This window comes from Nuphar pumila, chromosome 17 (assembly GCF_984573655.1).
Source record: "Nuphar pumila chromosome 17, dmNupPumi1.hap1.1, whole genome shotgun sequence".
Taxonomy (NCBI): Eukaryota; Viridiplantae; Streptophyta; class Magnoliopsida; order Nymphaeales; family Nymphaeaceae; genus Nuphar; species Nuphar pumila.
The window spans coordinates 75,516,870-75,588,958 of NC_143265.1; the positions used below are offsets into that span (position 1 = coordinate 75,516,870).

The window sequence follows — 72,089 nt, forward strand, 5'->3', positions numbered from 1 at the left end:
AGTATTTAGCATAAGATAAACTTCATGAAAATTCGTCCAGATAAATAAGACAAAGATGAGTGACATGCTACAAAATTTGTCATTACACCAAATGAGCATTTTGGTTGAAATTATCAGCTAGATAACTGATAATCAACAGAGTAAAGAAGAATTTTACATAGACCAGATGATTTAATACATATTAGCTATGGATTTATGAAAGATGCAATCAACTACCCACAGCATCCAACCTTGGATTTGTTAAAATAACAAGAAAAGAAGAGCAAAAAAAAAAAGCTATCCCATCAAATAAATTAACACTAAACTCCCTTGATGGACGAAATTGTTTATTCAGCACAAGACATAGGTTCTGTAAATCAAAGACTGTATGTGGTAATATCCCATATCAAGCATAGCCTTGTCAACTTGAGACTCAAGGGTTTTCATGCCACACTTGGTCCAAAATATTCTCATTGATATCAATACAGCTATCAACTTTTGTCCCTTTACAGTCCTTTTCATCTAGCATGCAATTAAAGGATGTGAACCACCAAAAAAAGGCTCTACACATTTTCTGATTGATATGATTAACAGCATCATGAACATCCCCATTGTGGTTCAACTGCCTAATACCTAACTTGCACTGTGCGGGGTTCAGTAATTCTAAACCAAGCACTTTTCCATGCGTCAAAATGTTGAGAATATCTGAATAGTTTCAAGCCAGTCTTCTGTATTAATGCATGTATTCTCTGTTCAGTCTCCTTACATTACTGAAAATCAGTTTTCCCTACTCTGCGTGCATTCTCACATTGTCAGTCAGGCACTACCTGATTCCTTATATCAAACTGTTATTTGGATGCATGCAGACATCTAGTTATTTTCATCTCTATCTTTGGCGCTAATTTGAAATTACTATAAGTTGGTTCATACTTTATTCTGTATAATGGACACAAGCAAATTAAACAGGTTGTCAATCATTGTAATACCAAAAAAAAGAATAAAAATAGCGCATACTACTTTACGAGACAACCACCGTTTTGTTCTGTAACTTAAACTAATGAAGAAAGAACCATGTTTTCATGTGAATAGGAGAGGAAGACAAAACATCTCATTAGTTTCTTGACTGAGATGAGATACTGCTTCCATGGTTCCTTAATCTTCTACCTCCTGTTATCAATGATTCAACCTCACTGCATGGACAAAGTTACTTTCTAGTAAATCCAATTAAATGACTTTGGAAGCAACAATATCTCAAAAAATACATCATCGGCAAAATCGACACTCATGGTCAACAATTTTAGTCATGAGTGTGGATTAGCTGCATGACTAAACGGCTAACTATATGTCGCAAAAGCTTGAAAATACAGGAAACAGTGAAATATTAGATTTTTCTGATAATAAATGAATGCTCGAAGATGAAGAAGACGGGTATAGTTTTTCAGAAAAAATTGACTTCACATATTGCTATTATATGGAAAAATTGGGTGTGGTCATTTTTTATTGATAGCTAGGCTACCCCATAAAAGGTACAGAAGCAGCAACATCTACCAGCACATCTAAAATGTTCCCAGTCTTGGTAGTTGAGTCAAAGCTGTTCCAATTTTAATATCTATAATCCAAAGTGCATGGTTACTCAACTCATGGTATACAATACACCCAGAGGTGCTAGATCATAAAAGCTCCTGAAAGGCATCTTGATCATTTCGAAAAGTTAGAAGAAAAATATAAATATATGATCTGTTGAAGATTTTTAAATATCTTACCTTTGGAAGAAAAGAACTTGACAACACGGCAATGAAGTTATAATGTTACATCTCAAGGACTACAGTTGCTATTATTTCCCATGAGAAAACTCACAAATCTTGAGATGAATTCTTTTTAGAGACCATGTCAAACCCCAAAACTTCAGGTGAATTTTAGTGTTTCCCAGTTGACCAAGAATGCTCCTAAAGTAAATGGCGCATGGAGAATAAATATATATTATACATAACTAGGAAGCTGATCAGTTTCGTAGCAGAAAATAATGGCATATCTTCGCATGCCATATACAACTAATTTGACCCACTCAATCAAGAAGACTTCAAATAGTAATTTACAAAATTTGAAAAAAAGTAATAGAATCTCATTGTCCCGGGCCGATCTTTCGGAATGGGGCATGGGCAGATGGGCAGTGCAGAGCTCTACTAAGTGGAAAATGCATCGAGTGTAGGAACGCGTGGTATGTGTTTGCTTGATCGGTGATATGCGGTGGTAACATGACATGCGATAGGCATCAATATCATTGTTAGTGCATCGTTGTGTGGCAGCACAGCCGTGGAGCATTGTTCAGTTAAGCAATGTCAGCGGATCAGAGGATGTTGCCTTTGAAAATTTGATTAAGGACCTCTCGGCTTGCAAGATGTTTCCACGCGTAGCGGTTGGATGTACACTACAAGAAAAATCCTAATTAGCGACGACAATTTGCGACAGATTTTTTCCGTCGGAAATTAGCGACGGATTAGCGAGAGAAAACTATTTGTCGCTAACATTCAAAATATTTACAAATTAGCGACGAAAATATCTCCCTCGCTAAATCCGTCGCTAATTAGTGATAGATTAGCGACAATATTTTTTTGTCGCCAAAACACTACAAAAAAATTCTAATTAGTGATGAAATTAGCGAGAGAATTTTTTCGTCGCTAATTAGTGACAGATTAGGAACGAAAAAATTCCCTCGTTAATTTCGTTGTTAATTTTCGATTTAAACCGTCTCACCCGAGGCGCGAAATTTTCCATCCCCCTGTTCGAAAGTTTCCCTCTCTCCGTTTTTCCCTCCCCCCATTCGAACTCTGAACTGCGGTCTACTTATCAGGAAGGAAGCATAGGTGCATTGGTTCTCCAATCGCTAATTTAACTAAATTTTGAGATTTTTTTTGAAACTCTGGCTGTGAAGTTTCTAATGGGAAAGGAAAGGAAGAGAGAAGAAATCAATGGCGTCCCAAAACTGCTCAAGCCTCGACACGTGGGCCTTCCGGCCTTCGCTAACCGTCGATTCATGGTTCTCGGAGGCATTCATGAGCCGTGAGACCGACGCCCTCACTCGGGCGCTCCAGCTTGAAATCTGCAACTCTGACTCCCTCGCCTCCCTTCCCAAGCCGAACACCCTCACCACCACGAGTGCCACCAGCTCCGAGACGGACGACCCCCTCCTCCCTCTCGCTCGCCAGACCACCGTCACCCCTCTGCCCACCGGACGGATCTCCAAGAGGAAGTCTCGGGCATCAAAGAAGACGCCGATGACGTTCATCAACGCTGACCCTGCCAATTTTCGCCAGATGGTTCTCTAGCCATCAACACGAAGCTTGTCGGTCTCCTTCCAGGGGGAGTCGTTCTCCCTCCCGATCGGTTCCCGCGAGAGGCCGCCTGCGGCTGGCCGCGTCCCTTCTCCCGCTGTGACTGGCTCACTGCGAAAGAGCATCCCAATGCCAGAACGCGCCGATTCTGTGAAAAAAAAATTGCTCCTTGTCGGAGAACGCGCCAGTAGAGAGCAATTTTTTTTTTTTAAAATTTAACGACGGATTAGCGACCGATATTATCCATCGCTAATTTAAAATAGCGAAGGACTCACGATGGATCATGTCCATCGCTAATCCGTTGCAAATTAGCGACGAAAGTAGCAGCAAATAAGTTCTGGCACTACTTAGCATCGAAAAAATCGCAATGAAAGTTATCTGTCGCTAATCCGATGCTAATCCATCGCTAAATAATTTAGCGATGGATTTAGGTCATCGCTAATCCATAGGTTTCTTGTAGTGGCACGGGGGTGCGTGTGGGTTAGGGCTAGTTCTCTCAGAAATCACCTTAGGTGGTTCCAACCAAGTACGGTGACTCGGAGCTAGGAGAGTGAATGTTTAGGCACAAGCGAATGAGTCTGGGTGGTGCTCTTTGCTATGGTGTTCAATCATCAACTGGTCTTCGGACTGAGGGGCACAAGGCCTTGCTCCTTCAGTGACGAGGTTTTGCTATGTCATGCTCATGGAGTCGCAATACGCTCCATGGCACGCAAGGCTAAGGCAAAGTTTGTGCCTCTTTCAGAAGTGATAGCTGGTATGGGACAACTATGCACTAAGCGGCATGGACTACATGAAATACGTATTTGGAAATGCGCTTGATCAGCTTTCACTAAGCAGCTGCGTACGAGGTGGTGTGCAGGGCCAATGAATATGATCCAGCACATGGAAATGTGCTGGGATAACCTTTGGTCGTTAAGCTGTCCAGCTTGGCGCGTCACGGGTTTGCAAAGTATTCTATGCCCATGACAGAGCGATAGATAGTCTTGCGGCAGTAATCAAAGACCATCACGCCCTACTGGCTTATCGAAAAAAGTAAGCCCGTGACAAATTGACATCAGAGCAGAAAGATTTACGGAGACCTTGTTCTTCATTGTGTGCGACATTGTAGAGGACAACGATGGTTTATCTTGGTTACATAATTTTGCCCAGCTGAAGTGTGGTTGTTCGAGCACAAAAGTAAGATATTGGCAAGATGGTATGAGACATCTTGTCGATGAAAAACAGAAGTGTAAGGTTGTTGTTCAGTTGGCTAAGGGAACACAGATATGTCAAAAGATTCCTACCAATTGTGCGTTAAGCTCATAGGTGGAGCGTGACGTTTGCCTTGTGTATGCAAAGAATACACGTTGGATTCAGCTGGATGAATTTTCACCTTTGGGTATGAGAGACTCAATTAAACTTCTAGATTCTCTCCCAACATTGTGGGTTAGCGGAGTGCCCACGTTGAGCAAAAGGCTCATTATTTTGGTCCCTTGAGTTGGCAGATCTTCAATGAATTGCGTATGTAAAAAAAGTTGTTGTTCGTGGCTCGTTGATTCTTACAAGAATGTTTTGCTGACTCTGAGAGAGAGTATAGTGTGTTGACTTCGAGAGTGGAGTTTAGTGTTAGGAAAAATTGCTTTTGTAAGGATGAGTGCCCAAGAAGACACTTTGGAGGACCGCATTGGGGTGATACATAAGCAGGCATCCCTCACTTGAGGACTAGTTTGGACCATTGAAAAACCGCAAGTTGGTGCTTAAGGGAGTTGATATCTTTGTGGCACACATAGGTGGTCATCTTTCTCTGCGATGACCACGAAGGGCTTGGACTTGCCCTTGTTAGGGTTGAAAGGCACCCCAGCCATGAGCATCAAGACGACAAGTTTGTCGTGCGGGCGAGGATGACCCGTTTGTGTTTGAGATTGCACTAGGATCTCGCGAGCAGAGAATGCTCGATGTTGATAAAACAGAAGATCGTTGTCTAAGTGATCGGAGATGCGTTAAAGGTATGAGACTTGGCGTGTGAAAGGTTGCAGTGATGGTTGATGCAAACCAGAACAAGTTGAGTAGGCTGAAGAAAAATATTGAACTACAAATAAGTACAAAGGGAAACTGACATATCAGTGAAGATTGTGTTCTTACCTACACCAGCATTGAAAAGGACGACAATGGTTTTGGGTGAGAGAATGTCTCGGTTGATCTTTTGGAATGGGGCATGTGCAGTGTGGAGCTCTACTAAGTGAAAAATGCATCGAGTATAGGAACGTGCAGTATGCGTTCGCTTGATCGGTGACGTACGATGGTAGAATGGCATGCAATAGGCATCAATATCGTCGTTAGTACATCGTTGTGTGACGGCATAGACTTGGAGCATTGTTCTATTAAGCAGTGTCAGCGGATCATAAGATGTTGCCTTTGAAAATTTGGTTAAGGACCTCTCCACTTGCAAGATGTTCCCACGTGTAGCAGTTGGACCCACGGGGGTGTGTGTGGGTTAAGACTAATTCCTCCAGGAATCACCTTAGGTTATTCCAACCAAGTATGGTGACTCAGGGCTAAGCGAGTGAATGCCTAGGCTCCGACGAATGAGTCTGGGTGATGCTCTTCGCTATGGTGTTCAATCATCAACTGGTCTTTGGGCTGGAGGTCGCAAAACCTTGTTCCTTGAGTGGCGAGGTTTTGCTATGTCTTGCACATGGAGTTGCAATACGCTCTATGGCATGCAAGGCTAATGCAAAGTTTGTGCCTTTTTTGAAAGTGATAGCTGGTATAAGACAACTATGCACTAAGTGGCATGGACTGCACATTTGAAAATGAGCTTGATCAGCTTTCACTAGGCAGTTGCGCACGGGGTGGTGCACAGGGTCAATGAATATGGTTCAACACATGAAAAGGTATTGGGATGCGGCCTTTGGTCGTTAAGCTGGTCAGCTTGGGCAGCTTGGTGTGTTGTGGGTTTGCAAAACATTCTATGCTCATGACAGAGCGATAGATAAGCTTGCGGCGGTAAGGAAGGACCATCGCGCCGAACTGGCTTATAAAAAAAAGTAAACTCGTGACACTCGTAACCAAGCTACTATTTCAAAATATCACTTGTATGTTTTTTATGACTAAGAACCCTCACAGAGAACCGGGTCACTTAATGGGCTTGCCTTCCTGTGAGGTAAACCCGGGATAGGGTCATTGACACCCATGCCCTTGCAGAGCCCACCAAGGATAAGGCACCCGCCTACCCAATGGGAGTCCAACCTGGGACAAAGGGGTCAGCACCTTATCCCCAGGCCCGCTGTCACTCAAGCGAAAAATATCACCTATATGTTAAAACAAACACCTGATTCCTATATGAGGAAAGGAGGAAGAAGACATTGAGGGGCTCCGAAAGCCCCAATGTTCATTTTTTGGCAGAGCGGCAGAGCTCATGAATCACCGGATCCTGTGAGATTCTGAATTTGTTTTCGATTTATGGCACAGCTCATGAATCACAAGAAAGCCCCAATGTCTTTTTATTTATTTATTTATGGCACCCATGTTCATATCCGTTTTGTTGGTTCATATGCGTTTTGTTTTTGTTTGTTTGTTCAAGTTTGTTTTCTCCTCTCTTTGATTTTCTGCTCTCCTTGGTGATTTGCATACCAAGTCCTAAATCTTTCATCCATTTGAGGTCATTGTGCTTCATAACATGTTTTGCAAGTTCCACAAATTTGATGATCTAATCTTTCTGAGGGTTTCTTATCCCATTGTTGTCCACATTCAATCATATGCTTGCTGTATGTTTGTTCACCTTTTTTGGTTTTCTTCACAACTGTTTGCTTTTGCTGTTTGTATAATGACCTCTCGATATAATGAAAATTGTGTAGTTGATTGATTTTTTTATTTTTTGAAAGACAAGCTGGGGTTAGTCAGTTGAGCCCCATGTGGCAGAGGGATTCGAACCCGGGCCTTCAGGCACAGGACCCCGCTTACCACATGGGATACCACCTCAGTGGTGTGTAGTTGATCGTTGCTTTCATGAGTTGTAGTTCTGCCTAGATCATCAAATCTTACAAAGAGGCATGAGTCAAAACTCGCTGACTGTTCTGCGATCAATCTTTTCTTGTATGATATAAAGGTGCTGACCTATATGAATTGAAAAAGATGCCTTCACTAGTGGTTATTCTTTCACAGCCCTTCTTATATCAGGTTCTTTGATCCTGTCAACATGCAGGCAAGCTGCATATATTCATATGTTGATGCAGATTGTGCCTCTACTGTTGACTAAATTTTATTGTTTGTCTTAAGCATTTGAACTTGTTAACAAAAGTTAAATAATGGAGTGAGTCATAGTTCCTTTCTTTTAGGGTTTCTAGCTGCACCTGTTCTCTTCTCCCTCATTGCCATTTGCCACCTTTGTCCATCGATTCACCACCGGCCCATCGCAATCGATGCCTCCCCATTTGGCCTTTCTGGGTTAAATATCTTGGGTTAAAGCACTTTCTTTCAAACCCTTTCAATATTTTTAGCCTTCCAAACCCAAAAAAAAAGTTCTTTCTTGGTTAAATATCTTGGGTTAAAGCACTTTCTTGCAAACTCTTTCAATATTTTTAGCCTTCCAAACCCCCCAAAAAAAGGACTTTTCGGTCTGGTCCCCTATCCAAACCGACTCTAAATCTGGGATCGGTTTGAACCGGATTCCACCGGTTCCTAAGGGTGAGGTCCGACCCCAATTCTACGATTAGAGCTCGGTCCACTGAGCTTTAAGTGTGGCCCGGTCCAGAGATGGCCCAGCCCGTCTACTAACGGCCCGGTTCTTAATGGGCTCCGGTTTGAACAGCAGCCATGGCCTGGCCTATTGGGCCAAGCGACCAATGCGAAGCGGGATGGGTCAGGACTGGTTCAGACCACATCTATTTGTAAAATAGTAATAAATAACAAGTTCCCATGTACCCAACTAATTATCTTTTTAGTTTCTATAAAATTAATGAAACTAATTAATTAGTTGAATAGTAATAGTTACCAAGTTACTATGCAATAGTTAATTTTAAAAAAAATTAATAAATAACTCAGGCCCATCGTATATAATGGGCTGAGTTTTGGACGGGTACTTAAACAGCCCGGGCCTAAAATCTTGTTCCAAACCTGGTCCATGACGGGCCGGTTCTGCTTGGCCCATCGGGCTGCCCGGCCCGTTGCCCACCCCTACACACACCCGTGTACCAGCACAGTTTGATCGGGTGCCTTCATCTCAGCACCCTCACAACCACCCTGCTGGCTTCCTGGGACAACCCGCGGTGGTTACCCAATCAAAATTTTGAGCAGTCCATCTTTGCACTGCACTTGGACTAATTAAACATAATTGTTCCCTACAGTGAGACAAATATTGGTTGTATTTTGAAAAAAAAATTGAAAGAAATTACCTATATGTAGAAACTAGACTTTCTATTTTTAATTTATTTTTTATTAATTTAGTTTTTAATTTTTTAATTCCTTTTTTTGCCCAAAAAACAGATTTATAAAAAATTTCAAAATCTCACAAGATTTTGACTGCCGATACTTATCTAAAGAAACCGTTTAGCACTTCCCTATTAAACCCAAACCAAGTGGACCTTTTTCCAATCAATGACCATGAGTTAAGATGCTATGTTTGCGTGCCACAATAAAGGTTAGTTTCCGCAGAAATGTATGGATACCGCACTTCTCTGCAAAGTGGACCAGATCCAATGATCCGGCCCAGAGTACTTTACGAAATACTCGGGCCATACAAAACATAGAAAATCGCTGTGCATGTAGCGACGAATGCTTTGTAAAGTACTCTAGCCCAATCACTTAACCACTCTGCGAAAAACCTCACCGCTGCACTGCAAACACGGGGTTGCTTTTCTTATGAAAAGCGGCCTAAAAATCACCGTCAGCACGTGGGGTCAGACTTGCTTTCCACGGAAAGGCATCCCACCGTGCCTTTCCCTTGCTACGCAAACAAACCCAGGTGCAAATGTGTCGTACAACTTTCTGATCCCTAATAGTAGTAGTTGTTAGTAGTTTATACTTTATAGTGACGGCTTTATGTTGCTTTGCTAACAAAAAATGGGCAATTAGTCCAATATCATCCTACTTTACTCAACTTAGTAAGTACAAATTGTAAATGGAATATTACAAGTTTGTCTCATGTTTTTTCAGTGCTTGGTAGAATACATGGCTAATTTTGTGTCATGCAGTTTTCATAAGAAATTGCTCAGCTGACGTCTCTTTTCCTCCATTTCTCAACATGGATGAAACGATCATCCAAGTATCATGGTGGGAAGGCATCGTGCATGCACAAATGGGCCCCCGTTTTTCCTACCTCCATCCTTTAACTGTGTAAATCCCTTCAATACCTCCCCTCCTATGAAAGAACTTTCATAGAAAGGCTGACAATGGCAACAGGTTTTATAAATCTATGCCCCTTCCCATGAAAGACCTTTCCCTTTCATGGGAATGAAATGAAAAGGCCCCAAGTTACCATGCTCCTCACATCTTTCTTCCTCTCATCCCATTTAGTCAATAATTGCATTAAACAGAGATTCTTTCATCATATCAAGGTTTAAAATACCAATCAAAGGCATTCATTTGATTCTTGCAGGTGTCGATCTAGGCTCTGGTTAAGGCTTGTCCCGATTTCTAAATGGAACCATACTTTTCTTTCAACAAAAAGTTCAAATGAAGCTAGGAGTTCCAAAATTTAGTTTTCATTCCAATCAATCTGATAACTTAAAAAGGTAAATGCGCATTTTGTTGTTTTTGCAAATGAAAGTACGGTTTCAAAAAGGTGGCTTTAAGATATTTGGACAGCGATGCTAACTGATCATTCTTCCTTTTTACTCTAACAGTAGTTGGTGGTGACGATCATGACATAGTAGTTGAATTGTTGATCCTGTTGGTTGGCTAGAAACTTTCAGGTATTGGACTGATTCTAACAAGCATCTTACAATTACAAAAGTTGCCAATCATATCAGTTTCTAAGCTGATTATTTCTAGTTGCTGAAGAAAGAGGTGAGCATGACAAGTTAACTAGGATGCTTCTCTCTCTCAAAAAAAAAAGAGTTAACCAGGATGCAGCATTATCCAATATGCTAGATCAAATAATTGAATGGGGAAATTATAAGATTTTGTAAAGAAGATTATTTATTTCTTGGCTTAAGCCTAATGCATAACAGAATATAGTAGTTGTACTCATATGCCAGAGGAGAACAGCTACACGATATAGTCAATTTAGATATTGAAATTCTACCAAACCCAATATTATGATTAAAAAACCAAGGGTTTTTTTTCATAATAGAAAAGTTTATTCTGTTCTGATGCCATTTACAGCAAGAAAATTCTTTTCTTCTTCAATAAAATTGTTTTAAAAGAGTTGCTGATACACAAATGCGTTTCAGCTTCTCACAGGTTATCACAGTTCTTGACTTTGAGAAGAAAATATAAGGTCTGGTTAGCTGATAATATGAAGGCAGAAGCAGCATACTAGGTCGTTATAGAGTTCACTAGTTCCAACCTTCTTTCCCCTACAGTCATTCATTTCTGCAAATAAAACAGATTCACCAGGATGCAGCGGCTTCTCATAGGCTAGACCAAGTAACTGAACGGGTAAAATATAAGTTGTAGAGAAGATTATTCTACTCTTTGTACTAAGCCTAATGTATAACAGAATGCACTAATTTTACACATGCATGGGAAAGCCATAACTGTAGTTAATGGAACAGTTGATGATTAGGGATGCCAGAGGAGAATAGCTACAAAATTTAGCACCTTTCAGACATTGAAATTCTACCAAATCTGATAGCTGATTAAAGGAACCAACAGAGAGCCACTTTTATGCATGATAGGGAATTTTATTCTGTTTTGACGCCATTTACAGAAAAAACAATCATTTCTTCTTTAATGGAATTGTTTTTTAAAAAAAGTTGCTGGCAATGCAAGAATCTTTTTGCTTTTCACCTTCTACAAGGGAGAAATTTCTCAAGTTCCAGAAGAAAAATACTAGGTCATTATGGACTTTGCTAGGTCCAAAATTTTTAGTTTCTCCCAGAGTATACCTTTTTCGGCTTTTGGTCTCAGATCAAGTGTAGTATTTGTTCCTATCAGTTTAAATTTTCTCTCACAGACATTCTTTAATCTGTTCTTATCAGTTTAAAATTTCTCCCACTTTCTTTTTTTCCTTAATAGCAATAGTGTTCTTATTGCCATAATAATTATATGCATTAGTGTTCTTATCATACTTGCATTGGTATTCGATACATCCTAGTGTATTGTGTGTCAAGCATACCCATACCAGATACCTGTAAGGAACTCATTTTGGAAACCATAAATAGAAGTATCAAATGTTTGAAAAACTAAATCCCAATTACTTTAGAAACTCATGCTATTAGGTTATAAATGACTATCAAACTCATTTTTATAAACATTTGTGTCCTTTCACAAAGATACTATTTCTGTTAAGACTTAAATATTATGACTTATAAAGGAATTCTTATACAGTGATGATTGATTAGATATGTATATTTAACTATTTCAATTTGTAATTTTTTTCATAAAAACATATACTTCTCTCTCTAAAAAAAAAAACAAAACAAAACTTGTACCAATATTATTTTCAAATGTAAGCTAGGGGACGGCTATGATGGGGCCGAAGCATCACAAATCTTTTATTACATGGAGCAAATTTACCATCCAACCATCATTTCAGATTCCATCATGGAAACACAGTGTTTTGTATAACCCCTGGACTTCTCAGTTGTAACATCTGCCAAATCCTTCTTTTGTAAGAGCATAATCTTGAGAAAAACATTTGAAATTTTTTAAGGTGAAATGCATATCACAGCTGTCTCAACTCCCAATCATGTCAACTAAGGAATATCAATGAAAGACAACATATGCATGGGAGTGTGTATGACAGGGTGTGTCTGTCTGTGCATGTCTGTGTGTATGACAGGGTGTGTCTGTCTGTGCATGTCTGTGTGTATGTGTGTGGTTGTTGTAATTAAAAACTTATAGCTCAGAATATGTAGGCACCTTTCTTTCAAATCATAGATAAATGCACAGTGCATACTGCATATCGATAAATAGCTAGTTAAGGAGTGATAGAGAGCTCAAGTTGAACTTCGGAGTTCTTCAACATTAATCTACATGCAGGTGGATTACCACATATGGTACCTAATTTGGTCAAACATGGCTACCTCTGCAAGTCATAAAGTGCTTCTGCAATAACAAGGGCACGTTTGCTTTCATCACAGGTGGGATGAGCAATCACAGCTTTGAAAGTTTAAGCTGCAAATTGTTGGTCACAAGGTCAGTCTTGTGACCAAGAATCACACAATTCAAGGGATGATCATCCTCAAGTGAGAATCACAATCACAGCTTGTGCTTTCTCATGTTTCGTTATCCTTGAGAAAGTGTTGTGATTGTGAGTTGCAATCATAGGATCTTGAGAAAATCCAAGTGCCCCAAAGATATGCCTAACATGCATTAATGAAAAATGGAACAAAAAATTCGCATGGATTATGGGAAGCATAGCTGCTAGGAGTGTCTTCTTGAGAAGATCATAATTCCAGATATAAAGAAACAGGAAAATTACAATCACAGGCAAAATATAGCCCTCTACCAATCCAAAGTTCATGGCTTTACCATCATCAGGAATTATAATTTACCATCACCAACAAGATAAGGTCCTCTACAAATCACAAAGTGCATGGATTTACCAGAATTGTGGTTAGAATCATGATTTGTTAATGTATTTATGCAAGGTCAAATATGAAGCTTTAGCAGTTAGAAACCACTACAGCTACAGGAAAACCAACATCTATGTCGTTGATCAAGTGGCATCATGTTGGAAAACTGCTCAAGTGAAATGTGCTCTGGGTAAGTTTAATTGAACCCAAAAATTTCTCATGCAGAATTGAAGAAAATGCAAAGCGGAGAACTTGTGCTTCTTTCTGATAAAAGCTTGTGAATGAAAAGTTCAAACACAATGCACAATACCAGAATTATAACCATAAAAATAGACTAATATGTATGCCATTTCATTCATGAACAAAATCTTCGTCTTTCTTCTTTATATAGTTTCTATTCAACCTTTGATACACTCGCCCAAACAAAGGCCTCATTCATCAAGCTCCTGAAGTTTATAAAGTTTGTAAAATCTATATCATTAAGGGAAAAAAGAAACCGCTAAAAGCTTACAGAATTTTTGTCTCTGAGAGGAAGAACTGAGGTATGTCCTGGCCACATCTGGAGAAGAAAAAAATTCCACCAATGGATAAAGATAGCTTCATGTCAGCCTCATGTCAACATGTCTCCTCTGCAGACATAGTCCCTTAGCAGTACTACCCCTATCCTTCAATTCTCCATGAGAAATTCAAACCACACAACTAAAAATCTTCGAGAAGTACCACCGAAAAACATATACTTATATGTAGATACTACTTTATACATGAACAAACTGTTGATTCTTTCTTTTGTATCTTATTTTCTGTTCAAACTTTTAGTTTGACGAAACAGGGGCCAGACAAGTTCGTCAAGCCCCTAAAGATTAGAAATTTTGTGAAGTATATGTGCAGAGGATTACTCCTCCATAAAGGAAAATAAAAACAGAGATTTTTGGCTCATAGAGGAAGAACAGAACTCCGGTTTCGCCCATGTTTGGAGAAGAAAAAATTTCCACCAATAGAGAAAGATCTTTTCATATTTAAAGGTCTCTTCTGCAGAGATAATCCCTTAGCAACATCACCCAAAACTTTTTGTTCGCCGGTATCTCCTCCATTCTCGAGGGCAACTCCTTTGAAGCTTGACAATTCCCCCGGATTTCGCTTCTCACAATCTGATGATCCTGTTGCCACCATTGATTCGCAGACAACCGACGAGAATTCGCGGGCAGAATTTGTTCCCAAACCTTTGGATACATGGATCCTAGCCAAGGAATTCATCGACAACGATCTTCTGATAGGCTGAAATTCAGTTGATGGTTCTTCCACCATAGCCCTGTCCGATCGATTACCGCTCGATTGGCCGGCAATTACACCAGAAGCATCAAGATCTCCGACCCTCTTCCGTTCTTCAACATCAAATTCTCCCAATTCAATTGCCACCGAACCCAAATTCCCATTCTGATCATCATCACTTCCCCTAACATCGCCCGATTCCTCGACACGGGTTCGGTCCACCACGGAAAGCCCGCCGCTATCGTCCTCCGCGGGCAGAGAACGAACATCGTTCGCCATGATCGGAGCTCGGCACAGCGGACAATTGACGTGAGTCCTCAACCACCTATCTATACACTGAATGTGGAAAGCGTGGCTACACTTGGGCAGAAGCCTGAGATCCTCACCTTCTTGGAACTCACTGAGACACACAGAACAATCCGTTCCTTCGATCAACCCCTCACCCCTCTTGAATTTACACACAGTAATAGAATTTATGAGCGATTCCTCAAGACCCACCGTGTTGATGTACCAAATATGGTTGATTGGGTCTTGGCCCTCAAGGAACTCATCCAGGGTAGCTGGGTTCTGCCTCATGGCTCTCCTGGACGAGTCCCTCCTGTGGAAGCACCTGATCAGGGTGACGTAGAAGCTCGCCAACAGAAAGGCTGTTGAAAGGAGAGCACTCATCCCAATAAGAGTGTTGGAGAAGACGCTGCGGTGAGGGAAAGCTGCTGGTGGTGGTGGTGATGCATATTGAAGAAAGGGTGATGTTGGTGGTACTGAAGGAGGAACGTGGCTGTAATTGTCTTCACACCCCACGATAATAGAAATGGTGTTATTGGCTACAATATAGTAATAGGAACGGTAGGTCTCCATGGTGAAATAGGATGAAGTATATGAAGATGGTGATGGAGAAAACTAGAGAAGGAAGGAAGAGAAGAGAGATGAAGCAAGTTTGAGGTTGATTGGGAGTGATAACTTGGGGTCGATCGAGAGGAGGGCTAATACCTGTCATCCTCGTAAGGCATGGAGAGAGAGAGAGAGAGAGAGAGAGAGAGAGAGAGAGGGCTGTGAAGTCAATGCAGACCTTTAGATATCTAAAGATCTTGCATGCTTTTCTGTGAAGTCAATGGGGAGTGCGGTCATGAATGAATGGTGCCTTCGTACCATATGACAAACGTTTTTTCGGGTAAAATCTTGTTTGTCAAAAACTCGCGAGAAATTGAAAATTTTTCATAAATCTTGCGTTTTTTTTGGGGTAAAATTTTGGCAATAAAAAATTAAATTTAAAATTAAATTTTATAAAAAAATATTAATAAAATTATTGAAAAATAAAAATACACAGTTTTTTCATGCCGTTTAAAATGTAAATAACGTGCTTAAATCACGGTATCTATGTTTTTTAATAAATCTCACGATATTTTGAAAATCTCAAGAGAAATTACCGTTTTAAACTTTCAGGCAATTTCTCAAGAATATTATCACAAGATTTTCATAAATCTCACGATATTTGTTACAGAGCTTCATACTTTCAATTTTTACGCATCCAATCTCAGCATTATTATTGTTTTTTCTTTCTTTGGTTGCAGTGAACCTTGGCAGGATGGGTAGGTTTGGTCACCCGCAGGGACGACTCGGACATGGGTGAGTCGGTTTAGGTTGAATCTTGACTAGGGTTGATGAGGACTTAAGGGTGTTTATGGCAAGGTTTTCAGAATGGAATGGAATTAATTAGTTTATCTGAATCGAATCTGTCCTTGGGAGGCGTTTGAATGCACGGGGAACAAGGTGTCCGTGGGATGCCATGGTGTGGGGCATCGAACAGGGATCCAGGGAGCTGCTATGTGCCATGGCCAAGTGCTATAGCCAATCACATGACAGCATTTCACGTGGGTTCTGCACTCTGTAACTGTGAGCCCCATGCAATGCTGTCATGTGACTTAACCTCTCCTTTGATCTCTACTCCTTATGCATCCATGCAAACATGGGACATGCGGCCACCCAGAACACCGCATCCCATGTGTCCATTCGGGTTGGGGAGTTCCACCCTCCCCTGGAACATGGAAGGATAAGACACCCTGGATACCTTTAAAAAAAAGTGTGAAGTCATTCTTGTGCAGGCTGTCCGCAGACAAGACAAGACATGGTGTCTTTGTTCATGGTTGTCCCAGAGTTTTTCTTTATGAAAAAAATAGATAATAAATTTATTTTCGGCAGTGGATAACATGAAAAAAAAGGAAAAAATCAATGCAATTAGACCGATTGCTCAAAAGAACTAAAGTTCCCTGAAAACCTCAGTGCTTATGACTAGGAACCCTCACCGAGAACCAGGCCACTTACCCGCGCATAGAATTACCTTCGGTGGCCTACCTTTGAAAGCTATGAACGCACCGGTGCACCAATGGGTTTTGATCCGGCACCTTTATCTCAATGCCCTCACAACGACCCTGTTGGCCATGCGGTTGACAACCACAATAGTAAAACCTAAGTTTTTTATACTGCTTATATAGAATTCTAAAATGCATAACATTAGTATCCAAACACACCCTCTAAAAGAATAATTTCATTAACCCATTTTTCTAGATAAGTAGGTGCACCAATGTTGTCAAAATCAGCTTTCGAGCCGTATTATTTTCAAAACAATTCAGAAAATGTTTCGAATCCCTATTATTTAATCAAATTGATTTAGTTCAAAAAATCATAAAAAATAAAAAAAGTTCAGAAAAAATTATCTAAAAAAAGGAAAAACAGAAATGAAGTAAATAATGACTTAGAGATTCAATCCAACTTTAAAATACATATTTGAAACTTAAAAGAAAATGTAATAGCAAACAAACATTATAATTATCATAAAATATAAAAATAAAAAAGAAAACTGATTCAGGCTGTTTTTCAATAAATCAGTGAAGTCACTGAAGAGCCAATTTGTTTCAATTTTAACAGCACTGAGTTGCACCTAAACAGCTCCTAAGGTTTGCATAACCCCTTACCTTATGTATCAACTAAAAAAAAAAAAAACTTAATGTGCTTGTTTCTCTCATATAAAATGAGACACTAAATGAGTTGAATCAATTTGAGTCGTCCAAGATTGAGATGGCACACCTTTATGTGTAAATTGATTCAAATTAAGTCTAGTATTTGACAAAAAAGGTATGCTCAAAGTAAAGAATTTGGTGACTTTTATTTTTGGACAAAGACGGGTCACCCTAGCATGGATTAATGGGCCTCAATTACTTCTTCTTCTTCTTATTCTTATTATTATTATTATTATTATTATTATTATTATTGAGGATGACTTTGATCCTACAATTTGGTCAAAACTCAAAAGAAAACGCGTTTACATTACTACCCTGCATGTTCTTTTCATCGTCTCATTGAAAGCATCACCACTAAAGCCATAAAATCTAGAGGTGCAGAGATGATGGGTAGGATCAGCAAGCTTGACTTATGCATTCATAATGAGATATCCCATATTGGGCAACTGGCCCGGCAGCTCGATGGGCTGGGTTTGGGCCATGATTTTAGGCCCGGGTCCATTAGGTACGAAGTCAAAACCTTGTCCGTTATATACATGGCTTGGGCTCGGGGTGCTGAATTATTTAATAATATAAAAATTTTAAAAATTAATTATTACATAGTAATTTGGATGACTATTATTATTTATCTAATTAATTGATGAGAACTTGCTATTTGTTAATTATTACTATTTACCTAATTAGTTACACTAATTATGAATTAGTTGCATGATAACTTGCTACTCTCTCATTAACCCATAATTTCAGTCAAGCATTTATGCATTTTAAGATTAGGTCAGGCCGGAGTGGGTTCCTCTTCAAACCCGGTCCCATTAAAAATAGGGCCAAAACCCAGCCCGTTAGTAAAACAGGCCAGTCTGATGCCCAATCCTAATTGTAGCTGATCAGCCCTAAGGCGAAATAGGCATCATTTCAAGCACATTTTCTTTTCATGTTTGGTTGCATTTAAATGCGATTTGGAATCTCATTCAAATGAGGGGAGAATGAAACTCATTTGCACAACTGACCCAACGTGTGATTTAAAATCTCGTGCAAATAAATCTCATTTGTACATGTGATTTGAAATCTCATGCAAATGAGAATGTGATTTGAAATCATATTTGAGGTGTTTGTTTTTGGTAATTCCAATCTTGAAAAGTGATTGTTGGTTATAAGTAAAAGATTCAAAGCAAAAACAGGAAAAAATGATCACAAATGCCAATAAAATCACTTTTTTTTATGTTTCACTGACCTTGAGAAAATGTAGAATCACTAGTATTTTTTTTATGTTTCATTAACTTTGAGAAATTATAATGATTGTGATTTACAATCACATGATCCAAAAATTAAGTGGCATTGTAAACATGCCCTTGAAGTTAATATATCTCATGTGATTCCAAACCTAAATCATATGACTTCTCATCACATTTGATTCCATCTCATGTGAGTGCAAATCACACAAGATGCAACCAAACATTCTGCTTTAGTTTAAGCTGGAAAAACTCTCCCATCACCCACTACACATTGGCGAGTACACCCAGCTTTGATGTTGCAACAAGGAGCACCTCACCAACTATGGAATTAACCATGGTTATTCCATATCAAGTGACAAATCACTATTGTCCCTAATCGAGAAGGTAGAGCGCTTGCATACACTTTTTTTTTATATTAGCGAGCTGGGGTTAGGCAGACCCCTACTAGTTTATATGATCATTGACATAAACCATAATCAAAATTTAGAAGGAAACCATGTTGGCATTTTCTGCATCAACATACACAGAAAGCATACCTGCAAGTGTATTTGCTGACGTCACAGAGTGTGCGTGCGGGTGCTCAGCGTTCTCCTCATCCGGTCGACATCCACGATGAGCCCAAGCCTTAGGTCGACGGTGAGCAGGACCCTATACCACGTAAACATGAATGTGAAATTTGGGTAGGCTATTGTCATGAATCTCTCATCATCTTCGTAGCGGCCAACCCTCTTATATAATGGGAAAAGAGGCAGTTACGTACATAACTCTCACCCACTATCTCCCCATTATGTGGTTCACTAATGTGGCCCATTAATGGTGTCAAATCGGGTCACCCAAGTGGGTTGGACTTAGATTCGTTATGTCCATTATTCTTTCACTTGACTCATTGATACCAAAAGTGCACTAAATCGAGGTTTAAACCATTATCTCGATTTAATTTTTCATGTGGGTTCACATGCTACCCTTTATCACAAGGATGAATCATATGAGTCATAGAGATGAACACTCATTTATGAAATGTCATATTCTCATGTATTGTACTATAATTTACCTCCAGTGCTTAAGCATGTTGAAATTACCTTTATGAATAGGTTGGTCTCTTACCTATTCTTCTTTTTGGTCCTTTAATATTATTATTTTGTTATTCTCTCTAACCCATATGAGAGATCCTTTGTACAAAATCAACAATTTACAAAGCCATAGATAATCAAATGTGATCACATAATGTATTATCATACATAAGAAGGAATAAAAAAGACCCATCCCCTTTACATGTTGGGAATACAATCCCCGTGCTAGCCCTTTAGTAAGAGGATCCAAAGTCATTTTCTTTGTCCCAATTGTATCAATACATACCACATGTTTCTCAGTCCTTTCATTAACAACAAAATATTTTAACTCCATGTATCGACACAACGTTGAGCTCTTGTTGTTATTTGAAAAAGACATGACTGCTTCATTATCACAAATGATTTTTAGTGGTCTCTCAATAAAGTTCACAATACCAAGACCTATAATGAAGCTTCTTATCCAAATGGCTTGAGATAAAACCTCGTATTAAATCAATAATTTTTGTCCCAATGGATTTCAGAAAATCCTTCATTGTTCTGCAATGAGAGATGACACCTCAAGTATTCTGAGCTACTCACGATTGTAAAATGCAACATGCTAAGAATATTTGAATACTCCCACTTCTCATGGACATTATTTTGAGCGCTCTCACTTCTCATAGACAACCTTCAAAACGGTTGTTCTATTCTTCGTATGAGTGGAAGATAAATCGCTCTATACGAGATTCATATTGAAAAGGTAAATGTGAGACTCCTTATTATTCACCTTTTCTGAGATAAGTATAGTTGAGTCATTATCCTTCCACTTTGGTGAAAACGACAATACTGATAGTTGCTCAATCTCTTCAATTCTCAAGGAATTGACTTCAGTTGATGAAACTAGCAGATCATGTAACCAGAGGCAATTCAACATTGTACCTTTGGGTACGAACATACTTCATGGGCTGGAAAACACATCTACTATAACACCCTATGTGAATTTGGAACACAACGACCTACCTTTGGGTAGAATCGATGTTTCATAAATTAACACACAATCATAATAACGAATCTTAATAACGGTCTAAAGAATCCTTAATCAACACGGTTCAGATAACTTTGGTGATAGCATGAATCTGTCAATCAAGATCTTTTATCAAAAATATATTCATATTATGGAGCATGCCCATGCACACATATTAATGCTTGTATATTCATGACAAGATATACTTTATATCGTCAAAAAAGATACAAGTTCATGCTTCCATATATATGCATAAACTAATTTTGATGATAAAATATCATGAATTTAGTCATAATTCATGCTTAATACTTAAAACCATCATGCATGATTTAACCAACATGGAACACATAAATTAATATGCATGTCATGTTTTTTATACAATAAACACTTTATAAAGCATAAAAAATAACTAAAATAAGCTCATATGGGTGAAACTCAGAGTCCTCAAGTAGTAACCGGTCTTATACGACCCCGAACCGGTCTGAAAATACTTTGAACCGGTCTGAAATATCCCTGAATCGGTCATCCAAAGGTCCAAATCGGTTCTGAACCTTATAAACCAGTACCAAATATGAACAAAAGTTTATAAAACCCTATAACTGTATGCCAAAATCCCTATATCTTCATATATTTATGAAAACAGGGTCTTAGCTTCAAAGAACCGGTGAAAAATTGGAAGAAACCGGTCAAAAACAACTTAAACTGATCTCGAAAAAAGGCCATATCGGTCCCTGGCCCTATTTAGTTTCAAACAGTGCCAGGATCTTGAACCGGTTAATATTAAATCTAGGTCAGACCCGGTATAAGCTGGATTCGGGTCTGACCCGATATAAACTCAATCTGGGTCTGTCACGGTATAAATTGAATTTGGGTCTGACTCGGTGTAAACTAGATTTGGGCCTCCTGATTAGATCCTGATCCGAATACTTGATGGGTCCGGATCATAATTCGATCCAAATAGATCTGGATCTTAACCCAGTTCAATCAAATTGAACTAGACTTGGAACCAAATGGGTCTGATTCTGATCCAACCGGGTTGGATCTGAGCTGTCCGAATGTAATGCAGACCCAAATACCTTATGGGTTCGGACCATAACCCGATCCAAAACTGAATTCAGGTCTTCTTAATTAGACCTAGACCCGAATACCTAATGGGTTTGGATCACATCCCGATCCAAAAAATATTTTGGATCTTTATCCACTTAAACCAGATCGAACCAAACCCGAATTTCTAATGGGTCCAAATTTATACCCGATCCCAAATGGATCTGGATCCTACAGATGGATCTTGCTCCAAAATGGATCAGACCCAGATACCAAATGGGTCCAGGTTCGATTCTGGGACCTATCAACAAATGGATCCAGGCAGACCCAATCCACCCAAAATCCAGGTTTGGATCGGGTATGCCACCCGATCAAAATACCCGGTCTGACCCGGGTCACCCAGACCTGGAATACTATATGGGTCTGGATCTGGTTCGGCAATCGACTGAACCCTAATAGAGCATTCGGTTTTCGAGAAAACTGAAAAACCCTTTCGATTTTCACAGAAACTGAATCACTCCCCTACCTTGTTCATGGCAACCCACGTCGCTCTGGAGCCATAACCGGCGACCCCCATCGGCTGAGGGTTATTGCTGCCGCCAGCTGTCACCGACACCAGCGGCTCGCCGACGACATCAACCTCCACCCAACTCGATGGCTGTGGAAAACAGAAAAGGGGAACGACTGGCGTAACAGAGAAGGGGTTTGTTGCACGTCTTCGACAAACTGGTGGCTCGGCAACTCCCCCCCCCCCCCCCCCCGCGGCGACGATCCAGCGACCTCAGCAAAGCCGCCGCCGACCAACAACAGTCCCTTCCGGCATATCGCCCCATGGCGATCAAAAAATAGAGAAAAGGAGGTTTGGATTCCATGCATTGCCAAACGAACGCCAGCAACCCACTGTGATCAAACTATAGGAGAAAAAGTCACCTCACGGCGGTTGTCACCGTCAACTTGCGACTTACATTGTCCCACGACGACAATCGCAGCAAACGCCAGTAGGCTCGCACGCACCCATGCGGGCCCATAACCCAATGTTGGCCTTACCTGAAACAATGCATGTGGGTGTTCGGCGTTCTCCTTGTCGGGTCGACGCCTACGATGAGCCCAAGTCTTAGGTCGACAGTGAGCAAAACCCTATACCACGTAAACACGAATGTGAAATTTGAGTAGGCTATTGCCATGAATCTCTCATCATCTTCATAGCAGTCAACCCCCTTATATAATAGGAAAAGAAGCAGTTACCTACGTAACTCCTACCCACTATCTCCCCATTATGTGGTCCACTAATGTGGCCCACTAATGATGTCCAACCGGGTCACCCAAATCGGTTGGACCCAGATCTGTTATGTCCAACAAACCAGGTGGTTTATCCTTCCAACACTCATCACAATAAAAAATGCCCAATTTTTTCAAATTGCTTAAGAATGAAAATACACTCCTTAAGCATAACATTTAGTTCTTTTTTGGATAATCCAATGGAAAAAACCCGCTCATCACCGACCACATATTGACTAGCCTCCGGTTGGTAAAGCCCTTGAGATCCTCCCTGCCCACCAGGGAGTACACCCAGCTTCAACCTTGGAACAAGGGACACCACTGGTGTGGGTTTCGAACTTGTGATGTCCCATCTGACATTCACAAGTCACCCCTACCAGATGAGCGGAGCCCTCGTGGGCTTCTTAGGCATAACCTTGTAACGAAAAAAAACTCCAAATCGAATCTAAATCTAAAATACTACTGAAGCTGAGTTCTTCCACTATCGATAGGGAGATGGAATGTCGGTACTGGGTATGAGTTTGGTGTTTTGGTTTGTGCCAGGTTTGGGTTTTGGGGTATGTGATTTGGTGTTTTGATCCGTTGTTAACTTGTACCTAGGTGGTATCCCATGTGGTAAGCGGGTCCTGTGCTAAGCTGAAGGCCCAGGTTCGAATCCCTCTGCCACATGGGGCTTAAGAGATGTCCGGTAGGGGTCTGCCTAATCCGAGCTTGCCTTTCCGAAAAAAAAATAGTGGGGCTTGAGGTTCGGTCGATGCCAGTGGGCCTGGTTGTATCTTAGCCTTAATTATGTTATCGGTATGGGTTTCCCTTTGAACAGAATGAGTTCCTGCACCATTACTGTTGGAAAGATGAAGATCGAGTTATAGAAAGAAGTGTTTATACTACATGGTCCATTGGACCTTGGACCAGCGTTGTGGTATGGCGAGTACCTTTCCCACCAGAGGCGGAGCCAAGTAGAGGCCAACCCTGACATAAAAATCCCCCCAGGAGGGTTCCCTGACCCAAAAAGCATGCCCCCGGGCCCAATCCAAAGCCCATTAGGGCCTCATGAACTCGAAGTGTGAAGAAATTTGGAGATGTGTGTTCCTTAAAATGAGGCTCGTTTATCAAATGGGTCAGATTCAAATTGAGTAGTGTGTGATTTACTCAGATCCGACTTAGAATCGGGGAAACAAATAAAGTTCAGAACTCGACCGGATCCAACCCACTTTATATATTCTATGAAAAAACCAATACACTCAACCTGTTTTTCGCAAATTCAGTGTCAGAGGGAGTTGGATTACATCGGGATTTTGTAACTTAATTTGTCACGTGTTTTGGAGTAATCCACAACAAAGATTAGGCCCATTTAATGAAAATTGGAGTCAGCATGGGATCATCCCAAACCCAGCCAGTTTGCAAGCCTACCCTACCAATCTAAACACACCTACAGATGTCAAAGGGACATATTCAGTTCCAACGTAGCCTTTATTGAATCTGACCTAATAAGATTCAAATTCACATTCATATGAAAAAGGAATAGTACTGGATCTGGATCCGGTTAGCCTAAGATAGCTAACCAGAGACATTTTCTGCATATATTTGGATTCTCATGTGAAACCTCAAATTGAATATGAATTGGATCTTTAATATGATGCTTCTTTCTTTACCAAATTTAGATTGTCACACACACACACACACGGATGAAAATGAAAACTTGCTCAATGGAAAACCCTCTCAAACCTCTCCAATGGATGCTTTATTGGATTTTTAGTATTTTTTTCAAAATTCTGACCAGATGTGATATATATGCTTTTTCTTATAGGCGTACAATTTTCATAAATTTTTTAGGCTCCAAATACCATTTTATCTATCAAAATTCATGATCCAAGTGTCAATTTATAGTAAGTCAATCATGCTGAACACATACATATGGTCAGAATTTAAAAAAAAATACTAAAGAATTTTCATTGGAGAGGTTTGGGAGGGTTTCCATTGGGAAGGTTTTCATTCCCATATATATATATATATATATATATATTGGATGACGAGGAACACTCGCCCAATCAAGGCCACTGAAAAAGGGAAAAGTCTTTCCATGTGCAATGTAGAAATATTATAGATTTTTATGAGTAAGTGAGATGAGTGAGCGATGAGTTGGCACAGATGAGGCAAGTGTAAAGTTCTGTAAAAACTACAGTGCGATAAAATCTCATTTTAATTAGGTAAGAGAAGCATGTGGTTTATGGTAATCTTTTTTTAATAATTTTAGTTATTTATTTACATAATAAGGTTAACCTATCAACATTAAGAAAACAAAAATAAATCAAGCAACCCTTTAAAAAGATATCCATTTAAATCTCTCTTGCCTTCTGTTTGTTTTCTACTCTAATCTAAGTTATCTTCTTCCTTCTATACCTTACCTTGATTAATGAAATTGCCTTTTATTTTTTCTAGCCTTGATCTAAATGGGCTAAATCTTGTTGTCTCCTCTAATTTGGGCTTTTATATCAACAACTAAAAACTAGGTTTGGGTTTGTTATTTTTTTGTGGGTGTACTCCTCGGTGGGCAAAGGAGACCTCAAGGGTTTTACTAATTGGAGAGCCGGGGGATTATTCAAAAAAAAAATGGTCATAGTCTATTTTTGGTATTAACCATCTTCATACTCTTAGTTTGCATATATTTTATCCCCAAAAGCTGAATTTAGTCTCGATTTATGTTTAGCATATTCTAAACACTCCTTGTGCTAAAGTTGAGTACGATACGATGATCTTTGCCGATTGTGGATCCATTCCGTTTTTTAGCATCTTAAAAAATGAATTTTATAGTACATTACCAATGATTATACCATTGAGAAAAAATAAACCATGTCAAATGCATTCAAAATGTCGTAAGGCTAGATCCCTAGGGACAACATCCACCCATCATGCAATATCATGATTCTAATGTATGAGGGTGAAAATATGTTCATGTTTTGACGAAAAATTAGATTTTTGGCAAATTGAGTTTATAATTTTTTTGACCTTTTGGATACTACAACCTAATTGTATCCTTTTGGATTAATTTTCCGTCATCGATTGGCTAAAAACAATTGGGTTGATAGTTGATACCATATTAGCTACAAGGTATTATCTTAAACATATTTTGATCACACAAAGAGAAATTAAAAAGAGTACATAAGTTCATCCACCAGTCAAAAAATCACTATAAGGATGAGGTTCAATAACAGCGGTGAAAGGCCCTATTGCTATTTTTGTCGCTAATATAGACTTATAATAGTGATAAAAAGTGGTTCTCGAGTTTTGGCATCTCTTGAATAATGATGGCAACAATTATAGGTTGTTGTTAAAAGATACATCCAAATAGCGGCAACTTAGCCTATAATGGTGACTTCATAGTCGCCGTTATAGGAAATAACAAGAATTAAATTATGTTATAGCCTATAACGGCAAGCATGAAGTCGCTCTTATATGCTATAACGGTGACCTCATAGTCGTTGTTATAGTCTATGACATGTTTAAAACCTATAACGACAACACATGAATGTTGCCGTTATAAGCCTTAATGCTGCAAAAATACAATTTTACATTAGTTTTATTTTTTTTTAACAAAATGTACATATGAAACAATAACAATGCAACAAAATTCAATAATAACAGTACAAATGAAATCACTCAAATAATAACAATTTAAATATTACATTTAACAAAACTCAAACAATAACAATGCAAATGAAATCACTCAAACAATAACAATTCAAACATTACATTCAATAAAATTCAAACGATAACAATGCAAATAGCATCACTCAAACAATAACAATTCAAACAATTATAATTATACAGTCAAATGAAAGTATATGATAGCTTTTAATATTCATTAACAGAAACAAAAGTTCAAGTTGCCCAATCATTGACTGAAATTTCTCTCATCATTGGCCCAATGGAATCACTTAATAGTGAATTAATCAACCAACCACCTTCATGAACTGATCTTACTTCTCTACTTCTCTGCTATAAAAAAATAAAATAACATGATAGCACCTATGATAACTATTAAGAACATAATGTTCAAAATCATAAACACTCAAGTAAATGTGAAAACATACCAAAATATTATTCACTTGCTATACATTAATAAGAATTTAAGATATACCAAGAAAACACTTGATAGAGGTTTGCCTTATAGTCGAAGTTGAACATGCCTTGAGAGAAATATGACTCATTTATCAGTCGTACAATAATGTCACAAAAAATAAATAAATAAGAGTATTAAAAAAATCAGTTTCATTCTCAAATTAGGCAACATTATTTCACACTTAATTGTTTTTTAAGAAGATAAACAGCTTAACATAATGGTAAATATAAATATAAAAGTGCATTTGATTTAGTATATTTTATTTAGCACGAACCCATTACTATATATATATATATATATATATATATATATATATAGAGAGAGAGAGAGAGAGAGAGAGAGAGAGAGAGATGAGGAGGAAATAACAACAACAACAACAACAACAACAACAACTACGCCTTCATCCCAAAACAATTGGGGTCAGCGATATGAACCAAAAAAGAAATTCATTTTGGGTCTTCCACATGAATCCTTTTCCTCCAATCATTTCTATCCAACGCCATGTCCTCGGTGAGGTTCAAAGCATTCATATCCTTTCCTATCATCTCCATCCAAGTCTTCCTAGGCCTACCCCGACCTCTTTTAACTAATATATTTTCCCATTTCTCCAACCTTCTAACTGGAGCATCATTAGGCCTTCGCCGAATATGTCCAAACCACCGTAAACGATTCTCTCGCATCTTATTTTCAATGGGTGCAACACCTACCTTCTTACGTATCTCTTCGTTCTGAATCTTATCTTTTATTGTATTTCCACACATCCATCTAAGCATCCGCATCTCAGCTACACTCATTTTTTGAATATGATGTCTCTTGGCAGCCCAACATTCCGTACCATATAGTAAAGCGGGTCTAATAGTCGTCCTATAAAACTTTCCCTTCAACCGCAATGGCATTCTACGATCGCACAGCACTCCAGTAGCACTTTTCCATTTCATCCACCCAACCTTTATCCTATGATTTACATCTCCATCAATTTCTCCATACTTTTGAATGATGGATCCCAAATATTTGAAATAATCATTCACCGGTATATCTTGCTCACCAAGCTTCACTACACTCCCATCACTACTTCGTTGCTTACTAAACCGACATTCCATATATTCAGTCTTACTCTTACTCAACTTAAAACCTCTAGCTTCCAATGTCTGTCTCCATAATTCTAACTTAGCATTAACCCCAGCTCTAGACTCATCAATCAAAACAATATCATCAGCAAACAACATACACCACGGTACATTTTCTTGAATTGATCTCGTAAGCTCATCCATCACTATCGCAAATAGGAAAGGGCTTAAAGCAGATCCTTGATGTAACCCAACCGTTATCGGAAAATTAGTTGTCACCCCTCCACAAGTGCGGACATTGGTTACTACTCCTTCATACATATCTTTAATTATACTAATGTACTTGAGAGAAACACCTTTCTTCATCATTGTCCACCAGAGAACGTCCCTAGGTACTCTATCGTATGCCTTCTCTAAATCAATAAAAACCATATGCAAATCTTTGTTCCTCTCTCTATATCTTTCAATAAGTTGTCTAAGAAGATGTATAGCTTCCATAGTTGATCTTCCAGGCATAAAACCAAATTGATTCTCCGATATCATGACAACCTTCCTCAACCTAGACTCAATCACCCTCTCCCAAAGTTTCATAGTATGACTCATGAGTTTTATACCACGCTAGTTTGTGCAATCTTGTATATCACCCTTATTCTTATATAAAGGCACCAAAGTACTCTTCCTCCACTCATTAGGCATCTTATTTGTTCGCCAAATCAAGTTAAAAAGATTTGTCAACCATTCTAAACCTTTCTCTCCCAAGCATTTCCAAGCCTCGATAGGTATACCATCTGGGCCAACTGCCCTTCTTGATTTCATTTTCTTCAAAGCCTCTGCAATTTCTTTCTTTTGAATCTTGCGCATGAAGTCACGATTTATCTCATGAAAAGGAATGGAGAAGTCTCCAAGATCTTGAGCATGACTATCATTAAATAGCTTATCAAAATAATCTTTCCATCTCTCCTTAATCTCCTCATCTTTGACTAAAACCCTTTGCGTTTCATCTTTGATACATCTAACCATACCCAAATCCTTTGATTTCCTATCTCTCATCTTTGCAAGCCTATAAATATCCTTCTCGCCTTCTTTGGTATCCAACTTGTCATAAACCTCCTTATATACCTTAGCCCTCGCGTTTCGAACAACTTTTTTAGCTTCCTTCTTTGCTATCATATACTTCTCCAAATTCTCATTATCACGACTCTTACTTAGATTTCTATAACACTCTCTTTTAACCTTAATAGCTAATTTGACATCCTCGTTCTACCATGATGTATCCTTACCTAGTGGTGCACCGCCTTTAGACTCACCCAATACCTCCTTAGCTACTTTTCTCATACCACCCGCTATCTTATTCCACATTGATTCTGAATCCTCCTCGAGACACCAATCAACTTCCTTAACTACCTGCTCTACAAACATTCCTTGTTTAGCTCCTTTCAGTGCCCACCACTTAATTCTAGGATCTATCCTATGTCTATCCCTTTTGCGGCATTGTCTAATTCTAAGATCTAAAATTAAGACTCTATGTTGTGTAGCTACACTTTCTCCTGGTATAACCTTACAATCGATGCAACAACCCCTATCTCTCTTTCTAAGTAGGAAAAAATCTATCTGACTCGTATTAACCCCACTTTTAAATGTTACTAGGTGAGACTCCCTCTTCCTAAACCAAGTGTTTGCTAAGATCATATCATAGGACAAACAAAAATCTAAAATCCTTTCTCCACTTTCATTTCTTTCTCCTATACCATAGCCTCCATGGATATTCTCAAATCCATCCCTACTAATGCCTACATGTCCATTAAGGTCACCGCCGATGAAAAGCTTTTCTCCATAAGATGTCTCTTGTACTACTCCATCTAAATCTTCCCAAAATTGATGCTTAATGGAATCATCTAAACCTACTTGAGGTGCATAAACACTAATAATATTAATAATATCCATACCTAATACTAATTTAATAAGTAAAATTCTATCACCCTTCCTACGGACCTCAACTACATTATCTATAAACTGACGACTCATAGCAATCCCTACTCCATTCCTATTCCTATTTATTCCTGTATACCAAATCTTATATCCCCAAGGTTCTATCACTTTAGCTTTCTCACCTACCCATTTGGTCTCTTGAAGACATAAAATATCAATCTTTCTCCTACACATAACATCTACTAACTCTACCAACTTACCAGTTAAAGACCCTATGTTCCAAGTGGCTAACCTAATTTTATGGTCTTGGACTAACTTCTTTACCCCCACCCGTCCAACAAAGTGAGGGAACCCTTGCCTATTTGACACCACACCCGGGCGTCGGTGTGACGCGTCGCTTCTGGGCGACGACCTAGCAACCCTTGCACATTTATCACTGCCTCCGGGCCTAGAGAGTACAGCGCGTCGCTCAGTAGGGAACGCCCCAACAAAATTCTCATATTGGTTCATTTTCATAGGATATGACAAAGTTTTTATGCTGGCTGTCACAGGCCTACCGCAACCCTCCTCCTTTATCCGGGCTTGGGACCGGCAGTGTATAACTACACAGGCGGAGTTAATAAGGTATACCAAAATTGTGGAGAGATCTAGAATAGGGGTTTGGTATGAGTGATGCCACTACATTCAATATATCCTTTCTGAACTTTTTATTTTCTTTTATCCCTCGCTTTAGTTGTCATTCGAGTCACAATTGGTTTGTCCTTTATTCTCTCTTGCTTCCGTTGTTGTTTGAGTCGTTCGAGCTCCAACTGAGAAGATAGCTCTGAAACTCAGGTTTTACCTTTGAATAAAATAACAAATGCACCCATCCCTCTCAGATGTTCAGACTGCCCTTTAAGGACCTTCACAAAGACTTATCGTTGCAACATCAATGTGCCTCTTTGTGAAGAACATGTTTCATCATCTTTAATCTTCATAGATCACAGTTTGTTCTGCATATTGATGATATATAATTGGTTATCAATAACTAATGATAATTTATAAAATAGAATGAATGAATGTGACACTACAAAGTGTGAGTTACTTACATAATTTTTTAGTGCTTCGCTGCAGACAAAAGTCTTGCGATTTGAATAGGTGTGTGTCTCTAAGTAGAACTCACTCATTGTCAATTTTTTCTCTTCCATTTCAAGAGTCTAAAAATATCAAATTTACAATATATTACATCAAAACATATTTAATACTATACTACTATATGAAAAAAATAAACTAAAAGAATAAGAAACTTACACTTGTATGAAACTTCTGGAGATACAAAAATGATCCAGTGGTATGTTTGATCGTTTGTTTCTCTCTTTTCGTCGAATTTTTCTTGAACGTGTCATATTAACTAAATGAAGATCAATTAGTAGACGAAAATCTAAAAATTATATATCCAATATTTACCGTCGAATAACTTTCAGTGAAAAAGTTGCAAAGATCTTTCCACGCTTTATCGTTGATTCCCTCATGAGGATGTCCTGCTTTAGTGCAGTTTTAAAACATCTTGTAATGCTTGTAGGACGTTTTTTGCGCTCTTTTGTATGATAGCTAAAACTGCTTATTCACGGCATCATGATGATCAACTATATTATCGTCTAAAGTAAACTCTGTCTATACAAAATTATTAAAAAATAATTAATAATAATTTTTTTACAAATGAATATGTTTATCAAAATATAATTAAACAATATACTTATAAAAATTGTCTCACGCAACATCTTCTCATCTTCTGAGACCGTTATCCACGACTGGTGAGTGAGTCTAGTCTTCTCCTTGATGATGCATGTAAGTCCCCTAGAGAACTATGAGGTGCCCTCGCCCATGACTCCACACGACCCAGGCTTGATGGTTACAACAGTCTTTTCTTGCTTAAGTTGCTTCAGATGGGCTATGCATTTGTTTTTCTCATGTTTGCATTGAGAACCTATAGTTGCTAATTTGTTTTTACTTATAAATATTAATAGCAATGACATCAATAAAATTTTAATTGTACTAAAGAAGTACTAGATTAATATTTATCTATGGCCATCATGGAAAGCTCTAGAGTTGTAGTAGACTGTGGTGTTTCGGGGGAGAGGGCTCCTCTTCCTCCAATGAAGTATCACCTAAGTGTGATCTATGTTCAATCTCATCGGGTGGTGAAGTGATCCTAAAGGAGGTGAAACACACACGTCCTCGTCGTGCAGATGATGATCTATGTTAATTTCATGCAAACAATATTAGATTGGACTATAATATAGAATTGAATCATACAAGAATATTCACTATCATATGAGAACATCATTAAATTTAATATTGTATTGGTCATAGTGCATACAATTATGAAATATAAATAGAGCAATAACACATGCACTTACATTATGACCATAGATACTTTTTGAATGCTTTAATAGGTAGATGTTCAACTGCACTTATATCAAATTCTGCACTTACATTATAACCCTAGACATGTGCATCACATCCTATCAACTCTATCAACATGAGCATATGCCACTTCTAGGAATCGATCAATTTCAAATGTATAAGGTTAAGAACTTCTGTTGTGAACGTGCATTTTACTATTGGTTCATATTCATAAATGATGACCCCACTATATTCAATACGAAAATCTTTCAATAATGGCAGAGCCAAGAATCTAAACTAAGGTGGGCACAAATGCACTCTTTTAAAAAAAAATCTCTCTATTTAGTAATTTAAAAAAGATATAAAATTAAAAATAATATAAAAAATTTCAGTCACCACACAAATAACATATAAAATTATAGTCACCAAGTCATCTCCTTCAAATTCTCAATTCTTAATTCATATACCACAAAAAACTTACTTATTATGCCTTAAATGCCACCTTAGAAACCCCTAAGAAACAATTTGTAACTAAAACATAATGTGCCTTTGAGATAATGTCATGTCTAGCTATTATTACCCATTTGCATATGCATAAACTATTAATTACATTATAAACTACACATTGAAAATATATGATCACAATAGAGAACCCGCCTACCCCGTCGTCTCCAAAATAGCATAGTTAAAGCATACATGATCACAACAGAGAACCCGACCTACCCAATCATCACCAAAAGACCATAGTTAAAGCATACAGTAGAGAACGAGACTCAGTGGTCCGTGCTTAAGGGTACTTGAAGCATACACAATTCTTATCTCTCTACTCCTACCTCTCCCAGGTTCAACTTGGCTACACAGTTTATATATATATATATATATATATATATATATATATATATATATATATGTTTCCAAATAATCTATCCTGCACTCTCAGGATCTCTTTACTCCTTTCAAATTTGGTACGTACTCAGGGTCTTTTGCCTATTTTCATTAGCATTGCATTTTTGTAATGCACTTAGGCTTTTTGCCTTATTATTTAAATACTTAGCATTAAGTATCGTATTTGCTTAACATGTATAGCAAATCACATTTAAACTCATAGGCAAACACACAACAACCCTAGATATCCACAGTTAAGTGGTATGTGCATATTTTAAAATTCAATCAATATAGGCAAATATAGCAGCCCTAGATATCGATAGCTAAGTTGTGTGTTTATGCTCATTCTTGTTGTAAATCAAAATATCATCAAACTAGACTATAAAATTTTTTCCTCTATATGGTCTCAGAACCCGATTCATGATATCATAAAAGTAGATGGTGCATATGATAATCACTCATACAAACCATCCCTACTTTTAAACGCAGTCTTCCATTCATCTCCTGGCCTAATTCTAATCTGATGATATCTGCTGCAAAGATCTAATTTTGAAAATATCTTGGCTCCTGCCAACTGATAGAGCAAGTCATCTAATCTAGGAATAGGGAACCTATACTTGACTTGATTTTATTAATGACTCGACTATCTACACACATACGTCATGTTTCATTTTTCTTGGAAACTAGCAATATTGGAATGATGCATGGACTCAAAATCTCCCTCATATAACCTTTTTGTAATAAATCCTCTACCTAGGTACACAACTCCTTGTACTCAGTGGGACTCATACGATAGTATGAAAGATGTGGATGGGATTATCTAGGATAGAGATTTATTTGATGTTAAACATCTTGTAATGGAGGTAATCCAGGTGGGAGCTCCTCTGAAAAAATATCACTAAACTGATCCATAAGAGGCTGGACACGAGGATCGATTACACGACCTTCTAGAATTGGGTCATACATAAATAGCTTATAACAAGTGGTCACTCCTGACAAGGAAGACCTCAGCTTGTGCCTATCCAACAGTATAATGGGTGGCTCAGATGAACTAGGCTTGGTAGATGAAGAAGGTGCAGGTAGGTCCTTACAAGGTGCTAATATGATCTTTCTACCCTCGAACAAGAATGAGTACATATTAGTTCGACCACTATGAGTAGCCGACCTACTGTACTGCCTTAGCCTACCTAAGATGAGATGACTAGTGTCCATTGGTAGTACATCACACCATACTTGGTCAAAGTATGTATTTCCTACAAAAAACATGACCAAAAACTGATATGTGACCTTAACATCCATGTTCTTCTATAACCATGACATCTGGTATGGCTTGTGATGCTTGTGTATCTCTAACTTGAGTTTAGACACGACCTCAATAGAGATAACATTCTCATAACACCCGAAATCAATAATAAACCTATATACTTTTCGCTTAATGGTGCATGAAGACTGAAAAATATTGATTTGCAACCAACGATCTCTTGCATTTTGCTTAGGGGCTAAGCAAAAGTGTCTGATAATCAAAGTGTCTCCTTTATCTGCATAAAGTGTCTCTCCCTCACATTCTTTCTCAACCATCTCATCATAAATAGGCTCACCCTCAAACTCTTAACTTGGTGCTTCGTGAACTTTGTCGACAAAAAGAGCCTTGGACCGACATTTAGATGCTTTGTGTCCCATTCTATAATACTTTGTGGTGTTTCTTGATCCTACAGGTCGTGATTGAGAGGTGGGGTGGGTTGGGGGTCTGCTCTGACTAGGTCCATGTGTAAGCCGACTAGAAGAGGCTGGCTCGTTAGGCTAAAATGGTGGTGCACGTGTAGGAGATTTGGCTGTGGGGGCATCCTACTAGTGGCCCTATGCTGGAGGGACTTGTCTTAATGTTTGGCATGTTAGTGTGTCTCATAGACTGTCCAACAATGAACAAAATTAAGTATATCTTGAATTTGAAAGTTGAGACCTCCTATGTACTACGAAACGAGTTGTTCCTCATCCTTCATGAGGTTATTACAAGTCGCGTGTTTATGAAACTCGTTAGTGCATTGGTTCATGCTTTATGTATGGTACAACTTTCGATGGTAGTTATAGGGCAAAAATTGGGTGTGGAGCTTGCACTCCATGTGCGCCGACTCAGTGATAGGTCTCTTTCATTGATTTTAGTGGCTTTGCCTAACTTGACGCCACCAAAGTTGCGACCCTACCCTTAAGGTGAATGTCGATCAAACTAACTCACTTATGATCTGGGATTTCTTTGAAGTCCATAATTTCATTAACTTTGTTCATCCAGTCAACGAACTCCTCAGAGTTACATGTTTCTGAAAATTTGAGAATCTCAAACTTGATTCCTGCAGCCCAAGTGTTCGATCAAACAAGGTTGTGATGCTTACAAGAAGAAACGAGCAAACTAAATGAGAGGTGATCATCGTCCTCATCATCTCATCGATGCCTTTGCTTAAACTCCATTGTAGCAAGTTTTGCATTGTCTTCTCTAACTAACGGTGAAGATCAGTATTTTGCTGAGGTAGCTCTCTAGTTATGTCATCTTCTTCGTGATCCATATGTCCTTCACATTAGTGCCTACCCCTAGGCATTATAAATTGTTAAACCATGCTGAATTAGGAAACCAACAAGCCACACTCTAAAACCAACCTGATGAAGCCTAGTAGGGACACGGGGACCAAAACAACTTCGAACGATAAACACACAAATGCACACACACAATTAAGGCCAAAACGAAAATGACTATAGGTTGAATTTAGGGAACCTATTCAGGCACTCAAACAATCTATAAATAACCTCCTAATGCATGCAAATATGATATTTAATTAACCTAAATATGTTAAAAAAAATTAGCCATCCAAAGCACTCAAGTTTGTTGAGGTGTTTCACCAAACACTTGGTGAGCGCCTCAAAAACATAATTTTGGCAAAGGTTTTCCTAATTGTTTCAGCACAAAAATTTCATGAAATGTTATCCCATGCTAGACAACAACAAAATAGGTATAGATTACCTAATTAATTCAAGTTTGATGTGTATCAGATTAGGCTCACAATTAGTTCAAAACAAACAGATTTAAAGAGGCGTTAAACAGGTTCAAGTTCCCGTTTGTGTGCCAATTAAGATAAACGAAATCCGATATTCCAAGAAATGAATTCTTGTTCTAATCAGATTTCACAATATTCAATCTAGGCACATGATCAATCTAGAACATGTCCAGTTTTGGACGTTAAATAGGGTGAACATAAAACATAAAAGGGAGTGTTTTAATCTAGAACATGAATCACAAAAATACGTCTGTCAAAACGATTAACAATGAGATTTTATTCTAAAAAAATGAAATCAGATTTCTTCCACAAGCATTCACGCAAACACATTATCACATGTTTAATTCATTATTCATTCAATATATCCACAACTAGAAATCTGCACTCAATGGAGAAGGGAAGAAGGGAACTGGCTTAGCTCCAGTGACACACTCGCTGACTAAGGCGTCTTCCACCTTATGTTTTCACAACATTCGTACAGACCACAGGGAGGTTGTTATCTGGCTGAAGACTCGACGGTAGCACTCACACGTAGGGATGGCAGTGAACTGGAGGAAAAGGGGCCCGCCCTGCCTCTCCCGTTTGGAGGTTAAAATAAAAAACCGTGCAGGAATGGAATTGGGGATGGACTTACTCTTGCCCTTGCTCAGGCCCTGTCCCTTCCTAGATTCCTGTTTTGGAAATTATTGTTATACCCTTATAGATATTATAAAATCTTATATATATATATAAATAAAACCATAACTTAAAACTTTTTCTCGAATCTCTCCTCTCTTATTTGTCTCCTTCCTCTAACGAGCTGTGCGAGATCTTATTTCTCTCCTCTCCTTCCTCTAACGATGAAAGGCAACACTGGTAGAAGACGGCAGTGGCAGAAGAACCAGAGAAACTCTCCCCCCACCCCCCCGCCTCACCCCATTTGGACCAGGGATGGAGGTTAAAATCAAAACTTGTTCAGGGATGAAGGGCAAAATTGTGAGACGAGGTGGGGGTGAAGACCTTATCTCCCACCCGCCTTGATCCACTGGCATCCCTACTTGCACGTGCAAGCAACTACCAAGGTATTAAACGGGGGTTGTCCTTAACACCACACTCGGTTCTTCAAAGGGTTTTGTTTGCAACAACAAGAAACCGAGTTTGGAAGTTCTTATAAGCCAAGAGAGAAGAGAGACGTTAGAACATTTCTCTTCTTGGGACTTGAAGGACCACCCAAGGGGCATAGGGGGGGGGGTATGTTCTAATGGGTACAACAAAGCCCCAAAATGGATCAGCTGGACCCAAACCTGCCCAAGGGGGGTCCAGCTTGGTTGGGCATAAAAACAAACAACAACAAAATTAAAATAAGAAAAACTACCTCACAATCTCTATACACCCGCCAATGGCCCAAACAGATCCTAACGGTCCATTGAAGGTAAACCTAAGAAAATTATAAGGATTTAAAATAAAATTTAACTACTCAAAACCTAGTTCTGAACAAAATATGAATGAGCACTCTTAAAAATGAAATTTGAACTCTTCAAGCTTGGTGTGAGCTAGGCTTCTGCATCCGGGCTTGATGGTACGTCTTCTCAAAATGTGTCTTCAATACGTTCTCCTCGATATCGTTAAGATGCGACGACAACTCGTCGTTCCTGCTGCTTTGAAATGGAACGTGTAGTGTAAGCTATAAATATGTACCATTGTTATATTTCAAGAATAAACTTGCCTTTCTTTTCAAAAAAAAAATGTATATATATGTTGGGTTTTCCTGCTTATGGGATCCATCTATCTTGGAAATGGATCATTTGATAACTGATCATTTATGACATCATCAGTAGTTTGATGCATATTCATTATCGCGGTAGAATTCCCAAGCACGATGCTTGATCTTCTCGAGGACGTTTTGGAGTATTCGCTGGATAGTGATTTGTATAAGTCCTCATAGTTGAACGACAATTTAGCTGTTCAAAGTTTTGAGAATCAGCGATTTGTCGATGGTGATTTGTGGTTAGTGCTTTAAGCTGCATAGCGATTTGTAGTACTCGTTGGATAGCAATTTATAGTACTTGCTGGATAACGATTTGCAGTACTTGCTGCATAGCGATTTGTGATAAGGTGATTTAGGTGCATTGTAAGTTGTGCAAGATATTTAGTCTTCCGTATTAAATGCGGGTCTCATCCTCTATTTAAGGGATGGATGAGAGAGAGAAAATGAAAGCTGAAAAGGCAGGAAGAAAGTGTGAGAAACATTTTTAGGGCACCTAAAGGGTGTGTTGTGAACAAAAGGCAAGAAGTGTTGTTACACTTTTTTCAGGTAAGCTTCGTGAGGTTGGTTCTTCAGAGCATTCGTTCTTTGTTCTTCAGTGAGGTATATCCTCTTTGTTTATTTTTTGTTAAACCTTTGTGCGTTTATAAGGCTTATGGCTTTTGGCAACTCTGTAACACTGTTTGAAGATAGTGGGAGGTGCTGATCTATCAGTCGCCGTGGACATACCTCAGTTTGAGAGGGAGCCACATAAATCTTTATGTGTTGTTTTTGTTTTCGTTGTTGGTTTACCTTTCTTCCACTGTTATCGTTGTATTACCTCCATTGATTCACACTTGTGGGAGATCCAGTTTTTTTCAACATGTGGTATCAGAACCTTGGTTCCTCTAGTCTCAGTTCGTTATATTTGTGTGTGAAGTCATGAAAAACAATGTCGGTCGTATGATCAGTTTCAATGGTACAAACTGGATGGCTTGAAAAACAAAAATTGAAGACCTCTTAGTTTGTAAATATTTAGATGGACCTATAGAGGATGATAGCGGCAAACCAGAAGAGATGAAAGATGACGAATGAAAAAAGCTAGACCGAAAGGCGGTGGGTTTTATTCGACAATGGATAGATGATAGTGTCCTTCATCATGTATCCACAAAAACTTCAGCTCATGGTCTTTGGGCCAAACTAGAAAGCCTTTATGATAGAAAGACGACAGTGAATAAGGTCTTTCTATTTCGAAAGCTTGTGAACCTCAAATATAAAGAGGGCAGCTCTATTGCAGAGCATCTAAATGAGATCAAAAGCATTATAAATCAGTTGGTTGCAATGAAAATCACTTTTGATGATGAGTTGCAAGCCTTGTTGCTCCTTAGTTCCCTTCTTGAAAGTTGGGAAACATTGGTAGTCATAGTTAGTAACTTTGCAACTGATGAAATGGTAATGATGAGCCAAGTTACCATTAGTCTGTTGAATAAAGAAACTAGGAGAAAATCATTAGGTCCTTCCCTCTCTGAGGCACTTGTGATTGAAAATCAGGAGAGAAGGAGTAAGAGCAAGACTCTGAACTATCATGACAAATCTAGAGGTCACTCACACTCGAGTTCAAAGAAAGACGTTGAGTGTTATTATTGCCACAAGAAAGGGCACATGAAGGGGGAGTGTAGGAAGCTCAAGTTAAAAGAGCAGAACAAAAAGAAAAACTCAGAAGAAAAATAAAGTGCCACAGCCGCAATCACAGATGGAGAGCTCATGGTTATCTATGATGGTACTAGCATCAATTTGATCGATCAAGAGACTGATTGGGTAATTGCATCTGGAGCTTCAATTCATATCATCTCGCGGGTTGATTTCTTCACTTCCTATTCGCAAGGTGATTTCAAGAATGTCTGAATGAGAAATGAAGATTTGTCAAAGATTGTTGGCATAGGCGATATTTGCTTGGAAACAAGCATTGGCTGCAAATTATTGCTCAAAGATGTTAGACATGTACCAGACATCCGACTGAATCTGATCTCTGTCGAAAAGTTGGATGATGAAGGCTACAATAACACCTTCAGTGATAAAAGGTGAATGCTAATCAAATGCTCCTTGGTGGTAGCAAGATGAATGAAGACTTGCTCCCTCTACACTTTGCAAGCGAAGATTTGCAAGAGTGTTGTGAATGTTGTAGAGAATGCCTCATCCACAGAGTTATGGCATAAAAGGCTCGGGCACATGAGCGAGAAGGGGTTGTAAGTCTTGGTCAAGAAAGAGATCCTAGCAGGGGCAGAAGGTACATCTTTGAAACCATGTGTTCATTGCTTCCATGGTAAACAGAATATGGTTTCTTTCCATAGAAGCATTGCATCTAAAAAATCTCATGTTTTAGATCTTGTACATTCTAATGTGTGTGGACCTTTAAAGGTCAAGACACTTGGTGGTGCATTGTATTTTATGACTTTCATAGATGATCACTCTAAGAAAGTCTGGGCTTATACACTAAGAACTAAAGACGAAGTTCTAGATGTATTCAAGCATTTTCAAGCCATGGCTGAAAGAGAAACTGATAGACAGTTGAAATGTGTTCGCTCGAATAATGGTGGCGAATATATTGGGCTATTTGATCAGTATTGCATCAAGCATTAAAGGACCGTGAGGATGATGCCTCAACAAAATGGGGTTACTGAGAGAATGAATCACACCATTCTTGAGAGAGTCAGATGTTTGTTATCATACTCTAAATTGCCAAGATCTTTCTGGGGTGAGACAATGAGGACAACAGTTGATCTTATCAACTTGTCTCCTTCTATTCCCTTGAAGGGAGATGTTTCAGAGAAAGTTTGGACTGAGAAAGAAGCTTCCTATGATCACTTAAGAGTGTTCGGTTGCAGAACATTTGTTCATATTCTAAAGGAAGAGAGGTCCAAGCTCGATCCAAAGGTCAAGCAGTGCATATTTTTTGGCTACGGCCATAAAGAATTTGGCTACAGAATGTATGACCTTGCTGATAAGAAGGTGGTAAGAAGTCAAGATGTTGTCTTCGTCGAAGATCAAACCATTGAAGACATTGGTAGGTCTGACTCATCAGAGTCCAATAAAGGTGATCTTGTTGACTTAGATCCCCTTAATGTACTAGATATTCATGATTTCGTGGAAGAGATGCCACCTCCTCATAATGATGCAGAGGAAGAAAGTGCTGAGACAAAATTTGAGGGGGAGTCAACACCCCAAGAGCCACTTCCTCAGACTCCTGTAAGAAGGTCCACTAGAGAGAAACAACCATACAGAAAATACTCATCAAATGAGTATGTGATGATTACAGATCAAGGAGAGCCAGAAACTTTTGAAGAAGTTTTGGAGAATGAAAACAAATCTGAGTGGCTCAAGGCAATGAAAGATGAAATGCATTTATTACATGAGAATCACATCTTTGATCTGATACACCTAAAGAGAAGAAGGTGTTGAAGAACAAGTGGGTCTTCAGGCAGAAGACTGATGGGAACGTCTCTCAACCTAGATTCAAGGCACGACTTGTCGTGAAAGGTTTTGGTCAGAAAAAGGGAGTTGACATTGATGAGATCTTTTCACCAGTTATGAAGATGTCCTCCATCCGAACTGTGCTTGGTATAACAACAACAATAAACTTAGAAGTTGATCAGCTTAATGTAAAGACTACATTTTTACATGGTGACTTGAAAGAATAAATTTATATGGAACAACCTGATGGCTTCATTGACAAGGGCAAAGAACACCTTGTCTGCAAGCTGAAGAAGAGCTTGTATGGACTGAAGCAAGCACAACGGTAGTGGTATAAGAAGTTTAATTCTTTTATGACTGAGCATGGATATTTAAGAACCTCCACAGACCATTGTGTGTTTGTGAAGAAATTTTCAGATGACAATTTTACCATTCTCTTTCTTTATGTGGATGATATGCTGATTGTAGGCCAAGACATCAGTAGGATAAGCAAGCTGAGTGAGACATTTGCCATGAAGGATTTAGGTCTAGCAAAGCAGATTCTTAGGATGAGAATTGTTCGTGACAGATCACATGAGCCGATCTGGTTGTCTAAAGAGAATTATATCAAAAAGGTTCTTGAGAGGTTCAACATGGATAAAGCAAAGCCTGTCAATTATCCTCTTGTAGGGCATTTCAAACTTAGCTCAAGTCAATGTCCTACAAATGATGAAGAAGAAATCGAGATACAGAAAATTCTCTATGCTTCGGTAGTAGGTTCTTTGATGTATGTTATGGTCTGTACTCGACCAGACATAGCTCATGTTGTTGGAGTTGTTAGTTGATTTCTATCAAATCTAGGAAAAGAACACTGGGCAGTAGTGAAATGAATTCTAAGGTATCTTCAGGGTACTTCGAAGATGAGTCTGTGTTTTGAAAATGATGAACCTATTCTCGATGGGTTCACAAATTTTGATATGGCTAGTGATGTCGATAGCAGAAAATCTACTTTTGGGTATTTGATTACTTTTGCAGGGGGAGCAGTTGTATGACAGTCAAAATTATAGAAATATGTAGCTCTCTCTACCACAGAAGCTGAATTCATTGCTATTACAGAAGCAAATAATAAATTATTGTGGTTGAAGAAATTCTTGCAAGAGTTGGGCTTGAAGCAAGAAAGGTATGTTCTCCACTGTGATATCCAAAGTGCAATTCACTTGAGTAAGAATTCCTCATTTCATTCAAGATCAAAATATATTGATGTTCGATACCATTGGATTCGAGATGTCTTGAATGATAAATTGTTGTAACTTGAGAAAGTTCACACTGATGATAATACATCAAATATGTTAACTAAGGCATTGCCCAAGGACAAGCTTGAGAAGTATCGATTACTAGCAGGAATAGTAGAAGCCTCCTCATAAGTCATAAAGGGGAAGAATTGTTGGGTTTCCCTCTTTATGAGACCCATCTATCTTGGAAATGGATCATTTGATAACTGATCATTTATGGCATCATCAGTAGTTCGATGCATATTCATTATCTCGACAGAATTTCCAAGCACGATGCTTGATCTTCTCGAGGACGTTTTGGAGTATTCGCTGGATAGCGATTTGTAGAAGTCCTCACAGCTGAATAATGATTCAGTTGTTCAGAGTTTTGAGGATCAATGATTTGTCGATAATGATTTGTAGTTAGTGCTTTAAGCTGCATAGCGATTTGTTTCAGTACTTGCTGGATAGCGATTTGCAGTACTCGCTGGATAGCGATTTGTGATAAGGTGGTTCAGGCGCATTGTAAGTTGTGAAAGACGTTTAGTCCTTCGCATTAAATGTGGGTCTCATCTTCTATTTAAGGGATGGATGAGAGAGAGAAAATGAGAGCTGAAAAAGGCAGGAAGAAAGTGTGAGAAACACTTTTAGGGCACCTAAAAGGTGTGTTGTGAACAAAAGGCAAGAAGTACTCTTACACTTCTTTCAGGTCAGCTTCGTGAAGTTGGTTCTTCAGAGCATTCGTTCTTTGTTCTTCAGTAAGGTATATCCTCTTTGTTTATTTTTCGTTACACCTTTGTGAGTTTGCAAGGCTTATGCCTTTTGGCCATTTGAAGATAATGGAAGGTGTTGACCTATTGATCACCGTGAACGTATCGTAGTTTGAGAATGCATCACGTAAATCTTTGTGTGTTGTTTTTGTTTCCGCTATTGGTTTATCTTTCTTCCACTGTCACCGTTGTATTGCCTTCATCGATTCACACTTGTGGGAAAACCAAAATTTTTTAACAATAAATAAATATATACATATATGTGTGTGTTGCAAGGAAAATCTTTGAAGCATGGTAGCTGAGAGACAATATAGATATGAAGTATAAATAAAAAATATGGCCTTCCTTTCCATCCCCAACACTCCGAAATCTCGCATCAATTTCATGAACTTATTGATACATCGTGTCATGCATATGATAAATAATATAATATAGAAAGCTCGATTAAAATCTAAGAATTCGTAATCGAATGGTGCGTGCTTGCGTATGGTAGCCATGGATTCCACTAAGTGGATTCCAATGCCTACGCTTTTTCCTTTCTTTTCTTCTGCTTTTACCTTTGGAGTGGAAGAGGAGCCAGATCACACTTTACTTCATTATGCCTTACCAAAGAAGTGACATAAACGCAAAGCTGCCCTTGCAAAATGGTGATATATGCAATACTAAATATTATATTATTCTCATAAACGTAAAGTGACCCTTACAAAATGGTGATATACAATATAATATTATATTATTCTGCATTTGACCTTTAGTGAGTTGTATGTTCTAATCGTAAAGCCACCCTTTAAGCATTTTAACTCGAGATTGCCCTATTACTTCTTCTCATTTTTTTTAAGTTCTTCTCAATTTTTTTAAATCTCTTCCCAATTTTTTTTAATTCTTCTCAAAAAAAAAATATTCTTCTCAAATTTTTTCTCAATGTTTGCTTTTTATTCTTATCAATTTTTTTTTCTTCTCAAAGAACTCGAGATGGCCCTCTTATAACTCAACTATCTCTCCATGTCTTTTGGTGGGGTCTAGATCTTGTTTACCCAACTGTCAACGGGTCGGTTTGTGTCAGATATGTGAGCCAACCCGAATCCAAATACCTATGGGCAAGAAAATTTCGGACCTGAATATTATTGGGGTTGACATGAATCTGACCCAAGTAACATGTGAACCGGGTTTTGGTTATATCCCGACCAGACCCGGCTGACCTGAGTATTTTATATGTATTTTTTTAGTATAGATATATGTTTTAAAAATCCTTTATATACAGCTTGAGCTTGTGATATATCTTCTTTACCTGACATAATATGGGTTGATCACCTGAACTCTAATTGTTACTTGGGCAGGTTCAGATAAAACCCTAACGAGTGGGACACCAACATGTTGACTAGTCCCCCCATCTTTTTTTTTTGGATAATCCAAGGGGAAAAAACCCATCACAGACTACACTTGGAAGGGTTCTAGTAGGTAAAACCCTTAATGTCCCCCCTGCCCATCAGGGAGTACACTGAGCTTTGACCTTACTGCAAGAAGCGCCACCCGTGAGTTTCGAACTTGTGATGTCGCCTTAACTTGGTGACATTCACAAGTCGCCCTTACCAGATGGGGCGGAGCCCTTGTGGACCCCATCTTTTTGACTCTCAAATTGGACCCTGGCTACACTGGGTAGAGTTGCTGACTCTTCGTCTGATTTTTTACTTGTGGTAATTTCTTAAGTAATTCATACAACTTTAAATAACCATTAAGTTTTGAACATTAAGCCAAACTAAAAGCGTTCTTCAGGTTTTCTCTAATAGTAGGAGTTTCTTGTAAAACGGAGGGCTACATCAGTGTTGTTCTTCGATTGGAAAAGACAAAAGGATTGAATCAGGAGGAGTCTCATAATTCTATCTGATCCCACAGTGATGCCTTCTTGAGTAGGGATGACAGTGGATCGGGGCGGGGGACAAGGTCTCCACCCCTGCCCCATCTCAAAATTTCGCCCTCCATGCCCACCTCCATCCCCACACGGGTTTTGATTTTAAATTAACCTCTATCCTTGCCTCCATCCCCGTTTCATGTCCTCCATCGCCGGTCCAAATGGGGCGGGGCCCTGTTTCTTCCCGGTCCACTGCCACCCCTAAAGGCATTTTAGTTATTTTATTAAGGCGAGGGAAAGCATAAGTCCATCCCCACCTCCATCCTCGCACGGGTTTTGTTTATAAGTCCATCCCCACCTCCATCCTCGCACGGGTTTTGATTTTAACCTTCATTCCTGCCTCAATCTTCGTTTCATGTCCTCCATCCCCAATCCAAAAAGGGCAAGGTGGGGTGGAGCTCCATTTTCCCTGGGTCTACTGGCATCCTTATTCTTGAGGTGGACACCCACGCCTGACACCTTTTTTCATTTCTTTTCCCTTTGCAAGAGACATATAATTCTGTTTGGAGCACCTATATCAACATACATGAAAGGTGACCAAGTTCATGAAATTTGGTCCGTAGCCCGCAAGGACTAAGATCAGTTTCGGTTAGTTGAACTTTTGGATCATGGGCAATCCTAGTAGATCGGACCAAACATGAACCTGGGTTCAGTAGCGATGAATCTGATCCGACCCACGATCCAAGCACAAAAAGTACTTAGGTATAAATTTCTAGATATTATTCGACACTAGTTCGGTCACATATGAAAATGTAAAAATAAGAAAAATAACAAAAATTTGCAAAATAGTAAATCCACGTTTAAAAATTTCTTTCCTTCAGAAGGATGGATGAAAAAATTGCGCAAAATGATTAAAAAAATCTGCAAATGTTATATATGGGTAAATGTTATATGTGGGTTTTTTTCTTGATGATATAGAAATTACTGGATTCAAATTCAAGACAACATGGTTCTAACCTAATATGTTAAAATTGGATCCATATTTGAGTCTTTCTAAAATATATTTTCTAAATAATAATTTTTATCTCTCATATTTCTCTCAAGATAACGAGCTTTTTTGCTGGGGTTTTGAGAAAAACAGGTGATTCATTTGTTTTTTCGGATTTAAACTGAGTTTTGCTAACCATGGTCAGATGTGGTACTGGACCCTGGCCTGCCTTGGTTGGACCCAGATCCAACCTGCTCAAAGTCCTAAGTGGACCTCACACAAGGGTCCGGACGACCTTCTCTCCGCTGATTGTGGGGGCTATGCCAAAATCCCTTTGCCCAAAAGGCTTTTGTCTTGAATGAGTTGGTAAAATGGATCCTAGTCAACATCACGTACAAACAACCACTAGCATCAAGTTTTTTTTCTTTCTTTTTATTTTATTTTTTTACCCACAAGAACTCACACTTCCTTGATAAAGGCAACCTTAATCTATGTCACAGGGACACGCCATTTTAGGGGATGTCTCCTGATGACATGAGTGGATAGGCCGACATGGACACTATGTATGATATTATTTTAATAATTTTGCAATACTTTTTATATTTTCAGTAAAACTTGCATTTTTACTATTACATTATCAATAAAATAATCTTTTTTTGATTAAAAATAAAAAAAAATCTGTGTCCTCATGTCATATTCACTGAAATCTTTTCGAACTTGCTAGTTGAACTCGCATAACGAGTCCTCGTGTCGACGAATCTTTGTGACATAGAGCTTAATTTGTCACCTGATACAAGATGACCACGGTTCAAATCCTACAAAAGAACATTTTTTACTGCAACAAGAGCAGAGAAGACCTTTGTGGAAGGGCTTTCCTTTCACCTAACTAACAAAAACAAAAACCATGTTTTTAAATTTTGCTTCTTTTCTTTTTCAGTAATAACTTATTCGTACTTTACATGGATCAGATGGTATATATATTAACGGCTCTGAAATTTCCAACAAAGCAATAAATGCAGGACGTATGGCATATACATTTTAGAAAGCAATATGAAAATATGAACATTTTTTGGCGTACTCATACTCCCCCTTTTTCAAGAAAGATGTAAAAGATGATGCCCATCAAATCATTGTGACCCTACTTAGGTGATACATCGAAACATATTAAAAACTTGGACCACCCTTTCCGCCCTTGTTTCTTTTCCATTATGCTTTTCTAACTATAGCAGACGTGTTGTAAAGAGGGCCTGATTTTATCAAATGAGTGAAAAAGCTAAGATGTGCGTTTGATGATTTCCACAATCTGGGATTGATTTGTGACATTGTCCCAAAACTAAATATAAAATTCAACCCCTTCCCAATAACGCTCTCCTTAGTTACTCCTTAAGTTACATTGAGAGAGAGAGAGAGAGAGAGAGTCTTTCTAGACTACCATTCAATGCTAGAATCTACTGTTTCTGAAATTGGGTCCATGAGATTTTGACCTCTTCTGGCTCTTACCATCCTGAACCCAATCCCAATGGAATCTGCCTTGGGAATTTGTTAATGGGTAGCTTCTGATCTTGTTCTTATTTGTTGTTTCTCTTCATGTATGCATTCATCATTTGCCTGCCATGAATGGTGAGTGGGGGAAGAATGGAGAAGACTCAGGCAATGATGGGATATGGCCTCTGTGGCTGAAGCCTCTTCTTCAGACCACCTTCTTTTCCAATTGCAAGTTCCATGGTGAGCCCAGCAACATGTACTGCCTAGACTGCATGAATGACGCATTGTGCTCTTCTTGCCTCATCGACCACACAACCCATCATGTCATTCAGGTCTCTCTCTCTCTCTCTCTCTCTCTCTCTCTCTCTCTCTCTCTCTCTCTCTCTGGGGGTGATTGTGGGAAACCCACTTATCTAGAAAAGTGGAATAAGTTGGGATCTTGCGTTTTGAAGCACAATGTGGTATCCATTATTATCCCACTTTTCTAGATAATATGGTTCAGATCAAACACCCTCTCAATGAAAAGAGAGAGATGGTTCTTGTGTTTTTGTTTTCCTTTTTCGTTCCAATGGAACAGAGTTGTTATGTAAGACAATCTCAGTTGACATCTAGGCCAATGAAAATGCAGATCAGACGGTCATCGTATCACGACGTGATACGGGTGTCTGAGATCCAGAAGGTTCTGGACATCTCCGGGGTGCAGACCTACGTGATCAACGGCGCCAGGGTCGTCTTCTTGAACGAGAGGCCGCAGCTCAGGCCCGGCAAGGCCATCACCAACACCTGCAGAATCTGCGAGAGGACCCTCCTTGACTCCTCCCATTACTGCTCTCTTGGGTGCAAGGTGAGTCTCTCTCTCTCTCTCTCTCTCTCTCTCTCTCTCTCTCTCTCTCTCTCTCTCTCTCTCTCTCTCTCTCTCTCCACCATTGCTTGGCTTCATCTTTAGGATCTCTAAGACACATTCTTATTGCTCTTTTGGATTGAAGATCACCGGCATGTCGAGCAGCCGGCGACGAAAACAATCGACACCTACGTATTCGGATTCTGGGAATTCATCGTCCGGACATCAGCCGGCGACGATACCCCCACCGGATTCGAGGAGAGAGAAACGAAGGAAGGGGACTCCTCACAGGGCGCCCATGGGATATTGCTAAGTATAGATAGAGAACTTTAACTATATTGTAAAGAAGAGATAGTGAGGATGAAAGAGAAAAAAAATGAGTGTTGATCGTAATTGTAAATGTTCAGCACAAAGGATGAACATTAAGAATAACTAAATGAAAGATTATGGTGCTTAATTAGGCTTTTTAATGGGGTTGGCTCTCACACGTGCTTCGAATGGAAGGGAGGAGCAAGTGAACGTGCGTGCATGTGGTGGACCATTATTGCTTTAAGGTTCTTCTCCTTTTCTTTTCTTTTCATTTGCTAATTTTCTCCTTTTTTTTTGTATGGTTATAGTTATCTTGTTAATTAATGAACTTGCTAGTGTTAATTAACCTGGTTATGAGTTGCGTGGATGGTAGAGGTGAGAGGGTATCTGGTTTGTGGGTCCCACATTAGTTGGGAATGTGGGTCCCTGTGACCATTGAACCTGTAACTCCCTTGAGTGTGAGTGCAATGGTGCATGGGCAGGATGGAGAGAATGCCCCCAAGCAGTGGGCTCATGCTTGGCATTTATGATACCATTAGCCCATGCTGCATTATTTGTTAAATTGAGGTGTTCATAGTTTATTGGAGGGAAAGGATTTTTCTGCAACTTACTGCACATGATGTGCTTCTAGGATTAGGTCCCATAACAACCAGCAACCCATGTGCATTCTGCCCATAATCAAATATATATATATATACATATATATATATATATATATATATATATATATATATATAGATATATATATATATATATAGAGAGAGAGAGAGAGAGAGAGAGAGAAATTGATAGCTGCTCAATTTATAGGTGCTCAACCAGCACTCAATCGTTCTGATTGTCCATGGATCGCACGTGATGGATGGTCAGCACATAAAAATGATCAAAAAAGTACAAATTGCATATTTTTTTTTACTTTTAGCAGTGCTTCGAAACTCGCTAAAAGCCAAGCGATGCTTTCTATTTTTGTACTTTTATCGGTGTTTTGAAGCACTGCTAAAGGCTCTTTTTGCTCATTTTTGTGTTTTTTGCGTGATTTTTTTTGTTTTTGCATGCTGGCCATCCATCACATGCACGATGGACGGTCAGCGCACTTTAGCTGGGCTTAAGCATCTATGGATTGAGCAGCTACCAATCACTATATATATATATATATAAAGGGTTAAGATTTGCTAGTCATTTGTATGTGCAAATGACCTAGCAAGTAGAGTGGAACTCCCTTATTTAGATTTTTTCCTCACATCTAACACCATAGACGTGATCTAGAAATTGACTTTTGGATTGCTATAATCTTACTTGTATACAATTTTTTCCAGGATATAAAAATCAATGGCTATGAAGGCATCAATTTTTCCTTACTCATAGCATGTTTTTCCAGCGATATCATGTTTTTTTTTTTTTGAAAAAACATGATTCAAGAGTCGATTCCTACTAAATTGAATATGTTAAACACATCTATGAGGTTAGATTGTATCAAAACAGCTCACATCATGATCAGATTCAAACTAAATTTTTGGTACAATCAAGTGTACCATATATATATATATATATATATATATATATATATATATATATACAATCCTACAAACTAAATTCTGTTGTTTATGGAATCAACTGGGATATTCAGGGTTTTTTTTTCTATTTTTATTAATCTGAGCTTACGGATGTGATTTACATTGATTCACATGCTCTATTTTATAAGATTACAATAAGTGAGCATACTTTTTTAGGGTTTGAAAATCAAGCTTTATTTTTATAAGATTACGATAAGTGACATACTTTTTTAGGATTTGAAAATCAATAGCTTAGAATTTTTATATATAATCAAACCTGGAAAAACATATCTGTTTGTTAAAGAAATATGATCCATGTATCGATTCTTAATAAATGCACCATCCCAAACACATCTATAAGGTCGGACTTGCAAAAAGTGAAATGCCTAGTTATATGCGATTTGTTGCTTGTATATTCTCATTTCTTTTACACATGGGTGAGATGAACCGATGTCATGCAGGCCTTTGGCACGAATAAAACTCACCCATGGCAGAGATAAAGTCAGTTGGAGGCATTCAAAATAATAGGGAATCCTCCATGTCTTCTTGCTACAACATGCTTTTCGCCCATCTGATTTATGGCTCCCTGACAAGACGTTGTGGGAGGACAGACTACCAGTTAAGGGATCTTTCATCGCTTGGCTGGCGTTGTAGGATAGGCTGCCCACTGATCACAATCTCAAACAGAGAGGTTACCACCTCCCTAGTAAATGCATTTTTATGTGCACGAAGTGAAGAATGTGAGACATCTATTTTATGTATGTAGTTTTATGCAGCGGCTGTTCAAAGATACATGGCATTCGACTGCCGTTGCACTGGGTAACCTGAAAAGTTTAAGACAATTGATCATCGCTAGGAACATGCAAAAATCTATTAAGAAACGGGCTTTCGTTTGGAGGTGCTGGTTGCTTATTGCGTGGCGATGCATTTGGAATGAAAGAAAGAATAGGATTTTCAGGGAGGAGTACAGATCTGTGGTGCAGGTGGGAAACCGTATAAGATGGGAACTAAAAGCTTCTATTTCCTTAAAATGGCCTACCGAGGGGTCACAACTTCTTCGTGATATTTGCCTACATCTTTTTTTCAGTGTGATTGTCTATGGGGGGTTGTTTTTTCTGTGTTAGATGTTTGTCTGCATATGTGAGGAGTGATACCTCGTCACGTTCTTTATCTCTGTGATAATTTTTCCCATCAAAAAAATCTGAATATTTTTTTTTAAATATATATAAGAGAGAGAGAGAGAGAGAGAGAGAGAGAGAGAGAGAGAGAGAGAGGCTTGTGTAGTTTGCATGTCCACCGCATTGGTGAACGTCATACTTGAGAGCTGAGAGAATCCAAATTTGACCCATAAAAATGGTGACAAGTTTTTTTTTTCTTTTTTTTTCACAGGGATGACAAGTTGACAGGGTATTGTAGATGGGAGGGGCTACAGCATGGGCTTATGTAGTAGGTAGATAAGCATGTAATGCTAAGAACATTAGGGAGTGTAGGGTGGCCCCCTGGTATTGAAAAATCTAATGTCTGCATCATCCTAGCTTTGAAAAAGCTTCACCATTCCGCATGGTCTTCATACCAAGGTGACCAGCATTCAGAAGGGCGCCACCAGATATTTTATACCAAAGTTGCAGAGCCATCTAGAATAAAGCCATTAATCGTGGACTTGTGGCATATTCTTGCCCTAGTCTAGAATGGCTGATTGGAACATTAACAATAACATCTATGATGCTGATGATGATAGAATTAATGGAAGTGGAAATGATGTTGGATGGTGGAAACAAAAAGATTAGACAAAAAGGTCTAATCTTAATAAGACTTGAGAGATTTCAAAATTTATCATAGCATATAGGAATATACGGTTTTCTTTCTTTTCTTTGGTGGGGAATAAATCCCTGGATCTGGACCTAGCAGTCAGACTCAGCCAACTTGAAATATTGACAGTTGGCTTGAGCATCTCTTGATCCCCATCAAATAGCAATCATTTTCAAGCGTGTAGGTCTTGGTTGACTTGGTATATATATATATATATATATATATATATATAGATGATGGGTGATCAGGCACTTCATAAGCCAAGCATGCACCTGATCTCAATTCACTAAATTGAGTTAGTTAACTTTAGCAAATGAAAGCCAAGCCAAGTGTGTAGTCAAGCAAGCACTTTTGGCATGTTTGGTAATGTCTCATGAAAATGAAAGAATGAATCTGATGGGCATGGCTAAACAAACATAACAAAATGAGCAGTGAGAAACCGACGGTCGACATTCAAGTCACCTTCCTTTAACCAAGTGATTCGAGATCTTTGTCGCCACCTCATCTTTTTTCAAACTCGCTACTCCTCCACCAAAGAGGCTAGTTGTTTATGCTCCTCTTTTAAATGTGTAGCCTCCTCAAGGTGAGATTTCTCACAAATTTCAATTTTAATGGTTTGTAGTTTGATCCTCCCAACCCACCACCTCTTGGAATTTTGCAGATCAACCCATGATTGGCCCATCAATTCCTTCAAAACATCCTCCCAGGTGCTATCGATTACGCTGAAAACCAGATCTTGTTCAATAATTGGCCGGCAACGACTCGTAATTGATGCTTGTGGTAAATCTAAATGTCCAAGAGGGGTCAACATTGAAATGGTTGAAAGGGAAAAATTGCAGTGTCCATTCAACATTCAGGGATGGTGAAATGAGGGACGCATAGAAGATGTGAGGATTGAAGTGGGTGCAGCCCACACCCATATTATATGGTTCCGACATAGCCGGGTTGGAGAGGATCCAAGAAGACGGATCTATGAGAGACTAACCCATTCCAAACTACTGAATCAGGGTCCGAATATGGGCGACCACAGCCGGTTCAATCTCAACTGACTGCACTACCCCAGAACCGCACAGATCCATGAATAAAGTAGGGTCAATGGGGGTGTACCTCGGTGCAGAGAGCATGAGAGGTGCATGGAAAGTCGTCTCCAGCACTGAGCTGGAGCAAAGGTGGCGTGCAACTGGAAGAAGCCAAGAAAGGTGGCGTGCAGCAGAGGTTCCATTGGATGTCGTTGGACCAATGGCAGCGAGCTGCAGAGGTGGAGAGGAGAGGGTAGTGTATGTTCGCCCCCGATGATTCACTGAGTCACACGTCTGTGTTGGGGGGGCGAATGAGCACCACGTATTTATGCACATGGGGCTCGTATTCCCGTGTATGATGACATAACTTTGCATCGGACTCTGGTGTTGTTGCAAAGACTTAATCACCCTTACTTGCTTTTCTTGCCCTGAAATGACGGTTCGAGGAAATGACAAAAATATCCTCCATTCAAAAGTTGTGAAACTACGGTTTGAGAAAATGACAAAAAAGTCCTCCATTCAGAAAGTTTGATGTTAACTATTTAAGCTGTGGACGTTCTCTATTCATTAAACTCTTGCGCCATCTGCTGTAACAGTAGCTCCCATTGTCAACGCAAGCTTTGCCTTCGTCTCCAGTCAAGGTTTCCGCCTTGTTTTGTATCATGTTTTACAACACATTGTCGCCTTCTTGTGTATGCGTTGTGTTACAAAACATTCTTGTGTCTTCTGTACATTTTCGTTGTCGTTAGGCATTATGGAAGAAATCAATGATGCACAAACATTCCAATCAGTGCCATTAATGCGTCGTGAGTAGCTTTTTATCTTGTCATGCTATGATTAAGAACGCATGTTGTCTTGTGTGCCATTAAGGCATTGTTTTGTTAGTGCAGGTAGATCTTGTTCTTACGATGGTTGAAAACTTATCGATATTTGTAAGACGCTGGGACCTGTTGACAAGAATGCTTGTTTACAAATGCTAGGAAGGGCCTCCAACCCATCAGGTATCCTACATTTACTCATTATATGCTTTGTATCTCAAACCGTTGTATTAGTAACATACTACCGATTTGTGAGATATTGTTTTGTTAGTTAATATCAATTTGTTTGCTATTATGCCCAATTTCTTCCGTATCGATTTGTAATTTATTGTGCGATATATTTATCGACTTTTTAGATATTATGGTTTTGTATTGTCGATTTGTAAGTTATTATGCTTAACTACCGTATCAATTTTCAATATATTATTCGATATGTATATCGATTTGTAAGATATTATATGTTTTGTAATATGTATTCATAAGATATTTGTACACAGACTTTGAAAACGTGTGCGTGCAGAAACACATCGTTACACACATTCAAATCGCTGCTCTGTCAGCGATTTGTATTGAACTCGTTTCACAGCCTCTTGGATCTAGTGACAGCGTTATCGTCAACACACATGTAAGACATTTCGTGTCTTTTATTGGCATGGTAAGTGACAACTCGATGCTCATTATAAGCAGATATCAAACCGCAGTTGCTTTTATACTGTCATTCTTTAAATCGATTTTTTGACTTGCTAACCCTTATCGGTATCTGTTGTTATATGCATCCTGATTAAATCGTAGTAAACGTATGCACTTGCTAACGCAAAATGATATATTGCTTATAAAACATTCCTGTGTCTTCTCTTCTTTTGCGTTGTCGTTAGGCATTACGGAAGAAAGCAATGACGCACAAACATTCTGACCAATGCCATTAAAGCGTCGTGAGTAGCTTCCCATCTCATCATGCTGTCGATGAAGGACGCATGTCATCTTGTGTGCCATTAAAGCATTGTTTTGTTACTGCAGGTAGATCTTGTTCTTACGATGGTTGGAAACTTATCGATATTTGTAAGACGCTGGGACTTGTTGACAAGAATGCTTGTTTGCAAATGCTAGGAAGGACCTCCAACCCATCAGGTATCCTACATTCACTCATTATATGCTTTGTATCTCAAACCGTTGTATTAGTAACATACTACCGATTTGTGAGATATTGTTTTGTTAGTTAATATCGAATTGTTTGCTATTTTGCTGGCAACACAAATTGATATATTGCTTATAACATTGTTGAGCTTATCATCAGGTTGTAATGAAGACGATGTAGCTCAATCAATTAAAAGTTATGGAGAATGAAACATCTATAGTAATGACGCAACTGAAGAATTGAACATTTGCACTAATGATGCACATGATAAGAAGGGTGCAGGCATTAGACCCACTCTTGACTTGAATGTTCCAGTAGAAGAAATGCAATTCAATAATGAGGTAGATTATCATGACAGTATACATAATAAAAGTGTAGGCACTGCGAATGAACATGGAAGTACACTTGTCTATGTTCTGGTAGAAGGAATGCAGTTTAATATTGAGGAAGCTACATATAAATTTTACAATGATTATGCCCTAAAATTTGGCTTCAGTGTGAGAAGGTTTTCTTGGTCAAAAAATCCACAAGGTGTCATGGTGAGAAAGACATATGTTTGTTCCAAGCAAGGTTGGAAGAAATCAATGGGAAATCCAACGAGGAACATGCCAGAATCAAGATGTGGATATCAAGCTAGAATGGTTTTGAGAAGACATCCGAATGAGAATTTTCTAGTTCGTACTTTAATCAGTGATCATAATCATGATTTATCTGCATCATTTATGACACCTATGTTAAGGTCACATCGTAAAGTAACTGTAGTGCATGCTGCAATGGCTGAAATAGCCGATAACGTCGGCATTGCACCAAGGAAGACATACAATTTGTTTGCCCATATAGACGGTGGTCGCGATAATGTGTCATTCACACCTTTGAATCTAAGAAACCACTTGAGAAAGAAGATGAATGATAACATGAAGAATGGAGAAATATGTTCTTTGGTTGATTACTTATAGAAGAAATCAAGCAATGACCCTAATTTCTTTAGTATAATTCAACTGGATGAAGATGGATATGCTGTGAATATGTTTTGGGCCGATTCAAAGTCAAGAGTAGATTATGAATGCTTCAATGATGTGCTTGTATTTGATACTACAGTAAAGATTAATACTGAACAGTGGTCCTTTGCGCAGTTTGTCGGAGTGAACCATCACTCACAGAGTTGTATATTAGGCGGCGCATTTTTGTATGACCAGACCAAGGAAAGCTTTGAATGGTTGTTCTGAGTATTTATATAGGCAATGAACGAGAAGCAACATGAAGTTGTACTTATAGATGGTGATCACGCAATTGCGGCTGCAGTGCTTTATGTGTGGCCACATGCACATCATATCTTTCAAAATGCAGCAAAGAACATAGGACACATATTTAATCAGAAAATAGGGTTTGATAAAAAGTTTACTAGGTGTGTGCTTGAGAGCGTAGACGAGATCACCTTTATGTCTGATTGAGAGAAAATGATTCAGACATACGACCTTGAAGATTGTCTATGGTTACAAAATTTATATGCAGAAAAAGAGAAGTGGGCATTGGCATATGGAAGAAAATACTTTTGTGCTGGTATGATAAGCACACAAAAAGCTGAATCTATGCATGCCACTTTGAAGAAAACCTTGTATTCATGTTTAACAATGTTTCGCTTTATGGAACAATATGAATTATTTATAGACGGTCTAAGACAGAATGAGCTTGAACACGACGTGAAATGCTTCAATACACGACCTCCAACTTTTGGCATGAAAATATTAATGCGACCTGTAGATCTGTATACACTAATTGTGTTTGAATGGATCAAGAAAGAGGTGTTTCACGTCATGAATTGCAATATTAAAGGACTCGTGCAAACCGAGAATATGCGCAAATACTGTATTTTATGGGAGGGTGAAAAGCATCACAAAAGGCAAGAAGCACATGTCACGTATAATGTGGACAATGAACGAGTTGAATGTTCGCGTAAAATGTATGAATTCAAAGATATTTTATGTTGTCATGCATTAAAGACACTTAATCAAGAGAAGATACAAGAAATACCAGAGTCTTATGTAATGTGAATATGGAGAAGACAAGCAAAGATTGAAATGCTTGATATGGACAATGTGAGTAAACCTGTTGTCGATGAGAAGTGCCACATAGCCTTCTGTTACCAACAACTATGTAGGTCATTTATGCATGTTGCTGATTTGGCATCGAGAAGTGAAGAAGGCTATGTATGCATGAGAAAAGCATCAAGGGAGTTACTTGAAAACGTGCAGTTAATTAACCTTAAGTCCGTTGCAGCGAATGAATATCAGTCGAAGATAATGGGATCGAACAGCGTAGGTGAAAATCATGCTTCGCTCAACACTCCTGAGAAGTTACGGTGTAGCCTAAACATCATCTTTAACAAGTCAATAGTGAACATTGTTGATTATGATGGACATATTCATGAAGCAAAGGGTATCAAAAGAAAACCTGCCTCTGATCGCAGTCGTCGGAGGACAAAGGGTGCACTAGAATTGGTTGGCAAGAAAAGGTCTAAGAAACAGCAAACCTCTAATCAAAGGCAACAAAACCCTTCTCATGAACATGTATGTAAGACATTATATTGCTTTCCATTACGTGAAGCTTGTCAATATCTAACTCGTGTAATGTCTAACATGCAGCAATACCCTCAAGACATAATACCCAATATGCTAACCTTTATTCCTCCCGACCAGATTTTCGGCAACGATAGCTTCAGTTTTACAAGTCTTTTGGTATGTAATCAATGTTGGGATAAGGTTTGCATTTCTTGTGAAACTTAAGGCAGTGTTTTATATTTTGTGTTTCATGACAGGCTCTGATGAATTCGCAAGAGAAAACTGGTACACAAGAATCTTGTTTGGGCTATTAATTAAGTGGTCATGCCTCTTTGCATGACCCGATTTCCACATCGTCAGATTTGTTAAGAGTTTATGGTTTCCAGCAGAGGTCGTTTACTGACAAATTGTTGGGTTTCCCTTCTTATTCGGACCGCAGCAGAACTCCGAGGACGTCCACTGATCTTGCCGAGGAAGTCTTTCGTAATCGCTGGATTTTGATTTGTCGGTGACTATTTGTGGTTAGTGGTTGGTGGTGCATGAATCGATTTCATATTCGTTGTATAGCGATTTGTGCAATCAGTCTGCATTTTGTATGAGTAATCTATAACAGCCATTCGTATACGTTTAATACATATTTACAATAATTCGTAGTACAAATCATGTGCATCAATTTTTTGAGAAATTTATAACAAAGTAACGATTTCAACACATAAATCGATGTACGTACAACATAATACAGTATAAATGGAGACGAAAATTGAACATGAAGCCTATAACATAAACCCTATACCCTAAACTGAGTGAACAACGAAGAACACATTTCCGATTTATGCGGTCAACACAAGCATGTAATTGACATTCGGAAATGATATAAGTAAAGATCTATACGAAATGATTGACGTTCACAAATCGTTGTAATTCTCTCCATCATGTACTAAAAATCGCAAAATAAATTTGGGTTGTATGCAGTAAAAAAAAACATGATAATGTTTCTCGTTGAATGATAGTAGTCAGCAACGATAAGGTAACTAAATCGTTTATAAATCGTAATTTTTCTCATCATCATTGAATGTAAATCGCAATACACATATGTGATTCGTACGGGCGACAAATGATGTATTAAAAATTTTTGAATTGATCGTACATTACTCATTGATCACGGTGGTTGAACAGTAGATGTTTTGGCTCATAAATAGTCGCACAAGTACTGGACGGTGTGATTATCTTCTACTTCGTGAACCAGCAACAATCAAACCGACAATTCCTTTATAAACCTGGAGTTCTTCCCTCGAACATGTAACCAGTGACATAGCAAATTGTGGTCGATGAGGCAGACGAAGACAGCTACACGACCAACAATGGTGAATCATGCGTATATTGTGTACACATTGTCTCTATTTTCATCAAAATCCGTCTCTTTCATGATGTTTTTACGATTTGTGTTGTATACTCTATAATGTAATTTCAATATCGGTCATTGCAAAGTCCTTATTCATTTCAGTAGAACATCCATCGATGAAGTTGGGCGAAAACTTAATCAATCACTCCTGGAGGACATCAAACGAATGCACGATGAATTCACACAATGCAACATGATCAGTAATTTTGTTTGTATGAAACTAGTAGGAGTTGTCTATATACGTAAGTCATGTGTACGTACGTGTAATCTATCATATTTGTTGCAAACAGACTATATCCGATTTCGTCAATTATATTAAAAGCAGTGCACCAAGCAAAACTATAAGTATCATCAGCCCGTATTTCATGGTATATCGGTTGTATTTTATATTGTTTTTGGTTATTGATTTAGTCCAGTTGATTCATATTTTAACATTGTTGTTAACAATGTTTCGGTTTGCAGACTATCTTACGGCGTTTGCCATACTCCAGTGGATTTAAAGACGGCCTACCTTACTGGGTTAACGGTAATCATTGCAAGGACCTTTTGTCAAGTGAAAAAGTAAGTAAACAAACCTAGAGTGCAAGGTTACAACATAACAGTGCTAACACATTTTTACGATCCATTTGCAGATATTGATTCCTACACTCTGGCAATCTGAAAAGCATTGGGTCTTATACGTGATGAATTTACATGAAAAACAACTATGGTGTTACAATTCGTTGGAAGTTGACAGTGGTTTACGGCTTGACATTTCTCATCTCGTAAGATTTCATCTATATGTGTATTGTGTCGTGTACTGGGGTCGTGAATTTACTTTCGGCCACATTATTCATTATTCTCAGATCGGTTTCATCAAAGACATTTTGGGAGTTGACGTTAGCAAGTGGATCTATTGCACGACATACCATGCTCCGGTAGAGTTTTCTGCTTAGGGTGAGAATGGATTGTTTTGAACTATTTAAATCCTACAACATACAGCTTGCTATATACGCAAACTTTGCTGAACATTTTGGCGCGATAACGATGGAGGGCAGTTTTTTCCTTTTCACGATCCGTCGGTTCAGTTTTCTAGATAGAGGGCATTTATGTCCGTTCGAGGAAGAGGAAGAGAATGGCGGTAAAGGGTACTTAAGTCTTTGTGACGGCACCAAATTACGATGCAATGTGATGCGGACACACATGGGGATACATGCTGGTCTGTATCTTATATGTGGTGCTCTTTGGGAACACCCAAACATGAGATGGACCTACCGGCCCTGTTCGGGGGGGGGGGGGGGGGGGGGGGACATATAACCTGCTTCGGGTGGAGAGTGCAGCAGCATCCCCAGGCCTGTGGCATACCGTGAAGCCCTGAGAGGCGCAGGCAGGGGCACCATCCCCGATGTTCAACTGGAGTTGGAGCAGAGGTGGTGTGCTATGAAGATCCCCCTAGGAACACACTGGAGCAGAAGAGTGCTTTAAATGAATCAACTAGATGATTCTTGGCCCTGGCAGCTCGAGGGTGATCGGAGGACGTCGTCTGCCGAGGGTAGTTGCGCTGAGAAGGTAGAACTGCCGATGCCCTGGAAAAACTATCGTTGGACGCACCACCCTTAGGGGCCGAACCAAGGACGTCCTACTGCCAGATCCGACAAGCATGGCTTCTTTTTGTTGACATAAATCGGGTTTTAGCGGGAACTGACGCCAGGGATGGGACTGTGATTGATGTTGCTTACGAACGCCTCATGCTAGAGCCAAGATAAAGAAGCGTGGGAGCATCAACGATGAGGGGGATCCACGACTCGATCTTCCTTGCCATAGATGTCCATGGTTGAGGACGTGGTGTTGAAGGAGACCCTTCTACCGGACGTCTAGCGAGGCAAAGCTGTAGAGGCATTTGAGGCCACGGGGTGGTGCATGGACGCCTTTGCATCAAATCGAAGGCCAATAAATCACATTTCTTACTTGACTACCAATGCTGGCCAACTGAATAATTCAGACCTATTGATTTACTTGTCAACCCCAAGCTAGATTCACTTCCTCTACAACAATGGCGCCCAACTTTGGCGACTTGCAATTATGTGCTTTAAGTGAGAAATAAGGAAGTCTCATTTCTAAAAGAAAATTTTTGGATGAAGTTAAGAAGGTTGTTTGTTCTATGCCTTTGGGAAAGGCTTCCAGGGTTGATGGCTTTCCTATTGAAGTGTTCAAAAGTATTTGAGATGTGTGTAAAAATGACTTGGTTTTATTGCTCCAAGAGCTTCATGCCAATGTTGTGCTCCTTAAAGCTCTTGGACAATCAATTACAATACACTATGGTTCTCATGGTAACATTGACAACTTTAGACCTATCTCACTTAGAAACACCATCTACAAAATCATTTCCAAGGCTTTGGCCTCTTGCCTTCAATTGGTCATTGATCACATCATCTCAAATAATCAATTTACATTTATCTCGGGAAGGAAGTTACACGAGGAAGTCGTCCACTCAATACATTCTTCTCGTTCAAAGGCCTTTTGCTAAAACTTGATTTTTTCAAAGCATTTGACATGGTCAGTTCGGACTTCTTGCTTGCGTGTTTGGAGTGAATGAGCTTTGAAAGTAAATGGTGTGTGTGGATAAAAGAACAACTTTGTATTTCGACATCGGCAATCACAATCAATGGCACTCAAAGTATATTTTTTAACTTATCTCGTGGCTTACGACAAGAGGACCCCCTCTCCCCCCTTCTCTCTCTTCCTTATTGTCATGGAGGCCCTCACCTTCATGATTTACTCTGCAATTGGTGGTGGGCTCTTTCATGGTGTACGGGTCTCCCTACTTTTTACATATCTTATTTTTCAATGACATTCTCATCTTTGGAGATGCCACCTGCACCAACATTGCAAATTTGTTTTTCGAGATTTTTAGTTTATCTATTAATGGCCTCAAGTCTAGCTTTGTTCCTTTTAATGGAGGGGGGAAACAACATTATTTGCATCCAACATTTTTGGGTGTCAAGTTGGAACACTTTCACTCAAATATCTTGGCCTATCGCTTCACCAAGGTGTAACAAGAGAGATTCTGGAAAGATGTTGAGGATAAAATTTTATCAAAAATAAATTCTTGAGCCCGATTCAATTTGGCCATTAATGCGGGGAGGGTGACACTTGTCAAACAAGTCCTCACTTCATATCTCCTTTATTTTTTGCAAATGTTTCACATCCCAAACATGGAAAGGAAAAGAATTAATAGAGCCTTTCAAATCTTTATTTGGTCTGGTAAAGTGCAAAAGGATAAAATCCACTTGGTTTTTTGGGACATCATTAATCATTCCAAAGATGAGATTGGCTTGGGATCGAACTCAAACCATTTATGTGTGCATTGTTGGTTACATGCGGAGGAGACAAGGCGCATTGGTTACATGCGGTGGAGACAAATACCAATTTTTTTTTTATGTGTGCTTCCACAAGAAGGAGAAAGAATCATATTGCGTATTTGAGAATTGAGGGGCAGCAATGGGAGGGTAATGATATTTTTGAGAAAGCTACGGAATTCTTTTTTAACCGCTTCTCCAATCTAATGAAGGTTTCATGTAATATGTTGTCTATGGATTTTACTCGTTTGGGGGTTGCAACCCATGATGGTTTGGAAGCAACTTTTACCTTGGATGAGGTTAAAAGAGTGGTATGGGCTTTGCTTAATGGTAAGACTCCATGTCTCCATGATTTTTCAATTGAGTTCTTCAAACAAAATTAGGAGTATGTAAAATTTGACTTGCTTAAGATGAATGAATTTAACATGAATGCTATCATTTTGAGCATTTTTTGTCGTTCGGCTATCATTCTTATCCCTAAAGAAGCTAATGCAAAAGATATTGAGTCGTTCATACCTATTTTACTAATTGGTTCATGTTTCAAGATAATATAAAAAACTGTGGCCTCTAGAGTGAAGGTTCATGTTAACTCCATTATTTCCTCCTCACAAACCATTTTTATTCTAGGCTGACGGTTACACAAGTCATGTAATTTGGATCATAAGACCATTCACTCCATTAAGCAATCTGGTACACCTTTCTTTGTGCTAAAAATTGATCTTGAGAGGGATTTTGATTCACTTGATTGAGAGTTCTTAGTTCATTATTTGGAATGTATGAAGTTTGGGGACAAATGGATATCTTGGATAAGAGGTTTGCTTCGGGTCATTTCTATAGTTATTTCCATCAATGGGGATAGGGGTGCTCCTTTCAAGCCTAAGAGGGGGCTTAGGCAAGGAGACCCTTTATCGCCTTTATTATTTATTTTGGCTATGGAAGCATTGTCGGTAATGATTAAGTCAGCTCAAGATAGTGAGATTTTTCAAGAGTATAGGGTTTTAAATTATGTCTCTATAATCCATTCTCTTTTTTCAGATGACATTTTGGTGTTTGGTGAGGCTACGGAGGAGAACATGTTAGTGATGTGGATAATTTTAAGACACTTTGGCAAAAATTTAGGTTTGAAGATGAATGAGAACAAGAGCCAAGTTTTGGTATTTAATGAAGATGACATTGGCTCTATGCAAGCTCTTGTGTGTCATATTTTTTATTATGCAGTGGGTGATTTTCCTTTCACATACTTAGGCTTGCCTCTCCACCTTGGTGTATCTAGAGAATCTCATTGGGGTGGGGTGGAGGACCGGATTCGAGCAAAAACTCAATCTTGTGCATCATGACTCTTATCTAAGGTGGGGTGAATCATTTTGGTAAAATTCAGCATCTAAACCATGATTTTACATTTTATACAAGTTTGTAAGATGCCAAGAAAGGTTGAAAAAAGACTTATTAAAATCTTTTCAAAATTTATTTGGAATGGATATTTGGATAGGAAGGCAAAAGCATTGGTGGGGTGGCATCATATTGTGAAACTAATGATTTTTAGAGGGTTGGGTATTAGAGACGTTCATAAGTTTAACTTGGATATTCTTGTTAGGTGATTATGGTTGATTAGCAAAAGTGATTTTATTCTTTCTACTATTTTTTAGGAGAAATATTGTCTTTCGGACTGGCCTTGGAGATGGAGGAGGAATTATAGGTGGCAAGGGGGTTCAGGTATTTGGAAGGGGTAGACCAAGGTGATCAATATTTTTGCCAATACATTAAGGTGAGCATTGGTGATGAGGGGAGCACTATTTCTTGGCAGGATGAGTGGTTCGGAGAGACTTCATTGCATGACGAATTTCCTCAACACTATCTAGCTACCCGGAGGCATTATGCTATGGTGAAAGATTATTTTTTACCAAATTCTAACGAGTGGGAGATAACTCTTAGAAGGGATCCATCGAAGGTGGTATTTGTACAATAGAGCTCTCTTATGTCATGCATTGATGTCATTTCTTTATTGCAATCCCTCGAGAAATTGGTATGGAAGCTTGAAAAAGATGGGAAGTATTCAATTGCTTCTCTTTATTTGTCTATGTCTGACCCTTCGGTAATATGGTTTCCCTTGGATGTGCTATGGGGACATGGCTTACCGCATTGTGCCTCCTTCTTAGGTTGGTTTATTCTTAATGGTAAAATGCAAACTGAGGATTGGTTGAAAAAGCGAAGCTATCATTTGGCAAGCAGATGTCCTCTTTGTCAATGTCATGAAGAAGAGGTGTGTCACATTTTTTGGGAGTGTTCTTTCATTATTTCCTTGAGGAACCAGGTTTGGGATGATTTGTCTATTGATTGGTTGAGTTTAGACTTCCCTAGTGGGGTGTTGACAGTTGAATATATTTGGCTTCGTCATGGGGAGTGGAGGTTTGTTTGAAAAGTTTGGTGATTGTTGACATGGAGACTGGTTTGGTTAGAGAGGAATGATAGACTATTCAGGGATAAACAACAAAGTTTGAAAAGAATTGGCTTTCAGCTGAAATTGAAAGTAAAGAGAAGAGTTCAAAGAAAGTGGCCAGGGAGTGATTTTCGATGGCTGAGTAGTAAGAGAATCCTGGTTTGAAATCGTGTGTGGGTGTGTAGGTGTGTGTGTGGTTTTGTGTGCATGAGTGTGTGTCAATGTGGTTCTCCTAGTTCTTCCCTTTTGATAGAGGGTTCTAATAACACTCTTGTTTTAGCTTTTTCTTGATCGCTAATAGAATTCTTTCTTGTAGCCAGGACTACGCTCTGTCATAGGCCTTGTTTCCTTTTTCTATTACAAGTTTTTCTTTTATTGTTGGATTCATATACAAAGGCTCGAGCTTCTTCAATAACCACAACAAGGACCTCGATTGCGGTATGCTATTATTCAACCTTGCTTGAGGTTGCAATTGGGCTGGGCCATTTACGTTTTGCTCTTTTCTGTTATGGTGTTCGTTGTTGGGGGTGATCTTCCAGTTAGAATAGATTTTGGGTTACTATGACAATTTATGAACATCTGTTATCATTGAATTATCAGTTGCTTTATGTTCTTGCTGGTTTGGCACATGCCATTCAAAGAGGGCTTATATAGGGATTGCAAGATTCTCAAAGCTTTGTCTTCATCAATTATGATTTTGCGTATTAAAAGAGACAACAGATTGAAAGATAAGCTACGAATCTTGGTGTGGCCTGGTTTTGATTTTTCCATGTTTTGTGTTCCAATATTTTTTTGTTATGATGTTTCTTCTTTTCTCCCTCTATATTGTTTGGCTCTCCAAATGATATCTCATCGTTTGTTCTGCCTCATATCCAATGGCAGGGATTTCAGAAAAGATCTGAAGATCTCTAGTCAAGATCCCTCGGATCGCAGGATTCAACGCACCCTATAGTGCCCTTGAAGACCTTGCAATCACCCATTAAAGCCAACAAACCTAGAGAAGGATATATATCATAGATGCTCATAAATTAATCCATTTAAAGGAATGGAAATTTCAAGATCAACTAATGTGAAGATGCATCCGATGACACATTACCAAGACATTTGAAAACAAAAAAAGTAATAGATACTTAAAAAGATGTTATAGCAACAAGCTCAAGCTCATCAGCAAAAAAAGCATCACCTAGCAAGCAATGCACCTTGGTGTTCTACACTATAACATTTTGAGGAAAATCTACATCCACAACACCCAACTCATACTTGCAGAATAAAGATGTTTTACTGGTATGGTGATGCACACTCGATAAAAGCAAAGTGCTACTTACCAATTTCCTTAAGCTACAATAAAACTTATTTCATCTTTAAAGTGCAAACATAAGAATTTTGCATTCTATGGTAATAGAAAGTGGCTATAAAAGAACAATTTCTTTCCTAAGCCTTATCACTTCTCCAAAATTCATTCTAATCATAAAATATTGATGTGATATTGTAGACACCCAATTTTTCGAGATGCCCAAATGCCAACATTGTTGGAAAGTATTTTCTCAGGTTTCTAAGATGAGAACCCTAAAATCTTAGAAAAAACATAGAATTATGGAAAAAACCCAAGATTCTCCTTTTACTCTGTGAACAGCAAAAGTGCTTTGCGTTCCATTATGCGGACGTCAAAGCGCCTTTGTCGGTCTGTCAATAGACGATAATGCAACTTTGTTGTCCGGCTATTGGTGGGATGGCAAAGCCCTTTCCTATCCATTGGCCGAACGACAAAGACATTTGTCATCCATTGACCAGACAACAAAGCTTCTTTTTTGTTCATTGGCCAAATGGAAAACACTTTTTGTTGTCCAATGTTCAGACAACAAAGGAGTTTTGTAGTCTCCTTTTATCTTTTATCTTTTATCTTTTATCTTTTTCCTTTTTTGGCTTGGACGACAAAAGGTTTTTGTCGTCAATCCTATCAAATATAGGGATAAGCCTTAAGAGACATGTCGTTATCCTATCCAAACTTCTCATGTAGGTTTTTCAAGAAAAACCCTTCATGGATGAGCCTTATCCCTTCTTTAGGATAAACACAAATGCATTTGGGTTGGATTTGAATCCAGAAAATCCTTGATATGTATCTCATCCTTGATTCATATAAATAAGGGTTGACCCTTAGAACCTGGTCATCTGAAAATTATCTATCTGCGTATTGACCCTAAAGAGAACACATATCCTAGCCTTGCCCTCACTCTGCTTCTCTCTCGTACTGATCCTTAAACTATTAAACCTACGTGGAGGTGTTATTGAATTAAGAAAGAATTGCTCTTGAATCGCCCTACATTTCCCAGGAGGAGGGCCTGACCGAGAAAAGCCACATGTTTGAAGCCTAAAAGACAAGTGAACCTAGAGTCCAAAAAAGATTATTTTCATATCAATTTGATTGTTGGTTCTTTTATTTTATTCTTTATGTTCTTCTCTATTATTATCTCTTGTAAAAATACTCATACACTTTTTATTTGAATTGCATATTTTATTTTGTGAGGAGTTTGGACTTCTCTCGATAGTGGACTTCAAACTGTGAAAATCGAACATGCTTTTGTTTTACCTTCTCATGGAGAAGGACGATAGAGGCTTGAAACAAATGTCTCACATATTTAATTGATTTTGGAAAAGGGTTTTGTAAAATCGAGGTGAGTACATTTTCTTGTTGCAAAATTTTTGTTACCAGTTTTTGGCGATCAAGGTGGGACTTCATATTTTTTATTCTTCATAGTTAGAAGTGCATTGTTGAAAGGTTTTGGGTACTAATGAGCCCAACACCTCTGGGACTTGGGTGATTTTGAATTCAGACGACAAAAACCATTTGCCATCACAGTCTGTCATCTACAGAGTCTACCATCTGTAAGACTCTGCCATCCGTTCACTTTGTCATCCTCTGACCCTCTGTTTGTAGACTTTATGTACATTCTCTATCTACTGACTCTGCTTTTTGGACCTTTATTGTCTATAGGTTTTTTTGTCTGCGAGCTTTTGCCACCTGCAGACTTTGCCGTCTGTGAGCTTTGTTGTGTGTAGACCCCTTGTCTGCTGGCTTTGTCATCTACAAACCCCCATTTGCAGACTTTGCCATCCCGGGATCTTTTATCATCTGTAGAACCCTGGTCTATAGACTTTGCCATCCCAAGGCCCATTCATAGGTTTTGTCGTTCAAAGGATTTACCATATGTAGGCTTTGCCATTCGTAGACTTTGCCGTCTATAAGCTTTGGCATCCACAAGTTTTGTCGTCCATTGCTAAAATGATAAAAGTCATGTTCTTGTTACTCTAAATGACTGTCTGAGTTGCTTTTCTGATAGATTTGATTCTGTTTCAGCATTAGTTTTTATCCTGAATCTAAGGTTTGCATTAGGTGCATGCACAAATATTAGGTTTAGGCTTATCACATGCTTAGAAACACTTTCGGAGAAAATTCATGTCACTTAGAAAATATAAAAAAATATAACCTCAAGCAAGTTAGAGTTTTGATTGAGACCTTGTATTTTGGATCTGGTAGGATTCAGTGAAAATTTTTGTTCTCTCTACTGGATTGGGATCTAAGACTGATTTTTGGAAGGTTGGTTGGAGACACATGGTATCATCTATGGTTAAAACATCAGGCTTAGATTAAGTCGGGATTGAGAGATATAACTCAGGGAAGTCAGGTCAGATTTTGTAATTCATAGTATGTAGAATATGTTGGGTTTCTTATAATCTGTTTGGGTCAAGTGGGTGCAGACAAGGGTTTGAGTTAAGATGATGGTTGTTTTGACTTACATGGATCTAGTGGACACTCTTGAGGAGTTATACTATAGAGATGCAGGTCATGGGATTATTTGAATGCAGGTTGGTGCAGCAAGAGTTCAGCCACCTTTGTGCTTGAGTCCACCATACTTAGCTTGAGCCAAGTTTCTAAGTTTCTGACCTACTAGATGTCTCATCTTAGTGTAGCAAGAGAGAAATGTGAAAGAGGGCCTAGAGACCAGAGAGAGAGAGAGAGGTCTAGGGGCTTGGGGAGAGGGAGGGAGAGACATTTTTGACATAGAGATATTCAAACTTCAATTCATTTCATGATATCCTTTTTCAAAGACAATACAAGGGTTTATATAGAATATAGAGGGGTTATTAATACCTCTACACAAGTTATAATCTTATAATAAAAAGACTCAAAAAATAAGAAAACTATTTCACAAAAAACCTTAAATTAGGTAAACCCTCTAAGACCTAGTCTATTTTTAGGTAACCCTCCTTTGACTTGGCCAAAATTAGCTAAGTTATTTCTAACCACTCTCAGCCATTATTAGACCCTCCCACATGTCCTTTTATGCTCCAAAAATAGGAAAAGTAGCTCTCTAGGTGTGCCCTATAAGGGCTAGCCAGATCTAGAACAAGTTGGTGGATATGGGTCCCATTTATGCCTCCAATGCTGAAATAAGGTAGTGCCTTAGCCAAAGGTTTTGCTTGGCTAGTCTGATGGCTATAATTCTGATGTGACATCCTGATGATGGGTCTTCGACATAGCTGATCTGGTGAGGTGGCAGCTCAGGGGTGGGTTTCAATGCTGGATATAACTTGGATTTGAAGCAGCACCAATTGGATCTATGCAAGTCTCTTGTTGTAATGAATATGGATCTCGATCTAAGTATACCATACTTAGATCTATTTGATCCAATGGGTATGGGTCAAGGTCTTCTACAATAGGATCTGCTTCGATTGAATGGGGGTAATGGAGGATTCTCTAAAATTTGGATTGTATCACCTCCATCATAAAGCTTTTGGAGCCAAAGGTTGAATAGATAGTGGCATCTTAACTGGGCACCTAATTTTAAGGGTCTTGAAAAGACTTTATGTGATTTTCCCATATGCATCTTCAATCTCATTGAAAACTATATCACTCAATTTTGTACAGAAGCTTGCAATAAACCCAAGTTGTCATAATCAAGAAAATGGTTTTCTGCCAATCCCAAATATCGATAAAAACATGCAAACACATCCGCCAACAATAGACCCAATAACACTTCTTGGGTCTCTCCTTCCTCCAAATTTTTCAGCAACACCTTGGGCTTCATTTTGGCAATGCTACGGTGCTCACCTACTCCCCACCTACTAGAAATCATAGTTGTAGGTTGCATTTTCTCAATCAGACCTTATAGATGTACCAACATAGTTTATTTGATAGAAATCATGTTTTTCAAACGTAAAAATAGTTTTTATAAATGAAATTGTGGTACATGGTCTTGAAAAAACTGCATGTATGTCATAATCGCATGATCAGAAACTTGTTTTCCACTAAACAATGATTATAAATCATATGGTGTGATCAATGAAAAAAACTTGAAATTTTTAAAAAAATGAAGCTTCCAGGTGGGAGTAGGTAGCACCCCATCATTACTAATAAATAAATACCTGATGTGTCTCCACTTTCTCAATGGTTTCGTGGTTTCAACTTTGAAATAATGCAGAACAGAGTAAATGAATTGTCGATTGGTAAAAGAGGGAGAACACCGGCCAAAAAAAAAAGATAAAAGCCTGCCAAAAATATTGAGAGATTTATTTTTACCAAGACATTCTAATTTCTAAGGTATTATTTTTGTTAGTATTCAGTTTCCGTTTTTGAGTTTTTATTTTTTTCTTTTTTAGAACATTATTTTTTGTTGGAAATCGAATCCTTGAGGAAACCCAAAGACTTGCATTTTTCAGTTTTCCTTTTTTGAAAAATATGATCTGGACGGCTGACCCAAAAAACAATGATTTATGGCAGATGTTTTGAAAGAAACTCTGATTCACTCAATTTTTTTTTCTTGTTCAGTGTTTTTGTAAAGAACACCATTTAAATTGGCGTTTTGCTAACTATGTTCTTAGCTTTAGGTATCTAATAAGGTGAATAGGAGAGAGAGACGTGTGTGTATATATATATATATATATATATATATATAGAGAGAGAGAGAGAGAGAGAGTAATGCTACGGTGCTCCGGAAGTACAGAGAGAGAGAGTGGATCTTAGATTTAAGTAACTAATTATTTTTATTGTATTAGTTTTTTTTATAAAAGGGAGATGAGAGATTATGTAAGTAGCACTTGATTTTTTTGGAAAAAAAATACTAATGTTTTGACAAATTTCATAATTACGTACTATAAGAACATGATATGAGTCATTTTAAAAAAAATATATTATAAAGAACAAAAAAATTGGCATCAAATACCCTTTCTTCTGCTTTTATATATTGTGTGAATTCAAATAAGGGATTGCAGATCAGTTCAGGGTCTGTTTGAATCCATTCATCCATCAGACATAAACCGCAGGGAACCACCATGGCTAGACCCTTTGCCCTCAGCCGTCCATTGAAGATGCTCTGGATGCCACTCATTTAGAGCAGTTAAAAACACGGAATCCACTCGTATCGACAGAAAATTGATATGCATCACTCTATTTTTTAATAAATATAAAAAAAAAGTACTAAAATTTAACTTTTAAATATTATTTAATATTATTTCGGATAGAAATTTACCATCAACTTTCCAATCCTTAGATAAAATTTCTCTTGTGCAAACAAATGACCCACATTGGCAAGAGGCAACATTAGCTAGCCGTGTCACAAAGACACGGATGTGGTGTGACGCTAGTTCACAACTGAATTCATAAATTTTTGAAAAAAAATAGGATGCGAGGAATGGATTTTTATTTTTAATCAATAAATAATTTATATATTTTGATACATAAAATGTACTTTTGCAAAAATATAATTAAAATATCCAAAAATTAAATTGATGTCTATACAAATACAAACTCAAGTCATGTCAGCGCATGATAGTGCATCTGATTCGTGTCTCCCTAAACATGGACACTAAGTGGTAACTAGTTATTAACTAAGCGACAATGACACGCCACTTTTTTTTAACATAGTTAATAACTAGTTTTTTTGGGGGGATAATTCAAGAGAAACCTCCCCTTATCGCCGGACCTTGGCTGGCCTCGGGTCGGTAAAACCTTTAAGGTCTGCCCTGC

At 38.6% G+C, this 72,089-nt stretch overlaps 3 protein-coding genes across 3 annotated transcripts; 2 read left to right on the forward strand and 1 right to left on the reverse strand.

Moving 5' to 3' along the window:
• Positions 1 to 2,948: 2,948 nt before the first annotated feature.
• On the forward strand, positions 2,949 to 3,305 carry LOC149812254 (calmodulin-binding protein 25-like). Its single transcript, XM_089993013.1, has one exon. The coding sequence runs from the start codon at positions 2,949 to 2,951 to the stop codon at positions 3,303 to 3,305; it is 357 nt and encodes a 118-aa protein (XP_089849139.1).
• A 10,014-nt stretch (positions 3,306 to 13,319) lies between these two features.
• Positions 13,320 to 15,186, reverse strand: LOC149812255 (RING-H2 finger protein ATL52-like). The gene has a single exon (XM_089993614.1). It carries the CDS (start codon positions 15,095 to 15,097, stop codon positions 13,904 to 13,906), a length of 1,194 nt encoding a protein of 397 aa, XP_089849740.1. The 5' UTR covers positions 15,098 to 15,186; the 3' UTR covers positions 13,320 to 13,903.
• A 32,917-nt stretch (positions 15,187 to 48,103) lies between these two features.
• On the forward strand, positions 48,104 to 49,047 carry LOC149812256 (protein RGF1 INDUCIBLE TRANSCRIPTION FACTOR 1-like). Its single transcript, XM_089993615.1, has 3 exons — positions 48,104 to 48,181; positions 48,478 to 48,693; positions 48,836 to 49,047. Exons 1-3 carry the CDS (start codon positions 48,104 to 48,106, stop codon positions 49,001 to 49,003), a joined length of 462 nt encoding a protein of 153 aa, XP_089849741.1. The 3' UTR covers positions 49,004 to 49,047.
• Positions 49,048 to 72,089: the final 23,042 nt, after the last annotated feature.

Excerpts from the sequence above, each read along its gene's own strand:
- LOC149812256 (XM_089993615.1), top strand. The coding sequence starts at position 48,104 with ATGTACTGCCTAGACTGCATGAATGACGCATTGTGCTCTTCTTGCCTC. Across the intron at positions 48,182-48,477 it reads CAACCCATCATGTCATTCAG|ATCAGACGGTCATCGTATCA; the intron begins GTCTCTCTCTCT and ends ATGAAAATGCAG. Across the intron at positions 48,694-48,835 it reads ACTGCTCTCTTGGGTGCAAG|ATCACCGGCATGTCGAGCAG; the intron begins GTGAGTCTCTCT and ends TTTGGATTGAAG.
- LOC149812255 (XM_089993614.1), bottom strand. The coding sequence starts at position 15,097 with ATGGAGACCTACCGTTCCTATTACTATATTGTAGCCAATAACACCATT.
- LOC149812254 (XM_089993013.1), top strand. The coding sequence starts at position 2,949 with ATGGCGTCCCAAAACTGCTCAAGCCTCGACACGTGGGCCTTCCGGCCT.